Below are 68,220 nucleotides of genomic sequence, written 5' to 3'. Positions count from 1 at the left end.
AAAATAGGTCACTGAAGGTCAGTGCCAGTTTACTGATGGTATCTTATTACTCACTCTACTACCCAACCTCCTCTTTTATTACAAGATTATCCCTAAATGCACACTTCACTGATGTATTGTCAGGGTCTGGAACACTCCAGTGGGGGAGAGTTGTGGAAATGGAGCTAATGCACTCTGAGTAAATGCTCCCCCCATGGGTCAGGGAGACCCATGTGCCTTGCTTTCTTCCATTAGGCCACTCAGAGACACAGACACCAGGCTGCAGATGAACGGTGAAATTTACCTGTAAAAATTGATATGTCTTTTCTCCGAAGAGCTTGTTGGCGATCTTCAGCTCATATGCGTCAGTGGATTTGTTTAATTCAGTCAGAAGCTTTTGAAACTGGTGATGAACATTTCCTGACCTATCAACCTTCAAACATCAAAGAAGGAGATCACTGAATTACTGCATCAATGTAAATTCTAAACCCGTGCTAAGTCTGTTAGATCAGTTCCTAAAGGCTGGTATCCTCAATGATGACCTTTGTGCTTATTCCCTGATACTTGGTGTATTTCACCTCAAATACTCTTCAAAATCTACCTTATGTTTGACTTCTTCCAGAAAATTCTTCCTGTACTAATGTACTCCAATCTTTTTTCTTCTGAACTAAAGATGCAGCACTGTCTACCACTGGATTTTCTCCTTGTTGGGTTAAAGGGTTAGGTTTAGCTTCCCAGTTAAACTCTCAACTCCTTAAGGGCAAGGACCATATTTCACTTCTAACAGCCATCAAGGATATGAGTATGTTGAAGTTTGGATATCTTAAATAGATTATGCCAGGAAGCCCTGTTATACCTGTTGGTGGTATCATCTTGTAAGACACAATGACTGATCTATGGTTCTTTCCTCATGATTGTCATTCTCTGCAAGTAACAACAGTGTGTGTCAGGTAGATGGCTAAGGACTTTACATGGGTAACTCTAAGTCTTTAGTTCAATTCGGGTGAAAACAAGAAAGCTCAGAGAATGGAAAATAAACCTCTTTATAGAGACATAAATTAGAAATGCCAAGTTTTGAACCTAAGCCTGTTAAATCTAGAAACTTCTACTTTCCAGGAAGCATTTTGCACTATTAAGTCTCTAAACCAATATATTCCATAGAAATCATTTTCTAAAATATACTTGGACTTGTGCCTATTCCTCTGAATCTCATTAATGACTCAATTAAAATTAAAGTATTTTTGTAACATTTTTGCGATTAGTATAATTATAGCTATTTTATAATAACAATAACATTTATTATGACTTTTTATGGACAGGGCACTGTTATAAATGTTTGCATGTATTTGCATGTATTGAGTCAGATTTTTTATTACCCCTACTTTTCTGGGATGAGGTCACTGGGACTCTGAGCAGTTGTGTCATGCTCCTGTTCACCATTTGTGAAGAGCAAAGCTGGAGTTTGAACCTAGCCTATCCTGATCCAGACCTATGCTCTGAAGTACAGGGCTGACTGTCTTTCAGTAATGCAAAAACGAGGAATAATAATTATGTGCCATGAAATGCCAACCCACTCTGTACGTCTCAATCTTTTCATCCAGGCTTTCCCTTAAGAATGGCCTTTACTTAGTTTCTGTGAAGTTCCAGGTTTAAACTATGACCTGCTCAGGGATCTAAAGCTGAACCAAAGTGCTCTGTGACTCACGTGATGTGTTGCAGCTTTTTCTGTGGTGTTCTCTGGGACTTGATCGAAGTGAAGAACCTGGAAGACACATGAAGCGGGACAAGAAAACTTTACTCTAAAGATCTGTTTAAGTCAGTGGGTTCACAGTTACGGGAATTCCTGCTCAGCCCCCTGCGCTACCTGTCAGGCCACCACATCTATTACCATCTGCATGCAAGCTGCTGAAACTACAGAGAGAAATTTCAACAGGACAGCGTAAGAAGCTGATATCTACCTTGTTAATTTGTTGTGCAGTGTTGTCTCTGGCCCCTAAGAGGACCATCCCCAATGCTGTTGTGATGCTGATAGGGGAATAGAAGGTGTTGTTCTTTTGTGATTTTCTGAACTGTTGGAACAGATCGAACATGAACTTGGTGTTGGCTTCACTGAGTGAATTCATGGTGAACTCGATGTGATCTGGACTCCTGGAAAAGCATCAGATTCCCATCAGAATGAATTTAATAAATGCAGTGGTATTTTGTAGTATGATTTTCTTAAAGAAATGACATATCTGGGTTGTGAGATTTTGACATTTAAAGTTTTTCTTTTCTCGTTTTTAACGTTTCAATCTTTCTACAATGTGCATATATTAAATATATTAATGTCCTAATTAAGAGGCTCACAAAATTACTGTTTTTAAAGACTATTATAAATCAGTAATAGACCCTCTTTATCTTTCCTTCATTGCTGGTTACACTGGGGCTAGGTAGGAAGGCTTTATAATGAATGCTAACAGGAGACCTCTGTGGATCACATCCAACCAGCTCTTAAGGGGAATCCCTGACGTTTCCTTCAAGGCTTTGTGGCTGCAAGGCACTCTCCCTCTGTGTTCCTAAAAGTGCACTGGTTTACTTGGAACTAAGTAATTTACATAAAGGACAAATCAGATGAAACAGATATTTTAATTATGCCCTGGCAGAATAAGTAAAACATAATCAGAGAGAATGCAGGAGATGCATGATATAGAACACAGTATCATTATTATTCTCAAAAATAATTCATGTTATTAAGCTGGAGTGGCTTGAAGCACTTACCTGTATTCCTAGAGGAAGCAGAGGTGGGCGGAGAGCCTGTGTGTGTCTGTGGAATGAAGGGTGAGATCCTGAATTTATGCCTCTCCTCTTGCTGCCTCTCCCTCTGTGGAGAAGACATTTCACAAGAAGGCTAACACTCCTTTTTAATCTACAGGGAAAAAATGCAAATGCAAATCAGCATCACTGGCTTATTTGAAATACCTGTAGGTGACTTTCTTGCTGCCTCTCCCTTTGTGGAGAGGAGATTTCACAAGCAGGCTAACACTCACCTTGATGAGTGAGAACATTTATGACAAAGGATACGATTACTGTTCTACCATTGTACTTCCTTTTTAATCTATAGGGAAAAAATGAAAATGTAAATCAGCAATCACTGGCTCATTTGAAATAATGTAGGTGACTTTCTATTGCCAATGAGAATAAGGTTAGAATTCCAATTTCCTCTCATTAATTTCAGCTCCTTTACTTTGTATACAACTCCAGATGTTAAAAAAAAAAAAAAAAAAAAAAAAAAGAAAAAAAACAAACAAAACAAACACAGAAAGAGGGCCATTCTTTTCTTGGATGTTGCATTGTCTTTAAGGCATGCTTTGAACACCAAACAACTAAAAAGCTTACATTTCCTGTTTTTCAGTTCTGAAAGTTTTTGTCATCCTATGCATTTCATTAGTTATTTTTCTGTATAACAAGGAATATAATTCTAATTTTAAGTCCAAAGAGATACCGAAGAAGTGTACTTCAGTATCTCATAGCATACTATGGAGAACAGGATTCTATTGCTTTCTCTTGAATGCTCTACCTTGGCAGTGATCCTGCCAGTCATCTCCCGTGCCCCTTTCAACCATCCCAGATGTTTTCTGTTGGATAGAGTCAGTGAGAAAGTTATCTACCTTGCTGAGTGATACGGTTTGGCTGTGTCCCCACCCAAATCTCAACTTGAATTGTATCTACCAGAATTCCCACGTGTTGTTGGAGGGACCCATGTGGAGGTAACTGAATCATGGGGACTGGTCTTTTTCTGTGCTATTCTCGTGATAGTTAATAAGTCTCAGGAGATCTGATGGGTTTATCAGGGATTTTTTTCTTTTGCTTCTTCCTCATTTTCTCTTGCTGCCACCATGTAAGAATAACTTTTGCCTCCCACCATGATTCGGAGGCCTCTCCAATCACATGGAAGTGTAAGTCCAATTAAGCCTCTTTCTCTTGCCAGTCTTGGGTATGTCTTTATCAGCAGCATGAAAACAGACTAATACACTGAGTTAACAGGCTAACACTGAGAAGAACAATTGAAACAAACGGGCCATTTTGAATGGCAGTTTTTAAATTTTTCATTTAAAAATGAAGCAGAAAAATAAGTTGTTTGAACTGTCAGGATCACAACATTGCTCAGTGGTCCTACTATTTAGCACCTGGCTTCAGACTCATTCCAGTGTTTTCCCTGGAATATCTTGTAATCTGAAGAATGTCTGTGGCCAGAGAGAGGGTTGTTGTCCAAGGCCATTTAATCCAATATCTCCCTGACCACCAGAATAGAGGGCTGGTTTTCTTTTGTGAACTCCCCTTTTTATTAACATGTAATTTATATACCATCAGGTTCACCATTTTCAACTGTACAATTCAATGATTTTTAGTACATTCACAAAGTTGTGCTATCACCATCATCATCTCATTCCACAATAATTTCACTACTTCCAAAAGAAACCTTGTACTTCATTCTTCCCTCTCTCGAGACCCTGGAAACCACAAATCTACCTCTTGTTTCTATGGATTTGCCAATTCTAAACATTTCATATAAATAGAATCATACAGTATTTGTCCTTCTGTGACTGGCTTCTTTCATCTAGTATTATTGTCAAGGTTTGTCCATGTCCTTGCATGGATCAGCACGTCATTCCTTTTTGTGGCCGAATAATATTCCATGGTATGAATAGACCACATTTTCTTTGTTCATAACTAGATGGACATTTGTGCTGTTTCCATCTTTTTACTATTATGAATGATGATGCTCTGACCTTTCATGAACATTTTTTTTTTTTTTGCATGGCATATGTCTTCATTTCTTTTGAGTATAAACCTATGAATGAAACCGCTGGGTCGTATGGTAACTCTAGGTTAACATTTTGAGGAAATGCCAGACTCTTCTCCATAGAATTCTGCACAAGTATGCATTCCAACCTACTGTGAATAGAGTTCTGATTTCTCCACATCCTCCCCAACACTTGGTATTGTCATGGGCTCTTTTTAACACCAGCAGTGAGTTTGTTTTCTCAGCACATCACAAAATCAAGGGAGATTCATCTACAACAAGGTTCCAGAAATACATAGGATGGAAGTAGGGGCTGGACGGGAGAAAGGAAGCTGTGTTTCCAATCTGAACGTTTCTCACCTGCCTGTTCCCCAACCTCCAAGACATACTCTTCTTAGGTCTCCTGTATCAATACATATGTTTTGAATCTCTGAATGAGATTGGGAGGTATAAGGTCCCTGATTTAGGTTGGGGAATAGACTAATGGGGTGTTGATGACTAAAAGGTCCAAAGATAGAAGAAAAAGAAACAAGAGGAAATATATGAGATGAAGAATTCCAAAAATGAATAATGGTCTTCTCAGCTGAATCTGCATCCAGGGCTATAAGACAAACATGGACCTTCCTCTATATGGATTAAGATGGGTTTACCTGGGTACCAAAGAGAAGGAATCTAACATCTCATAAGACAGAAGCAAGAAGCTCAGCCTGGGAATGGAGGGAAAAAAAGCAGGATAACAAGCTGAGATAAACTGGGGCTACAGGGGACCTACCTATGGAAGAGAATTTCAGACTATGGTTAAATCTTCTGAGATGCTGAGGTTTGTCATGAAGGTGGAACTTGAGGAAAGGTACTAACTGAAAATGACCAGGAGTTTGCTTAAATTTAGAGAAAGCTTGGATGAATTCAAATGAGAAATCATTTCAGGCATTTTTTTCTGTTCCTAAAAACTGCTCCTGGTGTGTGATAGGGAAGCTAGATAGGACATATCCTGATGTGTGACACGGGACATATCCTGATGTCATATATTGTGACAGAGAACTCAGGAATTCCAAGAAGTTTTTGCATATGAACACTTGCCAACTTATGTCTCTTGGCATTTCATAAACATACGTCAACTTCATTGGCTCCAGAATCCAGAAATTAAAAACAAATTCTCAATGGGAAATTACACTTTCAGGAAATCTCCTGTCATTACTAATGCCTTTATAGATTGGTTAAGAAACATCTCCTAGATTTTCCTGGACCTCACTTCCTTATGAAGGCTGTAAAGTTTTCTCAGCTGTGTTAAGTTACAAATTATAGAGAACATTTTATGTATTGTTTCTTAACTATGTAAGAACTGTGTTACATATGACTATCTATTTCAAAAACTGGTCACTGGAGTTGTTTTTTCAAGCATCAAATAACAGAATATATGCCAACTACTGTATTCCCAAGGATCTCTCTACAGATATAGATATGTATATTTGAAGACCTGGAATACAGATTGGCATATTTCTTGTTTAGTTTTCATGAGGGGAAAACAACTCCAGTAAGGTTTGAAAAGAAGAGAGGGAAATAGTCTCATATGTAACTACAGTTCTTACATAGGTAAGAAACAATAAATAAATGTTCTTTCATTTGTAACTTAAGAATGCTGAGAAAACTTTACAACCTTCAGAAGGAAGTGAGGTCCAGAAAAGTCTAGGAGATATTTCTCAACCAATCTATAAAGGCATTAGTAATGACAGGATATTTCCTGAAAGTGTAATTTCCCATTGAGGATTTGTTTTTAATTTCTGGATTCCTGGAGCCAATGAAGTTGGCATATGTTTATGAAATAGTGAGAGACATAACTTGGCAAGTGTTCACATGAAACAACTTCTTGGAATTCCTGAGTTCTCTATATGGCAATATACGACATCAGGATATGTCCCATCTCTCACATCAGGATATGTCCTGTCTAGCCTGCCCATCACATACCAGGAGTACTTTTTAGGAACAGAAGAAAAATGTCTGATGCCTGACATGATTTCTCATTTGAATTCATCCAAGTGTTCTCTAAATTTAAGCAAACTCCTGGTCATTTTCAGTTAGTACCTTTCCTCAAGTTCCACCTTCATGACAAACCTCAGCATCTCAGAAGATTTAGCCATAGTATGAAATTCTCTTCCATAGATATGTCCCCTGTAAGCCCAGTTTGTCTCAGCTTGTTATCCTGTTTTTTCCCCCTCCATTCCCAGGGTTGAGCTTCTTGCTTCTGTCCTAGGAGATGTTAGATTCCTTCTCTTTGGTACCCAGGTAAACCCATCCTACTCCGTGTAGAGGAAGGTCCATTTTCATCTCATGGCCCTGGATGCAGACTCAGCTGAGAAGACCATTATTCATTTTTGGAATTCTTCATCTCATATATTTCCTCTTGTTTCTTTTTCTTCTATCTTTGGACTTTTTAGTTCATCAACACCCCATTAGTCTATTCCCCAACTTAAATCAGGGAACTTATGCCTCCCAATCTCATTCAGAGACTCGAAACATATGTATTGATACAGGAGACCTAAGAAGAGTATGTCTTGGAGGATGGGGAAACAGGCAGGTGAGAAATGTTCAGATTGGAAACACAGCTTCCTTTCTCCCGTCCAGCCCCTACTTCCATCCTATGTATTTCTGGAACCTTGTTGTAGATGATTCTCCCTTGATTTTGTGATGTGCTGAGAAAACAAACTCACTGCTGGTGTTAAAAAGGGCCCATGACAATACCAAGTGTTGGGGAGGATGTGGAGAAATCAGAACTCTATTCACGGTAGGTTGGAATGCACACTTGTGTAGAATTCTATGGAGAAGAGTCTGGCATTTCCTCAAAATGTTAACCTAGAGTTACCATATGACCCAGCGGTTTCATTCATAGGTTTATACTCAAAAGAAAGGAAGACATATGCCATGCAGACAAAATGTTCATGAAAGATCAGAGCACCATTATTCATAATAGTAAAAGGATGGAAACAACACAAATATCCATCAACTTATGCATGAAGAAAATGTGGTGTATTCATACAATGGAATATTATTCGACCACAAAAAGGAATGATGTACTGATCCATGCAACAACATGGACAAACCTTGAAAACAATACTAGATCAAAGAAGCCAGTCACAAAAGGACGTACTGTATGATTCCATTTATATGAAATGTTTAGAATAGGCAAATCCATAGAAACAGGAGGCGGATTCCTGATTTCCAGGGTCTCAAGAGAGGGAAGAATGAAGTACAAGGTTTCTTTTGGAAGTAGTGAAATTATTGTGGAATGAGATGATGATGGTGATAGCACAACTTTGTGAATGTACTAAAAATCATTGAATTGTACAGTTGAAAATGGTGAACCTGATGGTATATAAATTACATGTTAATAAAAAGGGGAGTTCACAAAAGAAAACCAGCCCTCTATTCTGGTGGTCAGGGAGATATTGGATTAAATGGCCTTGGACAAGAACCCTCTCTCTGGCCACAGACATTCTTCAGATTACAAAATATTCCAGGGAAAACACTGGAATGAGTCTGAAGCCAGGTGCTAAATAGTAGGACCACTGAGCAATGTTGTGATCCCGACAGTTCAAACAACTTATTTTTCTGCTTCATTTTTAAATGAAAAATTTAAAAACTGCCATTCAAAATGGCCCGTTTGTTTCAATTGTTCTTCTCAGTGTTAGCCTGTTAACTCAGTGTATTAGTCTGTTTTCATGCTGCTGATAAAGACATACCCAAGACTGGCAAGAGAAAGAGGCTTAATTGGACTTACACTTCCATGTGATTGGAGAGGCCTCCGAATCATGGTGGGAGGCAAAAGTTATTCTTACATGGTGGCAGCAAGAGAAAATGAGGAAGAAGCAAAAGAAAAAAACCCCTGATAAACCCATCAGATCTCCTGAGACTTATTAACTATCACGAGAATAGCACAGAAAAAGACCGGTCCCCATGATTCAGTTACCTCCACCTGGGTCCCTCCAACAGCATGTGGAAATTCTGGTAGATACAATTCAAGTTGAGATTTGGTGGGGGGGAACACAGCCAAACCATATCACTCAGCAAGGTAAATAACTTTCTCACTGACTCTATGCAACCGAAAACATCTGGGATGGTTGTAAGGGGCACGAGAGTTGACTGTAGGATCACTGCCAAGGCAGAGCATTCAGGAGAAGGCAATAGAATCCTGTTCTTCATAGTATGCTATGAGATACTGAGGTACACTTCTTCAGTATCTCTTTGGACTTAGAATTAGCACTATATTCCTTGTTATACAGATGATTACTAAGAAATTCATGGGATAACAAAAACTTTCAGAACTGAAAAACAGGAAATGTAAGCTTTTTAGTTGTTTGGTATTCAAAGTATGCCTAAAAGACAATGCAACATCCAAGAAAAGAATAGTGGGGTTTTTTTGTTCTTTTTTGTTTTGTTTTGTTTTGTTTTTGTTTGTTTGTTTGTTTTACAGCTGGAGTAGAATACAAAGGGATGGAGTTGAAACAAATGAGGGGAAATTGAAATTCTAACCTTATTCTCATTTATATTAGAAAGGCACCTACAGGTATTTCAAATGAGCCAGTGATTGCTGATTTGCATTTTTATTTTTTCCCTATAGATTAAAAAGGAAGTACAATGTTAGAACAGTAATCATGTCCTTTGTCATACATTTTCATACTTATAAAGGTGAGTGTTAGCCTGCTTGTGAAATCTCCTCTCCACAGAGGGAGAGGCAGCAAGAAAGGCACCTACAGTATTTCAAATAAGCCAGTGGTGCTGATTTGCATTGCATTTTTTTTCCCTGTAGATTAAAAAAAGCCTTCTGAAATGTCTTCTCCACAGAGGAAGAGGCAGCAAGAGGAGAGGCATAAATTCAGGATCTCACCCTTCATTCCACAAACACACACAGGCTCTCTGCCCACCTCTGCTTCCTCTAGGAACACAGGTAAGTGCTTCAAGCCACTCCAGCTTAATAACATGAATTATTTTTGAGAATAATAATGACACTGTGTTCTATATTATGCATCTCCTGCATTCTGTCTGATTATATTTTACTTATTCTGCCAGGGCAAAATTAAAATACCTATTTCATCTGATTTGTCCTTTATCTAAATTGTTTCATTCCAAGTAAACCAGTGCACTTTTAGGAACACAGAGGGAGAGTGCCTTGCAGCCATAGAGCCTTGAAGGAGACGTCAGGAACGCATCTTAAGAGCTGGTTGGACGTGATCCACAGAGGTCTCCTGTTAGCATTCATTATAAAGCCTTCCTACCTGGCCCCAGTGTAACCAGCAATGAAGGAAAGATAAAGAGGGTCTATTACTTATTTGCAATAGTCTTTAAAAACAGTAATTTTGTCAGCCTCTTAATTAGGACATTAATATGTTCCATATAAGCACATTGTAGAAAGATTGAAATGCTAAAAATAAGAAAAGAAAAACTTTAAATGTCAAAATCTCACAACCCAGATATGTCATTTCTTTAAGAAAATCATACTACAAAATACCACTGCATTTATTAAAGTCATTCTGACAGGAATCTGATGCTTTTCCAGGAGTCCAGATCACATCGAGTTCACCATGAATTCACTCAGTGAAGCCAACACCAAGTTCATGTTCGATCTGTTCCAACAGTTCAGAAAATCACAAAAGAACAACACCTTCTATTCCCCTATCAGCATCACAACAGCATTGGGGATGGTCCTCTTAGGGGCCAGAGACAACACTGCACAACAAATTAACAAGGTAGGTATCAGCTTCTTACGCTGTCCTGTTACAGCTTCTCTCTGTGGTTCCGGCGGCTCGCATGCAGATGGTAATAGATGTGGTGGCCTGACAGGTAGCGCAGGGGGCTGAGCAGGAATTTCCGTAACTGTGAACCCACTGACTTAAACAGATCTTTAGAGTAAAGTTTTCTTGTCCCGCTTCATGTCTCTTCCAGGTTCTTCACTTTGATCAAGTCCCAGAGAACACCACAGAAAAAGCTGCAACACATCACGTGAGTCACAGAGCACTTTGGTTCAGCTTTAGATCCCTGAGCAGGTCATAGTTTACACCTGGAACTTCACAGAAACTAAGTAAAGGCCATTCTTAGGGGAAAGCCTGGATGAAAAGATTGAGACGTACAGAGTGGATTGGCATTTCATGGCACATAATTATTATTCCTCGTTTTTGCATTACTGAAAGACAGTCAGCCCTGTACTTCAGAGCATAGGTCTGGATCAGGATAGGCTAGGTTCAAACTCCAGCTTTGCTCTTCACAAATGGTGAACAGGAGCATGACACAATTGCTCAGAGTCCCAGTGACCTCATCCCAGAAAAGTAGGGGTAATAAAAAATCTGACTCAATACATGCAAATACATGCAAACATTTATAACAGTGTCCTGTCCATAAAAAGTCATAATAAATGTTATTGTTATTATAAAATAGCTATAATTATACTAATCGCAAAATGTTACAAAAATACTTTAATTTTAATTGAGTCATTAATGAGATTCAGAGGAATAGGCACAAGTCCAAGTATATTTTAGAAAATGATTTCTATGGAATATATTGGTTTAGAGACTTAATAGTGCAAAATGCTTCCTGGAAAGTAGAAGTTTCTAGATTTAACAGGCTTAGGTTCAAAACTTGGCATTTCTAATTTATGTCTCTATAAAGAGTTTTTTTTCCATTCTCTGAGCTTTCTTGTTTTCACCCGAATTGAACTAAAGACTTAGAGTTACCCATGTAAAGTCCTTAGCCATCTACCTGACACACACTGTTGTTACTTGCAGAGAATGACAATCATGAGGAAAGAACCATAGATCAGTCATTGTGTCTTACAAGATGATACCACCAACAGGTATAACAGGGCTTCCTGGCATAATCTATTTAAGATATCCAAACTAAAACATACTCATATCCTTGATGGCTGTTAGAAGTGAAATATGGTCCTTGCCCTTAAGGAGTTGAGAGTTTAACTGGGAAGCTAAACCTAACCCTTTAACCCAACAAGGAGAAAAACCCAATGGTAGACAGTGCTGCATCTTTAGTTCAGAAGAAAAAAGATTGGAGTACATTAGTACAGGAAGAATTTTCTGGAAGAAGTCAAACATAAGGTAGATTTTGAAGAGTATTTGAGGTGAAATACACCAAGTATCAGGGAATAAGCACAAAGGTCATCATTGAGGATACCAGCCTTTAGGAACTGATCTAACAGACTTAGCACGGGTTTAGAATTTACATTGATGCAGTAATTCAGTGATCTCCTTCTTTGATGTTTGAAGGTTGATAGGTCAGGAAATGTTCATCACCAGTTTCAAAAGCTTCTGACTGAATTAAACAAATCCACTGACGCATATGAGCTGAAGATCGCCAACAAGCTCTTCGGAGAAAAGACGTTTCAATTTTTACAGGTAAATTTCACCTGACCTACCCACCTTTCGTCTGCAGCCTGGTGTCTGTGTCCCTGAGTGGCCTAATGGAAGAAAGCAAGGCAGATGAGCCTGGCCGACCCAAGTGGGGAGCACTTACTCAGAGTGCATTAGCTCCGTTTCCACAACTCTCCCCCACTGGAGTGTTCCAGACCCTGACAATACATCAGTGAAGTGTGCATTTAGGGATAATCTTGTAATAAAAGAGGAGGTTGGGTAGTAGAGTGAGTAATAAGATACCATCAGTAAACTGGCACTGACCTTCAGTGACCTATTTTTGGGCCAGCCCACATTACCCTTTTGCATTGCCTACGTGGCATCTGTATAAAAATATGCATGGACAGGAGATACTGCATCTGTTCAGGTTCTGGATTCGGCTTACTATAATTATAAATAACTAAATTTAGTAATATATAGTTACATAAATTACTCTTAATCCCTACTTTCCTCCTTCATGTCTCAAAGGAATATTTAGATGCCATCAAGAAATTATACCAGACCAGTGTGGAATCTGTTGATTTTGCAAAGGCTCCAGAAGAAAGTCGAAAGAAGATTAACTCCTGGGTGGAAAGTCAAACGAATGGTAGGAGAGCCGCCCATTGTAGACACCCCTTTGAGAAACCTATGCGAGTGAGCCCTGTGCCTGACACTGCATGGGGACCGGCGGTGGGGATTGAGATGGTTTTGCAGGGAAGACAGAAGAAGGCACACCACATAAAGAGTTTTTCCAAATAATAATATAAAGAGAGCCTCGGGGAGCCAAGGAGGAAATTACAGGAAGCCAATTAGCTGAAAACACAGCCGGAGAATTATTTGCTCATGTTCCTGGATGACAATAGCTTTGTGGATCCCCTGTCTCCACTCAGGCCCATTTTGAGATCATGTCCTTTACTTTGAATCAGAACCAATTTTTTTATGATGAATATTTAAAAGAAAACATTAGAAAGCATCTCCCTTCTCCTTAACTAATTGGGAAACAAGCAGCTCTCCGGTCAATCATCCTTTTGCCATCTGAACTGGAGCTGCCTGGACCACATCTCTAACCACACGTTCTGCAGGAATTATTACAGCTGTCTTCTCCATCAAGGGCAAAGAGCTTAACAAAGCCTCCATTCCATAGACATCTTTCCTACCTCCCACCTCTCACTACAGGCCAAACTTACAGCAACTCAACATGAGAGTGAATAGGAAGATACTCCAGGAAGTAGTGTCTGACAGCACAGGACATGTGTTTCATATTACAGAGCTCATATCACTTGTCCTAAAAAGCAGTTAGGGCCTACATCCTCTGATTCAGGACCCCATAGTTAAAAGAAAAATAATCGGAAGAGGAGGGAGGGAGAAAGGAAAGATGTGTTGAAAGAGTAGATAAAATCAGTGTATTAGTATTCCAAATCAGATGAACTAGAGTCACTCATACACAGAGAACCTAAACTCCTCTATCACAAGAAGTGATGTCTCCGTCAAGGGTAACTTTATCCGACTGGAGCCTGAAAGAAAGCTGCATATGGTGAACCATTGGTCAGTGAGTCTAATAATTCAAAGATCAAAGTCAGCGAGTCTCAAGTAAGGATTTGGGTGAATAATTAATGATCAGTCACGAACATTTGCAAAGCATCTTCCAGACAAACCATTTGTACCTTGTATAAAAGACTCTTTTATTCTTTCCCTTGCAGAAAAAATTAAAAACCTACTTCCTGATGGAAGTATTGGCAACGATACCACACTGGTTCTTGTGAACGCAATCTATTTCAAGGGTCAATGGCAAAATAAATTTAATAAAGAAAATACTAAAGAGGAAAAATTTTGGCCAAACAAGGTATTGTCTATATTTTACTTATATAATATAATATGTTAATAAATTTAAACATTGCTGATGGAATGTACTATGACAAGTAAAAAATAAAATTTATCATGTCTGTTATTTTGTTGTTTTAGTCTTATACTTTATTTAGTAAGAAATACCTGAAGAAACTTTTGTGTCTAACTCATTAAATTCTTGGGTTGTCTTAGAAGAAGGATGTGTTGATATCTCAATAATATTATCTTTTTTATCTTGTGTCTCACTTGGTATTTGTTGGACACATTGGTTTATTGCAGAATACATACAAGTCTGTACAGATGATGAGGCAAAACAAGTCCTTTAATTTTGCCTTGCTGGAGGATGTACAGGCCAAGGTCCTGGAAATACCATACAAAGGCAAAGATCTAAGCATGATTGTGCTGCTGCCGAATGAAATCAATGGTCTACAGAAGGTAAAAACTTGCATCTACAACTCTTCTACTGCCTGACTTTTTTCCAAAGATACCAAGTTTAAGCAAGGTAAAAACTTGTGACCAAATTTCCTCAAAATAATGAAAAAATCAAAGTGAGGAATGATTACTCACCTTCATATTACAAATATTTAAGCATAGGGCCTGACACAAACTAAAGGCTTAATTAATTATTAATTTATTAGAGTTACATGCATAATATATCAATTTGATGATATTATTATGCAGCAATTTAAACTTGACTGGGAGAAATACATAGCAATGTGAGGAAAGTTTACAAATACACCAAGTAAAAAAGGGAATAGAGATTTAGGGTATATACAATAATTGCAATATATACTAAATAATGTATACAGAAAAATAACATGAGCCTATTAAAAATTGACACATGTAGTAAGCTGTTGGCACAAGAAATAGTGATATATACAGTTCATTGTATACAAAATATTGTAATCATATTTTACATATGTATTATACATTTGTATACATACATATGCACACATTACTTATACATAAAAACATGATTCTGTTTTTAGATACATATATTTACATATACACATATAATTCAGTGTATTGATATATTCAGGACTCATACTTTTGCGATTAGAATAATATCTAATAATGAACCTTCTGTATTTCACATTATTGCCAAAATAAAGATACTCCACATAGTCAACTCATTGTTAAGATGTATTAGAGATCAATAGTTAGTCATATCTGTTTCTTTTTTCCATTTGTATAGCTTGAAGAGAAACTCACTGCTGAGAAATTGTTGGAATGGACAAGTTTGCAGAATATGAGAGAGGCACATGTGGATTTACACTTGCCTCGGTTCAAAGTGGAAGAGAGCTATGACCTCAAGGACACGTTGAGAAACATGGGAATGGTGGATATCTTCAATGGGGATGCAGACCTCTCAGGCATGACCGGGAGCCGCGGTCTCATGGTATCTGAAGTCCTACACAGGGCCTTTGTGGAGGTCACTGAGGAGGGAGCGGAGGCCGCAGCTGTCACCGCTGTAGTAACAGAGCTTTCATCACCTCTTTTAACTAATGAAGAGTTCCATTGTAATCACCCTTTCCTATTCTTCATCAGGCAAAATAAGACCAACAGCATCCTCTTCTTTGGCAGATTCTCATCCCCTTAGATGCAATTAGTCTGTCACTCCATTTGGAAAATGTTCACCTAGAGGTGTTCTGGTAAACTCATTGCTGGCAACAACAGATTCTCTTCACTCATATTTCTTTTCAATCTCATAGTCATTATCAAGAATTTAATGATTGAAATAGTATGCCTTTCTTTCTTTCTCTTTATAAGAACACATATAAACCTACATTTTCTTCCAGAAGAATTCTCTGTGAGGAAAAATGTCCAAGATACGATGAATAATTTAACACTGTATCTTCTAAATTTGAAATGTAATTCTGTTTGTGACCTGTTTTAAATGGACCAAACCAAATCATACTTTCTCTTCAGATGTAGCAACCTAGAAACCCACATTTCTTTGAATTTAGGTGATACCTGAAATCCTTCTTACGTTTCTAAATTTTGTGATTCTATAAAATACAACATCAATAAAATAATGACTTACTTAAATCATTTTTGCTTTACTTTTTTTCTCTCAGGAAAGGGGAAGTGTCCACTTACACGTAGGAAAGATAATTTAGAAATATATTAATCATATACAAAGGAAAATTCAAAACCAGAGTAGTTCATGACCAGCCTGGAGTAGAAGGCAGATCTCAGAACTTGAGGAGCCTTGTAAACCACATTAGAAACTTTCTATTTTATGCTAAAAGGGATAAGAAGCTCATTAGAGGCTTTGATTGTTTGATTGTTTATTTGTCAAAGGGGGATAAAATTATATCTGCATCTTGAAAATACGCTATTTTACTTTAAGTTCTGGGGATACAAATGCAGAAAGTGTAGGTTTGTTACATGGGTGTGGTGATTTACTGCATATGCCATGGTGGTTTGCTGCACCGATCAACCCATCATCTAGGTTTTATGCCCTGCATGCATTAGCTATTTGTCCTAATGCTCTCCCATTCCTTGCCCCCCATCCCCCAACTGGCCCCAGTGTGCATTGTTCCCCTCTCTGTATCCATGTTCTGATTGTTCAACTCCCAATTATATGCAAGAACAAGCAGTGTTTGGATTTCTGTTAATGTGTTAGTTTGCTGAGGATGATGGCTTCCAGCTTCATCCATGTCCCTGCAAAGGACATGATCTCATTCCTTTTCATGGCTGCATAGTATTCTATGGTATACATGTACCACATTTTCTTTATCCAGTCTGTCATTGATGGGCATTTGTGTTGGTTCTATGTCTTTGTTATTGTAAATAATACTAACTATTCTTAAATTTTTAGGGCTGGTGTGATGTGAACAACTAAAATTGATAAATATGTTGCTGAAAATGTTTTATTGTTACAACTATTTTGGAAAAACTTGGCAATATCTGGTTATTTTGGTAATTCTATGTTTAAATATATACCCTAGGCCACGTGCAGTGGCTGTCACCTGTAATCCCAACAATTTGTGAGGTTGAGAGGGGCAGATCACTTGAGGTCAGGAGTTTGAGACCAGCCTGGCCAACATGGCGAAACCCTGTCTCTACTAAAATTACAAAAAATAAAAATAAAAATAAATTAGCCAGGCATGGCGGTGCATGCCTGTAATCCTAGCTACTCAGGAGGCTGAGGTGGGGGGATCCCTTGAACCTGGGAGGTAGAGGTTGCAGTGGGCTGAGATTGTGCCACTGCCCTCCAGCCTGGCTGACTGAGACTCTGTCTCAAAGAAAAAAAACCTCTCTTTCTTTCTATATATAGCCTAGATGAACCCATGTACTATGTTGCACAAGACACGTATAAAGGCATGAATTGCAACAATCTTGACAATGGCGAAGAATTAGAAACAACTTAAATGTATATCAAAAGAAGAATAAGGAAAAATTAAGCTAGGTTTATACAGTGGACTATTCTATAGCAGTGAATATAAATGAAGTGGATAATCATGTGTCAAAGAGAATAAATCTCTAGACATAATAGCAAGGAACTGGAAATCAAATGGAAAAGAATGTGTAAATATCACTTATGAAACATTTTAAAAGCACCTATAACATATATCTGTAATGTATTGTGTTTTAACATAGGAATGACAACATATTAACTTGTGTCAAATTTAGGTGGTAGGCATATGAAGTTCTTAAATTGTTTTCAAAACCTTTTTTAAACAGTTAATTTTTTAAAAAAAATGGTAAATAAAAATTGTATATATTAATGGTATACAACATGAAGTTTTGACATATGCCCACATTGTGGAATGGCTAAATTAAGCTAATTAGCATATCCATTACCTCATATAATTATCATTTTTGTAGCTAGAACACTTAAAATCTACTCCCTCAGCAATTTTCAAGTATACAATATAACAGTATTAAATATAGTCATGATGATGTAAAATAGATGCCTTGAACTTATTCCTCTTGTTTAACTGAAATTTCATACCCTTTACCAACATCTTCCCAACCCCTCCACCCCACCACCCTCAGGTAATGACCATTCTACTCTCTGTTTCTATGAGTTCAACGTTTTTAGATTCCACATATAATTGAGGTTATGTAGTATTTGTCTTTCTGTGCCTTGCTTACTTCACTTAACATAATATCCTCCAGGTTCATCCATGTTGTTGCGAATGACAGAACTGTCTTTTTTTATGGTGGAATAGTATTTCATTGTGTATATATATCATATTTTCTTTATTTATTCATTTGTTGGTGGACACAGGCTGATTTCATGTCTTGGTTATTGTGAATAATGTTGCAATGAATATGAGATACAAATAATTCTTTGACATGCAGGTTTCATACCCTTTGGATATATTCCAAGAAGTGGGATTGCTGAATCATATGTTAGATCTGTTCTTAAAATTCGGAGGAATCTCCATAATGTTTTCTAAACGGCTGTACAAATTTTATTCCCACCAACAATGTACCAGGGTTCCCTTTTCTCCACATCCTCACAAACACTTGTTATCCTTTGACTCTTTGATAATAGCCATCCTATTGGGTATAAGATGGTATCTCATTGTGATTCTGATTTGCATTTCCCTGAGGATTAATGAAGTTAAGCAATTTTCTATGTAACTGTTGGCCATTTGTATATCTTCTTTTGAAAATGTCTATTCAGCTCCTTTGCCCATTTTAAATATGTATATGTATATGTATATATTTTGCTGTTCCAGATCATTTTTTCCCATTTGGTAGGTCATCTCATCTCTCCGTTGATTGTGAATTCTTCACTCCTTGGCTGTGCAGAAGCTTCTGTTTTATGTAATCACATTTGTCTATTTTTACTTTTGTGGCCTGTGCTTTTGGAATCATATCTAAAAAATCATTGTCCAGACCAATGTCATGAAGCTTTCCCTCTATGTTTTCTTTTAGTAGTTCTACATTTTCAGTTCTTACATATAAGCCTTCAATCTGTTTTCAGTTGACATTTGTATATGGTGTGAGATGAGGATCTAATTTCCTTTTTCTCCATATGGATATCCAATTTGTTTTCAACACCCTTTATTGAAAAGACTGTCCTTTCCTGATTGTGTGTCCTTGGCATCTTTGTTGAAAATCAATTCACTGTATATGCATGGATTTATTTCTGAGTCTTCTATTCTGTTTCGTTGGTCTATATGTCTGTTTTTAGCCAGTACCATGCTGCTTGATTCCTACAGCTTTGTAGAATATTTTGAAGTCAGGTAGGGTGATGCCTCCCGCATCGTTAGTTTTCAAGGTTAGTTTGGCCACTGGGGGTCTTTTTTCATTCCATGCAAATTTTAGGATTTTTTCTTATATTTATAAGAATTGGATTGAAATGAATCTGTGGATCCCTTTTGGTGGTGTGGACATGTTAACAATATTAATTCCTCCAAACCATGAACACAAGAGATCTTTTATTTATCTGTGTTTTCTTCAGTTTCTTTCATCAATGTTTTGGTTTTCAGTGTATAGATCTTTCACTTCATTGGTTAAATTTATTTCCAAGTATTTCACTTTTTAGTAGCCATTGCAAATGGGAGTGTTTTCTTGATTTCTTTTTTATATAGTTAATTGTTAGCACATAAAAACACTAGTAATTTTTGCATGTTGGTTTTGTATCCTGCAACTTTGTAGAACTCATTTATTAGTTCTAACATATTTTTGGTAGCTGCTTTAGGGTTTTCTATACATAAGATCATGTCATCTCAACCAGATTGTTTAACTGTTCCTTTCTGATTTGAATATCTTTTATCTTTTTCTTTTGCCTAATTGCTCTGGCTAGAACTTCCAGTGCTATGTTGAACAGAAGTGATGAGAGTAAGCATCCTTGTCTTGTTCCTGATTTTAGAGGAAAAAGTTTCAAAATCTCATCATTGAATATAATTTTAGCTGTGCAATGGGCTTTATTTTGTTGAGGTATATATTTTTTGTGCCTAATATCTTGCAAATTTTTATCATGAAAAAATTTTAAATGTTTTCAAATGCTGTTTCTGCATCTATTGAGATGGTTACATGATTTTTGTCCTTCATTCTGTTAATGTGGTATATCAAATTTATTGATTTGCATATATTGAACCATCCTTGTATCCCTGGGATAAATTCCACTTCATGATGTTGAATGATCCTTTTGATATGCTGTTGAATTTGGTTTGCTAGTACTTTTTTGAAGATTTTTGCATCTACGTTCATCAGCGATATTGGCATGTAATTTTCTTTTCTTATAGTGTCCTTGTGTGATTTTGGTATCATGGTAATTCTTGCTTCCTAAAATAAGTTTGGAAGGATTCCTCACTCTTTGTTTATTTGGAAGAGTTTGAGAAGAATTGGTATTACTTCTTCTTTAAATGTTTAGCAGAATTAAACTATGTTTGTGAATTAAAAGACTTAATATTGTTAAGATGACAATATCACCCAAAGCTACCTACAGACTTTTTTGTAAAGATAGAAAAACTCATCCTAAAATTAATATGGAATTTCAACACACCTTAAATAGCCAAAACCGTCTTGAAAAAGATCAAAATTTGGAGGTTTCACATTTCCTGTTTTCAAAACCTATTACAAAGTTACAGTAATCCAAATGATGTGGTATTGGCAAAAGACAGATATATAGACCAATGGAATAGAATAGAGACCCCATAAATAAACCCTTCTGTAAATGGTCAAAAGATTTTGACTAGTGTTTCAAGACCATTCAGGTGGGGAAATTACAGTCTTTTCAACAAATGGTGCTGGAAAATCTAGAAATCTACATGCCAGTGAATGAATTTGGACCCTTACCTTGAAGCATATATAGAAGTTAACTCAAAAGGATTAAAGACCTAATTGTTAGAATCAAAATGATAACTTTAGAAATAAAGATAGGCAAGAGGCTTCATAATATTGGACTTAACAATGACTTCTTAAATATGACACCAAAAGCACCATTACCAAAAGAGAAAATAGATTAATTTGACTTCATTAAGATTAATAACTTTTGTGCATCAAAGGACACTATCAAGACATAGTTAAAAAGTAACATACCAAACGAGAGAAAATATTCACAAATAATAATTTGATATATAATTCACATCCAAAATATATAAAGCACTCAACTCTACAACAACAAACAACCCAATTTAATAGAGAGAAAAAGGACTTTAATAGGCATTTTCCCAAAGATACTGGTGGCCAGTGATTACATGAAAAGATGCTGAACTTCAAAACCACATTGAGAATCAGAAAACAGCAAGTGATGGTAATGATGTAGAGAAACTGGAACTCTAGAAATTGCATTGCTGGTGGGAATGTAAATTGGTGAAGTAGCTGTGGACATCAATACAGCAGTTCCTCAAATAACTAAATATAGAATTAATGTATAATCCAGCAATCCTACTTCCAGGTGTATACACAAAAGAATTGAAAACAGGCACTCGAATATATATTTGTACACCAATGTTCATTGTGACACTATTCAAAATAAACAAAAGGTGTAAACAACCCAAATGTCCATGGTATATACTATGGTATATACTGACAATAGAATATTATTCACTCTTAAAAAGAAATAACATCCTGATACATGCTACAACAGGGACCAACCCTCAAAACGTTATGCTGAGTGAAATAAGACAGAAACAGAAGGACACATATTGCCAGAAACAAAAGGACACATGATTCCACTTATGTGAGGGACCTAGAATAGAAAAATTCACGGAGACATAAAGTAAAATAGTGGTTATCATGGTCTGGGGGAATGGGAGAATAGGAAGATGCTGTGTAATGGATACAGAGATTCTATTATTATATTATTAATACAAAGAGATAGGGTCTCACTACGATGCCCAGGCTGGTCTCGAACTTGTGGCCTCAGGTGATCCTCCTGGCTCGGACTTCCAAAGTGCTGGAATTACAGGAGTGGGCCACCACATCCAGATGATACAGAATTTCAGTTTGAGACAATAAAGAAGTTCAGGAGATGGATGGTGGTGATGGTTACACAACATGTGGATGTACTTCAGACCACACTGAATGTACACTTAAAAATGGTTAAAAGGTGAATTTTATGTTCTGCATATTTTACCAAAATTTTAAAAACTTATGAAAGACAATCTCTTTGGTGACTTACTAATAGCCTCCTAATAATAACTTCTGTGCATCAAAAGTTACTGTCCCTCACTGAATTTTTGAACCTATTTGTCTCTGTTGACCCCTCTTCCTTGGAATTCTGTATTTTGCTCTCCTGCACATCTCTGACTTTCGGTCTTCAATTCCTTCTCCACTGCCACTCCTTACTTGCAGACATTTCCCAGGCATCTATCCCAGATATTTTCCTCTCATTCTCCTTGGATGATCTAATGGCTTCAACCTGGAAGTTCTGTCATCTGTTTCTCTCAGCTTTGCCCTCTTCCCTTCTGTCTCTCCCAGCTCTGTGCCAAAACCCTTCTCTGACATCTCCCACCTCCATTCCCTTAATTCAACCTTTCTCTTCCATTTGCTTTGGATCAATATTTAACATTTTTAAATTGATTGATATTTTACATTATTTTTATCAGTCCTTAGTGAAAAACGTATTCTGTAACTTTTTATCATATCAAAACAATTACCCTGCCTCCTCCCTCTTCTGTTACGTGGCTCTGTGAATATTTCTGTAGAACAAGTGCTGTTCTTTGGAACGCCTTCACGTAACCACAGAGCTACATTATCCTCTATGCATCAAGTCCAGATGCAACCAGGAATCATTTTTGGCTGCTTGACATTTCGATGAATGCTTCTTGAGGACCAAATGGGATCCAGAGATGGTTACATACTATGTTTGATTGTCTATTTTTAAGGGCTCTTCAGTGATTTTTTCTTTATAAAATGGATTCTTAGTTATTGTCTATGCCTAAATGGTGGGTTGAGTGAGACGTCTCTAGCACCTTGCCTGAAGTAGGGACTTATTGATAAAAGAGGTTTACCAAGGTCCATTTTAGGTGAGAGGTGACTTGTTAAGCACCATCCTCTGAGCCAAATTTCTGAGCCAATCCCCTCATCACACCCTTCCCATCTCATTGCCTCTAGAACCAGCCTCTGCTTTCCTGGAAATGGTCCTGCCTTTAACATACCTTTCTCCAGGACTTCCAGGAGAAGTCACCATTACCCACTTCTTCAGTCCCTCAGTTGCTGAAGCCGGGTGAAACCTACTCCTATACTTACGAGTACTTCTCTGTTGCTGCATGAGAAAACTCCTGTCCTTGACCTTGCCCCAGGGGTGTCATCTCTAACATCATGTACATTAATTATAGTTTATGTTAAAAAATTGCTCCTGAAAACCACTGCATTAAAATAAATATTTGGTCAATATTTGTTTTGATTTATAATATTACTCCAGGGATGCTTAGCTTTGCTTCTTTAAACGTTACTATTTTAAAAAAATCACCAAAATACTAGAAGCTTGCCATAGTAAACTAAAACTGCAGAAGAGTATGTAGGAAAATGTGAGAGGGGAATCCTCTCCGACAGGGCAGTGGTGGGAGTAATGACAGTTTTCCATTCATACCTCAGCCTCCTCCAATCCTTGTCTTTTGTCAAATTGCATTCCTCCACAAACCAAAGCGAAAGAACATCTGCAAGAGTTACTGAATACTCTACATGGTGGGATTTTTTTTTTTTTTTTTACCAATGAATTCCTTTCTACTCTTCTTAATACTTAACCCTAGTGTAAGAAAAATACCCAATCAGGCAAAGCAGTATATGTTATGTGACTGATTATTTTAAATTTAGCTGAGATGTTTTACTGAGTATATATTTTTAAGCTACACTGAATAAAACTCATTACATTTTGTAATTTCTTTCAAGTGTGCTGTGTATTATTTAATAAATATATAAGAACTATTTTATCAAATAAGATAGTTTTTATTTATTTATTTTTTATTATTTTTATTTTACTTTAAGTTCTGGGCTACATGTACAGAGCATGCAGGTTTGTTACACAGGTATACATGTGCCATGGTGGTTTGCTGCACCTAGCAACCCATCATCTGGGTTTTAAGACCTGTATACATTAGGTATTTGTCCTAACGCTCAGGTAAGATAGTTTTTACCATGAAATGTTTACTCCTATCACAGGCCATCTTCATTCTATTTTATCTTATATAAAATGATTCATGTTTTAATCTCCTATTGTTAAGATCTAAGAGTCTAAGATGCAGAGTCAATACATTTTAAAAATTATTTTGCCTACCAAATTGTTGTCCTGAATGAAAGACCACAGGAAAATTTTTGTTCTCATTCATTAAGAGATGCAACTACAGTCAAAATTAGCTTTTATGTTTAATAATTACTTACCAAAATTTAAATATGTATATTTTCAATTGTATACTAACAACAAGTTAGTATACAATAACTGAATCCAGATGAAACTTTTTAAACATTTAGAACAATGACCATGGGCCATAAGAACATTTTGTATTTTAAGTGCATGTACGTACTTTCATTTCAGAGAAATATGGCAGGGTTATCAATAAAATACTTTCAAATGTAAAAGTATATTAAATTAGGAGAAAATTCTTTGGAGGAAATGAAGTGGAAATATAACACCAAGGTAAAAGTAATGATGTAAAATATCTGAACGTTCAAGAGGTTTTTCATGTGTATTTCATAGGTTTTTCATGTGTATTTATTAGTGATGGTGGATCTCACATGGTTAGATTTCACTGCATGCATGTAAAGAATGATGGAACTGTTTTATTTTAAAACAACAGCATTCACAATTTGCCTGAATTAAATCATCTGCAATTATTTAGATTATGGGCAACATTTTAGCTATCAGCTTAGAAATGTGCAAGGAATATATGCTTTTTTAAAAAAAGAAAAAAGTTATAGCATGTTCTTGGGCAAAGGTTTCAGAGATCACCGGTACCTTGTTGGTGTTGTGCAGCACATTGCTGGCCACACCACCTGTGACACCATGTGGCAGTGGCTGCAATAGCACTTCAACAGCACAAGACTTCTGGGGACAAGAAAGACTTTTTCACTTTAAGGCAACGGCAAGGCCGAAGATGCGTCTCCTCATCCCTAAAGTTGTTAAGGGGGAGAAGATCATGGGACAGAGAATGACATCGTTCCTCAATAGGATGGGGGAAGGAAGCAATTTCATCTGATTATGAAAAAGAATGTGGACTTATTTAATGATACAGTTTTTGCTTAAATTCACCCTGGTCTTTCGGATCAGAGATTCTCCATGTGTGATGTGTGGATCCCTAAGAGTTTCTGAGACCACAAGATCACAACCAATTTTATAATAATACTAAAACACTTTTGCCTTTTCCACCGTGTTGTGATTTGTGCTGATGGTGCAAAAGTGATGGATAGGACTACTGTAATTTAGCATGAGGTAGGCTCCAAGCTGGGCTGGTAGTCATGGATTCCTCACTGCCACACATATAGGAAAATGTCGTTTTTCACTTCTGAATGTCTTGATGAAGCAATAAGTATTGTAGATTTTATTAAATTTCAACACTTGAATACACATCTTCTAATATTTGGTGTGATAAAATGGTAAGTATCTATAAAGCATCTTTAAAAAAACTTGGAAATACTTACAAGTTTGCAGGAAATTGCCAAAAAATGTATAAGGAAATTTTCTACCAGTTTTCCCCAATAACAATATTTTGCACAACTATATACAAACAGAAACACCAGGAACTGACATTGGTGCAATCCAAAAGACTCTTCAGAGGAAGAGAAGACCTTCTCAGGGTTTAAAGGATGAATAGGAGCTCAACAAGTGGCTAAGTCTGAGATGGCATGCATTACAGCAAAGGGAGGAGAGACGCAAATTGTGTTAGGGGAAAAACAAATAACTCCGTTTTGTTAAAGTAAGAAATGCAGGAAGAGACACTCACAAGGGTGATGAGACTGGGAAGGAAGAATTGCCTAATGATGAAGGCCTCTTGTGTCACGATGAAAGACCTGAGTTTTTTTCTGAAGGCCCTGGGGAACTATTGAAGGGTTTTAAGCATGTGGGTGGTATGACTAAATTTGTATTTCAGGACAGTATCTATGGGCTTTTTTTTTTTTGAGAAGTGAAGGACCAGTAACAGGAAGTAATAGGAAGCCCATTAGGAAGGTTTGCAATAATGTATCTAGGTCATGAGATTTTGAGCTAACGCACTCCACGGAGGGAGGAATATTTAAGAAGCAAAAACTACAGGGCTTGGTAGTGGATGAGGGAGGTAGGGGCAAAAGGAATCTAGGATGACTCACGGATCTCTGACTTACGTGGCAGGATTTAATGATGGTACCATTCACTCACATGCTCAGTTTGGGAATATTTGAGTTTAGCTTTTTAAGAAACATCAAGATGTAGATAGCTGGTTTTGCTGGCACAGAGTATGGTAAAATAATCAGGTTACAGATACATATTTGGATGTCATCTATTTGGGACGTTGTTAAAATAATGTGAGTGGTTGAGGTCATCCAGAGAGAGAGAGAGAAGACATAATATAATAATAAGGAAGCAAAGGATGAAAACTAGGGGAAAACCAGACAGTGGAAAGAGGAAAATAAGTTGGAATGGTGCACTGAGGAAGATGAGAGAAGAGAAATGAAAGCTAGAAGAGAATGTTCAGCGTACTAAATGCAGCAGAAATATACGGTACAGTGCGTACCCAGACATTTTGGTTTCAGGACCACTTTAAATTCTTCCAAATTATTAAGGAAATCTCAAAGAACTTTTGTTTATGTGCATTTTTCTAATGATATTTACTACATCAGAAATTTAAATGGAAAAAGTTTAAACATAAAATTATAAAATAACATCTTAATATTAAAAAATAATACAACTGTTGCATATTAATATAAATGACACATTTTTATTTTAAAAAGTTATGTTTTCCAGTATACAAAAAATAGTGATAAAAAAGGCATTGTTTTACATTTTTACGAATCTTTTCAATGTTTGATTTAGTGTAATTATGTCTGGTTAGATTTATGTATCTGCATGTGCATTCAATCTGTTGCAATATGTTGTTTTGGTTGAAGAATATATGGCTTCACATAGATATGTGGTTTCAAAATAAAGGATTTTTTTTTTTTTTTTTTGAGACAGAGTTTTGCTCTGTTGCCATGCTGGAGTGCAGTGGCGCGATCTTGGCTCACTGCAACCTCCGCCTCCCAGGTTCAAGCAATTCTCCTGCCTCAGCCTCCCGAGTAGCTGGTACTACATGCACAAAACAGAGTCAAAACGTGCCAACACGCCCAGCTAATTTTTGTATTTTTAGTAGAGATGGGGTTTCACCATGTTGGCCAGCACGGTCTCAATCTCTTGTCCTTGTGATCTGCCTGCCTCAGCCTCCCAAAATGCTGGGATTATAGGTGTGAGCCACTGCGCTGGGCCTAAAGGAGAATGTTCATAGCTTCTTCAAATAACTGTGATTCTTTCTTTCTTTTTCTTTCTTTCTTTCTTTCTTTCTTTCTTTCTTTCTTTCTTTCTTTCTTTCTTTCTTTCTTTCTTTCTTTCTTTCTTTCTTTCTTCCTTCCTTCCTTCCTTCCTTCCTTCCTTCCTTCCTTCCTTCCTTCCTTCCTCCTTCCTTCCTTTCTTTCTTCTCTTTTTTTCTTCCTTCCTTCCTTCCTTCTTTTTCTTTTTTCTTTTCTTTTTTTTATGACAGAGTCTCACTCTGGTGCCGAGGCTGGAGTGCAGTGGTGTGATCTGGGTTCACTGCAATCTCTGCCTCCTGGGCTCAAGTGATCCACCTGCCTCAGCCTCCCAAGTAGCTGGGACTACAGGTGTGTGCCACCACGCCCAGCTAATTTTTGTATTATTATTATTTGTAGAGACAGGGTTTCACTATGTTGCCCAGGCTGGTCTTAACTTACGAGCTCAAGTGATCCACCTGCTTCAGTCTCCCAAAGTGCTGGGATTACAGGTGTAAGCCACTGTGCCTTGCAGATTTTTCTTTTTTATACCACACCAAAATTCAAAAAGTGGTCTATGAGGCGAATTGTTGGAACAGAGAAACTGCATGATACTGGACCCTTTAATGAGCAACATGCTTGGTGAAATGTTAGATTAGGAAAATAATTTAACCACATGGAAGAAAGATTTAAAGGGCACACTATTATCTTGGCCTGGCCTTTAAATTAATAATAATAATAATAAATTATATCCATAGGCCTGTAATACCATGGTTTTGAATTTATATTACTGAGTTAATTTGAGAACTGCCAAGCTAAGAAACTGACATAAAAAACAGTAGGGTATACCCCCCAATTTCCTGACAAAAACACAAAACTCCTCCGAAGAGCATTTCCTCAGCCTGGATTGCACAGAATTCTTCCTCTGAAGACAAGCTTCCAAAAGTAATACTGCAAAACACTGGAGGAGGCGACCTCCCAAGACGTAGAGTCAGTAAACAGAGCAAACAGAAAGATTCAACTTTCCAACAGCTTCAGATAAAAGAATATAATATTTTTAAGTGATTAAATATAGAAAAGGTAGAATCAAAACCACAAGAAACTCCAAGACTGGGTAGCAGGAAGCACAGTGATGGATGCCCAGTGAAGAGGAGACTGAAGGTGAAAGGCGAGCAGGAGGGGAGCAAGTAGGTAATTTACCCTATTGAGTCCTCATCTGTGTAAGAACCGGCAGCAGATGGATGAGAGGGCAAAGGTGCCTCATTGCACATGGCCCCATATGTCTTAACTGTGCTTGGGAGTGCATGGACAGTCTAGTCCAGAGATGAGTCCAAACTTAATCCACCGTTTATCTGTATCCAACAGAAAATAACCTTCCTGAGACTTGTCCTTCCCATCCTGAGTCAGCCTGTCTTTATATAGCTATTGAAAGTGGAGGTGGTATATTCTCTGAAGAGCAGTCTTAAACCAAAATATTCAAAAGTTTGACCTAAGAAAAGATCAGCTTGCGATATCAGAACATACTGAAATATACTTGATTCTTTGACGGATGAGAAAAGGCTTCTGAGTCACCTCCTTAGAAGTTTCCCAAATGAAGAAAGCATTCAGGTTTGAGTGCAAGAAAAGCCAGAAGGGAAGGCTTATGTAACACTCTTTTCATTTGTGTTAGTTAAAATTTTTGTTTTGATGAACACTTGTCCAAAAGAAGGAAATTAGTGCACCAAAGAGATACCTATACACCAGTGTTATTGCAGCACTATTCACAATAGCTAAGATGTATAATCACCCTAATCGTCCACCAACAGATGAATGGATAAAGAAAATGTGGTAACTGTACTCAATGGAATACTATTCAGCCTTAAAAAAGAATAAAATCCTGTTATTCACAGCAACATGGATGAACCTGGAGGATGTTATGTTAAGCGAAAAAAGTCAGGTACAGAAAGACAAATGCCACATGTTTTCACTTGTGTGTGAGAGCTAAAAAAATGGAGGTCAGTGAAGTAGAGAGTAGAATTGTGGTTATTAGAGGCTGAGAAGCATAGGAGATAGGGAGGATAGGGAGAGGTTGGTTAACAGGTACAAAATATCAGCTACATGGGTAGAAGAAGTCTAGTGTTCTAGAGCACTGTAGAGTGAATATGGTCACCAATCATTTAGTGCATATTTTTAAAAAGCTAGAGGAGAGGATTTTGAATGTTCTCAACACAAAGAAATGACAAAGGTCAGAGGTGACGACTGTTAGCCAGAATGGATCATTACGCATTGTACACATGTATTAAAGTATCACTAATTAATCAAGTCTGTTTTGTACACTACCCTATACCAGTACAGTCCTAGGGTATGTAAAAGATAAAAAGTAAAATGAGGCCAGATTCCATGCTCATGGTACTCAGCCACTTATTTGGTAATATCTCCCAATAAATACACATTAAATAAGTAACTTGAGAGGCCAAGACGTCAAGTATGTTTAGTCAATGTGCAAATATCAACATTGATTCTGTGTGAAGGTGCCCAGGAAATCTGAGACCATTACTGAAACACAATAAATCTCAAAACCTTGGCAGTCTTTGCATTATTTTGCCTCCATGGGCAAGTTCCAGTGATTCTGTGAGCTTTTGTTCTTTAATAAATTGAGCAAATATGAACTACAAATGCTGTCATCTTGTCTCTATTCATTGTGCTATGTAATTGGAAGAAGAAATTTCTGTTTGTTTCTTCCCTGTGAAACAGACGGGCAAAAGACCAGTCTTCTGACATTTGTACCTGGGACAGTTGCAGAATCTCATGATTCAATGCTTTATAGACTCTTGCTTGCTTAATAGCACAGTGTCTCATTTCCTGGAGTCTATGGGCTGACATTAAAAGCTGCGAGAAGCAGTGATCAGATAGCTGTTGGTTCCAGAATCATAAACTCTTGGACCCAAAAAGGACCTCAGAAATAAAAGCAGCAAGCGTAAATTACAAAATATATTTTGAGGGAGAAAAAAAAAGCTAATTAATTATATAGCAGAACAAACAGCAGTATAAGTGCTCTCATGGGTCTGCTAAACTTTGGCCACTCACAGGGCCACCTTTAGGCCTCACAGATGGGGCAAGACCAGGTCAGAGAAGTGACTCCAGCAAATCATTAGATACAACTGCCTTGATTTGCAGCTGAAAAATATGAGGCCAGGAGGATTTTCCCGAAATTGCCCAGAAAACAGGACTAGTGGTCTGGCCTTGATGAAATCAATCGTGGAGGACATGCTTGATCTCCCACAACCCTGCTTCTGCTGGAGCCTGTTGTTTGACACACTTTTTCTTTCCCGTTAGCTCTTGCATCTTCCTTTCCTCTGCCTTCGTCCTTCTCCTCCCTCCCTGCCCATCTCTTTATGCCTCCATTTTGATCCCTCCACATTGATTTCTAGCTCCTTTCACTCTTCCTTCTTTGGTATATTATATACATTTTTAGTATTTCTATATTTATTAAATCAAGTACTCTGCTTTGAATTATTTTTATAAGTGGATTTGTTAAATATTTTATATTTATCTCTCTAAACAAGAGAACACTAATAGTTGTGTCACCCAGTATTTACTCTGTGATCTGATACCACCTCACTACCCCACCAGAATAAGAAATAACAAAAACTAACATTTTTTTTCCCTCCCTGTTCCAGATTCTTCCTCTTGGATCTCAGCATTGGAAAAGTCCTCCTTCCCTCTCTCCCTCTTTCCCTCCCTTCCTTCCTTCCTGCCTGCCTTCCTGCCTGCCTTCCTGCCTTCCTCCCTCCCTCCCTCTCTCCCTTTCTCCCTCTCTTCCTTCCTTCCTCCTCTCCTTTTCTTTCTTTCTTTCTTTCTCTTTCTTTCTTTCTTTCTTTTCTTTCTTTCTTCCTTTCTTCCTTTCTCCCTTTCTTCCTTCCCTCCCTCCCTCCTTCTCTCCCTTCTTTCTCTCTTTCTTTCTTTTTCTTTCTTTTCCTTTTTCCTTCTCTTTCTTTCTTTCTTTCTTTTTCTTTCTTTTCCTTCTCTCTTTTTTCTTCTTTCTCTCTCTCTCTTTTCTTTTTCTCTCAATTACATTCTCCAGATAAGACTATTGTACACACAAACCTCAGATAATAGCAACATATCATGTTCACTATATTTACTGTTCTCAGCATTATTCAGTACGCAGGTTGTAAAAACAACAAGGCAAATGGATAGGAACTCCCAACAGTTGATCTGTGTATTCTCTGAGTAAGCCTTTCTTTGAGAGGCTGAACCTTGCCTCTCCACCCCATTAACGCAAACACTGTGGAATGCAGTCTTTAAGGAGCATGGGAACACAGAGGTGGTGCCAGGCTAGGGTGGAGGGGTGGTGATTTTTTGCAAGATTGAGAAACCCAGGAAGCTGATCAGCCTTGGTAAGTCAAACCAGCAAGACTGTTTTAAAACCCAGGATCTGTGGCCATTAGAGGAGGAGTCTAATGGGGTTCCATTTATCAGAGATGCCTAATTTGGGCACATGGGCTTTCCATTTCATTACAGACTCAATCTCCTGCTGCTCTAGCCAATATATAGGCAAAAAGGCAGTGGAGTGAGAAACTGTTTCCCAGACAGAAGCTTCAGGGTCTGTAGGTGACAAGAGAACGGTTTCCTAGGACAAAGGGTAACTAGCCGTAGAGACTGGACAGCTGTGGAAGACAGTTTAGGAAGACACTATATTAAAACTCTGAACTGCAGATGGAAACTCAGAATTTTCTATAATAAATGAGTAATACGGACTTCTCAATTTTAATTTTTATTATTTAGTTATTTTTATAACAGCAGCATTAGGATCCCTCTGAAACTGAGGCAAAAGAGGGTTTATAAAGCCTGCATGTCACAAAATCGATCTGATCCAGCCCAGCCCAGCCCAGCCCGCCACTTCCCACATGATCCGTGCAGGGAAGATCCCAATGGTGGGGACTTTGCTGTATTCCTTACTGTATGCACCATGCTAGTGCAAAGCAGTCACTCACTGCTTGCAGAGTCCAGCGCACAAGAACAAAGTCTGGTATAAAGAACATGACTTTTTATTCCAAAGCTAGCTTAGGGGAAGAAGCAAAGGCTTCCTGCCTTAAGGGTACTGCTTCACTTTTGGAGCAGAAAGCAGGGGCTTTTAAAAGGGAATGTGGCATGAATGGCATGCAGGGGAGGGAGTGAGCTGGTGGGGAGTCCATGTGACTTGCTTTGGTATTTGACCTACTGGGTGGTTGAGCTGGCACCATCATGGTCAGAATTAGGTTGTAGAGTGGTGTTGTCTCCAGATTCTCTCCAGGTGGGAGAGAATTTTGTAGCAGGCATACTTTTGGTTATAAATTGACTGTTGTCTCTCAAGGCAATCTCCTGGTGGGAGAGATTTCTGCTTGGAGCTTTTAAGTAAGCACACAGTTAGATAATGTTGCCTGTTGAAGGGAAGATAAGTGGTTTTAATTGCATTTCTAAAGAGCTAAGTAAGAAGTACGGGAACGGGGGAAAGGGAGGAAAGAGAAAAGAAGAGAAAAAAAACCTCATTCTATATCTCTTAGAAAAATTGGGATACTCAGTTACACTAGAACAGTACCTTGCATGTTATAGATGATCAATTAATAGTGGTTGGATACCCAACTAAGGCTTTTGATGAATTTTTAGTGAGAAAGAATTAGGAGTGAAGGCTGGAAACCACTATGTATCATCCCTTGTTTGTTGTGCACAGGTATGTTGTCAACTAAGCATGCTCATTCCACAGAATGAGATCAGCTAATCCTTGATTTCCCTCATAAAGTTCTGATGTAGGATTTTTCTTCTTGGTTGCTTTGCAAGCTGAAGATCTCTGGCTGGCAATGCTCCACATGGGCTCCACTCGGCCATGCTGGCATGTCCCAGCTTGCCTGTTATAACTTGTACCCACATTCAGTGATCCCTGAGCTCTTATACCATACTCAAGAAGAATGAGGATATGCAGGACATTGAAGAGTGAGGAGGATGGAAAAGAATTTTATTGAGCGATGAAACAGCTTTCAGTGGAGAGGGAACGTGGGGGTGGTCCCCCTACCTCAAGGTGTGAAAGTCCCTCTGTGACTGGGTCCGGGGCCTTTCATGGACTCAGAATGGGGAATGCATGCTAATTGGTTTGTGAGTATGCAAAAATGTTTAAAGTGAAGACAGCACTCAAAGGTGGGCATGACAATGTAGAAAACCAATTAGGAAAGGGTAGGTATATGTAAAATAGGTTAAGGGTGGGGACCAATCAGAGGAAAGCATGCCAAATAGGAAGACAAGTTCTCAATCTGGTCTGAGGATTTAACTTGTAGCTTGGCTTTCAGGCTTTAAACCTTCTTTGGCTTGGAGGTGGGGTTTCACCAGGGACCCGTCCCTATCTCCCTAGGTATTTGACTGCCTGCTGCCACCCTCTGTTCCATATTAAAAGATTTTATAAGAGTAGTTATCTCAACTAGGTACACCTTTCCTAATGACTTCAGTTAAAATTCTGGTAGAACGGACAGAACACAGAAGCACACTCCTTTTTCCCACTTGCATAGAGCCAAACATTATAGGGAAGAGAAACAAAAGGAAATATCAGCTTTTCTTGAACGTTTTAAAAAATTTACTTGGTGTTTCACATACCTGCTGCTGCATAATAAACAACCTTAACACTGAGTGGCTTAAAATAACAACCATTTTACTTGTAGGCAATTCTGTGGGTCAGGGATTCGAATGGAACAGTGGAGATGGCTCGTTTCTGCTCTGTGTTGTGTCTACTAGGGCTAGAAGGTCCAAGAAGGCTCCTTCACTCACTCACATGCCTGTTGCCTCTGCTAGAATGTCTGGAATAGTTTAGGGCTGGCTGCAATGACTCAACTGGGAAAATGAGCGGGCTCTGCTTCTCCCTATCGACTTGTTTCTTCGACTCTTCTCTGTTGTTTCAGGACCTCTTCCTTTCCACTTGCTCCCTCCTTGTGGTTTTTTCACGTGCTTTCCCCAGCGAGACTCAAATGGTGACTATAGACTCCTAAGAGCCTGAGATGAAATGATCAGATCTTCTTAAGACTTAGGCTCAGATGGTCAGGTGTGGTGGCTCACACCTGTAATCCCAGCACTTTGGGAGGCTGAGGCAGGCAGGTCACCTGACATCAGGAGTTCGAGACCAACCTAACCAACATGGTGAAACCCTGTCTCTACTGAAAATACAAAAATTAGCCAGGTGTGGTGGTGCATGCCTGTCGTCCTGGCTACTTGAGAGGCTGAGGCAGAAGAATCGCTTGAACCTGGGAGGTGGAAGCCGCAGTGAGCTGAGTTCCTGCCACTGCACTCCAGCCTGAGCGACGAAGAAAGACGCTGTTTCAAAAAAATAAAAAACAAAACAAAACAAAAAAACTTAAACCCAGAAAAAAGCACAGCATTATTATTATTTTTAAACTAAGCTGTTTAAGTTTATAGAACAGTGGAATAGAAAGTACAGAGCATTCCTATACCATACCTCCACACTGCCCAGCCACAGTTTTCTCTATTATTAACATCTTGCATTATAGTGGTACATTTGTTACATCCATATGATATCTGATTATTAACGAAAGTCCATAGTTTACATTAAATTCACTGTTTGTGTCATACAGTCCTATAGGCTTTGATACGTGCAAAATGACTTCTATCCACCATTAATTATAGTGTCACACAGAAAAGTTTCACTGCCCTAAATGTTCCCTGTGCTCCACCTGTTTATCCCTTCCCAATCCATTTCCGTTCCTTTGTGAAAGTTGCAGATACCAGAAAGAAATCACTCTCGTCAGACCCAGACAAATCAGATCTGGGAAGACCCAAAAGAGAGGAGACTGATGCTGACACATCTGAGAGAAGAACTGTTTCCAAGGACTTTCTAAAAACTCTTTCTCATCCTTCATGCATCTCCTGCTTTGATAAGATTTATCACTAGAAATTCTTTATGACGCACTAATTCAGGCAAGATATTCCTAGAGGAACACTTTCCCAGCATCTCCAACAATGAACTGACAACAACTCCAGCTTTGAACCTCTGGAACAAATGAACCCTATTTCTAAGTGGCTTATGTAAATCTCTTTTTGCTAAAAAGCTTCCCTTAACCTTCCCTCTTTGAAGGCACTGGTGGCTTGCCGTTCCATGCATTCCAGGCTATAATCTTTATTTCTTTTCCCAAGTAAACCCAACATATTTAAAGAATAATTTTCTCTAGCGTGTGTGTGTTTCTTTTTTAGGCTGACACCTTAAGCCCTTGGCAACTACTGATCTTTGTACTCTCTCTATAGTTTTGTTTTTTCCAAAATGTTATATAGTTTGAATCACACAGTACGTAGCCATAGGTTGGCTTCTTTCACTTAACAATATGCGTTTAAGGTTTCTCCATATCTTTTCATGCCTTGACGGATCATTTTTGTAGTGCCGAATAATACTCCATTGTGTGGATGTACCACAGTTTGTGTACCCGTTCAACTATTAAGGGACATTATTGTTAGTTCCAATTTTTGACAATAAATAAAGCTTCCATAAATACTTGTGTGCAGGTATTTGTGTGGCATGAATTTAAACTTATTTGGGTGGACATGAATTTCAGCCTAGTAAGGTAAATACCTAGGAATGCAATTGCTGGATTGCAGAGTAACACTATGGTTGGGTTCGTTAAAGAGATTGGCAAGCTGGGGCCAAGTTGGCTGAATAGAAACTGCTCTGGCCTTCAGCTCCCAGCGAGACCAGTGTAGAATGTGGGTGACTTCTGCATTTCCAACTGAGGTGCACAGTTCATCTCATTGGGACTAGCTAGGCAGTGGGTGCAACCCACTGAGAGCAAGCCCAAGCAGGGTGGAGCATCGCTTCACCTGGGAAGTGCACGAAGTTGGGGGCCTCGCTCCCCCAGCCAAGGGAAGTGGTGAGGGGCTGTGCTACCCACCAGGAGTATGAAGCTTTTCCCATGGGTTTTTGCAATCTATGAATCAAGAGATTCCCTTGTGAACCTACACCACTAGGGCCCTGGGTTTCAAGCACAAAACAGGGTGACTGTTTGGGCAGGCACTGAGCTGCAGGAGTTTTTACATACTCTAGCGGTGCCTAGAACTTCAGTGAGACAAGAGAACTGTCCACTCCCATGGAAAGGGGGCTGAAGCCAGGGAGCCAAGCAGTCTCGCTCAATGGATCCCACTCCCATGGAGCCCAGCAAGCTAAGCACCCTGGCTTGAAATTCCCATGATCAGAACAGCAGTCTGGAATCTGCCTGGGATGATAGAGTTCCCAGGGGGTAGGGGAGGAGGAAGGGGAGACCACTATTACTGTGGCTTTAGTAAGCGGTTTTCCCCTGACATTGCTAAGGAGACTGGGAGGTTTGGACTTGGTGGACTTTCCCACAGTATAGCAAAGTGGCTGTGGCCAGACTGCTTCTCTAGATCCCTCCTCACCAGGCAGGGCCTCCCTGCAGGAAGTCCACCAGCTCCAATAAGGAGCTTACAGACAGAACTCTCATCTCCCTGGGACAGAGCACCTGTGGGGAGGGGTGGCCATGGTCCCAGGTTCAGCAGACTTAATCTTTCCTGCCTGCTGACTCTGAAGAGATTGGCTGAATCTGACGAGGGACACTCCTCCAGCACAGAACACCAGCTCTGCTAAGGGATGGAATTCTTCCTCAAGAGGGTCCCTGACCCCATGCCTCCTGTCTGGGTGAGACCTCCCAACAGGGGTTGGCAGACACCTCATACAAGATAGCTCTGTCTGGCTTCAGGTCGGTGCCTCTTGGAGATGAAGCTTGCAGAGGAAGGAGCAGGCAGGAATCTTTGCCATTCTGAAAGCTCTGCTGGTGATACCCAGGCCAACAGGGTCTGGAGTGGACCCCCAGCAAACTGCAGCAGAGCTGCAGAAGAGGGGCCTGACTGTTAGAAGAAAAAACAAACAGAAAGCAACAACAACAATATCAACAAAAAAGATCCCACAAAAGCCCTGTCCAAAGGCCATCAGCCTCAAAGATCAAAGGTAGATAAATCCATGAAGATGAGGAAAAACCAACACAAAAACGATGAAAATCCCCAAAACCAGAATGCCTCTCCTCCTCCAAATGATTGCAACACATCTCCAGCAGGGATACAGAACAGGCCTGAAGCTGGATGGAGGAACTGACAGAAGCAGGGTTTAGAAATTGGGTAATAATGAATTTCACTGAGCTAAAAGATTATGTTCTAACCCAATGCCAAGAAGCTAAGAACCATAGTAAAAGACTACAGGAGCTGGTTAACCAGAATAACCAGTCTAGAGAGGAACATAAATGACCTCATGGAACTGAAAAACACAGCATGAGAGCTTCATGAGGCAAACATGAAGTATTAACAGCCAAATCAATCAAGTAGAAGAGAGAATATCAGTGCTTGAAGACTATCTTGCTGAAATAAGGCAGGCAGACAAGATTAGAGAAAAAAAGAATGAAAAAGAATGAACAAAATCTCCAAGAATTATGAGACTACGTAGAAAGACTGAACTGATGACTGATTGGAGTACCTGAAAGATGGGGAGAATGGAACCAAATTGGAAAACACACTTCAGGATATCATCCAGGAGAATTTCCCCAACCTAGAAAGACAGGACAATATTCAAATTTAGAAAATCCAGAGAACCCCAATAAGATACTCCATGAAAAGATCTATCCCAAGACACAAAATCATCAGATTCTCTGAGGTTGAAATAAGGAAAAAATGTTAAGGGGAGCAAGAGAGAAAGGCCAGGTCACCCACGAAGGGAAGCCCATCAGACTAACAGTGGACCTCTCAGTAGAAACTCTGCAAGCCAGAAGAGATTGGGGACTAATGTTCAACATTCTTAAATAAAATAAATTCCAACCCAGAATTTCATATCTGGCCAAATTGAGCTTCATAAGTGAAGGAGAAATAAATTATTTTTCAGACAAGCAAATGCTGAGGGATTTTTGTCACCACCAGGCCTGCCTTGCAAGAGCGCCTGAAGGAAGCACTAAACTTGCTTCCTTGGATGCAAGGAAATGGATAGGAAAAACTGTTACCAGCCACTACAAAAACACACTGAAGTACACAGACCAATGACACTATGAAGCAACTACATTAACAAGTCTGCAAAATTAACTGGCCAGCATCATGATGACAGGATCAAATTGAAGCATAACAATATGAACTTTAAATGTAGATGGGCTAAATGCCCCAATTAAAAGACACAGAATGGCAAGCTGGATACAAAGACAACATTCATTGGTGTGCTGTATTCAAGAGACACATCTCATGTGCAAAGATGCACATAGACTCAAATAAAGGGTTGGAGGCAAATTTACCAAGCAAATGGGAAGCAGGAAAAAGCAGGGGTTGCAATCCTAGTTTCTGACAAAATAGAATTTAAACCAACAAAGGTCAAAAAAGACAAAGAAGGGCCTTACATAATGTTAAAGGGTTCAATTCAACAAGAAAAGCTAACTAACTTTAATATAAATGCACCTAATACAGGAACACCCAGATTCATAAAACAAGTTCTTACAGACCTACAGAGAGACTTATACTCCCACACAATAATAGTTGAAGACTTAAAACCCCATTGCCAGTATTAGACAAATCATTGAGAGAGAAAGCAAATATATTCAGGACTTGAACTTAGTTCTAGACCAAGTGGACCTGATAGATACCTACTTCTGTAGGTATCTATAGAATACAATAGAATATACACTGCTTTGGTGCCCCATGACATTTACTCTAAAATTGATCACATAATTGGAAGTAAAACACTCCTCAGCAAATGCAAAAGAACTGAAATCTTAACAGTCTCTCAGACCACAGTACAATCAAATTAGATCTCAAGATTTAAAAGTCCACTCAAAACCACACAACTACATGGAAATTGAGCAAGCTGCTCCTGAATGACTCCGGGGTAAATAGTGGTAAATAGTGAAATTAACGCAGAAATCAATAAGTTATTTGAAACCAATGAAAACAAAGGGACAATGTATCAGAATCTCTGGGATGCAGCTAACGCAGTGCTAAGAGGGAAATTTATAGCACTAAATGCCCATATCAAAAAGCTAGAAAGATCTCAAATCGACACCTTAACATCTCAAGTAAAAGAACTAGAGAACCAAGGGCAAATAAACCCCAGAGCTAGCAGAAGACAGGAAATAACCAAGGTCAGAATGGAACTGAAGGAGGTAGAGACATGAGTAACCCTTCAAAAAATCAATGAATCTGGGAGCCGGTTTTTTGAAAAAATCAATAAAATAGACAGACCATTAGCAAGACTAATAAAGAAGAAAAGAGAGAAGACTCAAATAAACACAGTCAGAAACCATAAGGGGGATAGCACCACTAACCCCACAGAAATACAAACCATCAGAGAATACTATAAACACATCTATGCAAATAAACTGAAAAATCTAGAAGAAATGGAAAAATTCCTGGACAAATACACTCTCCCAAGACTGAACCAGGAAGAGGTTGAATCCCTGAATAGACTAGTAACAAGTTCTGAAATTGAGGCAGAAATCAAGAAGCCTATCAACCAAAAAAAGCTCAGGTCCAGATGGATTTATCACTGCATTCTACCAGAGGTACAAAGAGGAGCTGGTACCATTTCTTCTGAAACTATATCAGACAATTGAAAAGGAGGGACTCCTCTCTACCTTATTTTATAAGGCCAGCATAATCCTGATACTAAAACCTGGCAGCGATACAACAACAAAAAAGAAAACTTCAGGCCAATATCCCTGATGAACATCAATGCAAAAATCCTCAATAAAATACTGGCAAACCAAATCCAGCAGCACATCAAAAAGCTTATCCACCATGATCAAGTTTGCTTCATCCCCAGGATGCAAGGCTGGTTCAACATATGCAAATGTAATTCATCACATAAGCAGACCTAAAGACAAAAATCACATGACTATCAATAGATGCAGAAAAGGCCTTTGATAAAATTCAACATCCCTTCATGTTAAAAACTCTCAATAAACTAGCTATTGAAGGAACATACCTCAAAATAATAAGAGCCTTTTATGACAAACCCACAGCCAATATCATGGCTAATGTATGGGCAAAAGCTGGAGGCATGCTCCTTGAAAACTGGCACAAGACAAGGATGCCCTCTCACTACTTTTATTCAACCTATTGTCAGAAGTTCTGGCCAAGGCAATCAGGAAAGAGAAAGAAATAAAGGTTATTCAAATAGGAAGAGAGGAAGTCAAATTGTCTTTGTTTGCAGATAACATGATCCTATATCTAGAACACCCTATCATCTTAGCCCAAAAGCTTCTTAAGCTGGATAAGCAACTTCAGCAAAGTCTCAGGATTCAAAATCACTGTGCGTAAATCACAAGCATTCCAATACACCAACAACAGACAAGCAGAAACCGAAATCATGAATGAACTCCCATTCACAATTGCTACAAAGAGAATAAAATACCTAGGAATACAGATAACAAGGGAAGTGAAGGACCTCTTTAATAAGAAATATAAACCATTGCTCAAGGAAATCAGCAAGGGACACAAGCAGATTAAAAACATTCCATACTTGTGGATAGGAAGAATCAATATTGTGAAAATTGTCATACTGCCCAAAGCAATTTATAGATTCAATGCTATTCCCATCAGACTACCATTGACATTCTTCACAGTACTAGAAAAAACTATTTTAAAGTTTATATGAAACCAAAGAAGAGCTTGCATAGCGAAGACAATCCTAAGCAAAATCGACAAAGCTGGAGCTCATGGTACCTGACTTCAAACTGCACTACAAGGCCACAGTAACCAAACAGCATAGTACTGGTACAAAAACAGACACATAGACCAATGGAACAAAATAGAGAACTCAGAAATAAAACTGCACATCTGCAACCATCTGATCTTCAATAAACCCAACAAAAACAAGCAATGTAGAAAAGATTCCCTGTTTAATAAATGGTACTGGGAGAATTGGTTAGCTATATGCAGAAAATTGAAACTGGATCCCTTTCTTACACCTTATACAAAAATTAACTCAAGATAGATTAAAGACTTAAATGTAAAACCCAAAACTATAAAACCCTGAAAGAAAATCTAGGTAATGCTATTCAGGACATAGGCATGGGTGAAGACTTTATAATGAAATCACCAAAAGCAATAGCAACAAAAGCAAAACGTGACAAATGGGATCTAATCAAATGAAAGAGCTTCTGCACAGCGAACAAAACTATCAGCAGAGTGAAGAGACAACCTACGAGTAGGGAGAAGATTTTTGCAACCTGTCCATCTGACAAAGGTCTGATATCCAGAATCTATGAGGAACTTAAGCAAATTTACAAGAAATAAACAAACAACCCCATTAAAAAGTGAGCAAAACATATGAACAGACACTTCTCAAAAAAAAAAAAAAAAAAAAGACATACATGTGGTCAACAAACACAAAAATAGCTCAACATCAGTGATTATTAGAGAAATGCAAATCAAAATCACAATTAGAAACCATTTCACGTCAATCAGAATGGCAATTATTAAAAAGTCAGAAAACAGATGCTGGCAAGGTTGTGGAGAAATAGGAACGCTTTTACACTGTTGGTGGTAATGTAAATTAGTTCAACCATTGTGGAAGACAGGGTGGTGATTCCTCAAAGTTTTAGAATGATAAATACCATTTGACCCAGAAATCCCATTATTGGGTATATATCCAAAGGAATATAAATCATTCTATTATGAAGATACATGCACACGTATGTTCACTGCAGCACTATTCACAATAGCAAAGACTTGGAATCAACCCCAATGCCCATCAATGATAGACTGGATAAAGAAAATGTGGTGCATATACACCATGGGATACTATGCAACCATAAAAAGGAATAAGATCATTTCCTTTTCAGGGACGTGGTTGAAGCTGGAAGCCATTATCCTCAGCAAATTAATGCAGGAACAGAAAACCAAAAACCTCATGTTTTCACTTATAAGTGGGAGCCGAACAATGAGATCAAAGAAATGTAAGCAAATGTAAGTATTTACCACAATCTGTCAAGAAAATGCCAAAGAGGTAAGGTTGTCAGATAAAATACAGAACACCTAGTTAAATTTGAATTTCAGATAAACAATGAATACTTTCTTCATATAAATATGCCCCTTATACAGTATAAATCTGTCTCATACAATATTTGGGATATATTTATAAAAATATCCATCATTTGTCTGAAATTCAAATTTAACTGGTCATCCTGTATTATTTGCTAAATTTTGCAATCCTAAAAAGAAGGATGACATCCATAATGTGAGTAAAAACTCCTGAAAGTCATCATTCTCTACCCTTTTCAATCTCCCACTCATAGGGCAGAGGCTCCCAGAGTCGTCTTTATCCCCACTCCCACCCCAAGCTCCCAAGAACAGCTAATGCTGTCTAAACAGATTTCTCTTTGTCCAATTCTATTCTTAAAAAATCTGCTAGAATATCTTGATTCTACAGTAAATTTTTTTCTTTTCCCTTTTGTACGCACACCTTCCCTTTACCCATCACCCCTGATTGTATTAGTTCATTTTCACACTGCCATAAAGAATACTACCTGAGACTTGGTAATTTATAAAGGAAAGAAGTTTAATTGACTCACATTTCCACATGGCTGGGGAGACCTCAGCAAACACAATCATGGCAGAAAGGGAAGCAGGAACATCTTACATGGAGGCAGATTAGAAAGAGAGAGAGAGTGAAGCAGGAAGAGCCCCTTATAAAACCATCAGATCTCATGAGAACTCACTCACTATCGTGATAACAGCACGGGAGAAACCATCCTCATGATCCAATCACCTCCCACCTGGTCCCTTCCTCAACATATGGGGATTATGGGGATTACAATTTGAGAGGAGATTTGGGTGGGGACACAGCGCCAAACAATATCACTAATGAAACCACAGAGGTGGTCTTGGATCTTCAACTCCTGTGATCTCCTTCCTCTGAGAGGGCAGGGGAAGTGGTCACATTGTGAATACACATTGTCCATTGCTTTTCCCTGTAAGAGTAAAGTCATGCTTAACAGGATTCTTCAACTTGGCTTCCTCTAACATCATCTATGACAAACTCTGGGAAAGGGTGTGTTCTTCTGTAGTGTGTTCTATGATGCACTGCAGCCTAGATTTTTCCCTCAGTACCCCACTAAAGCAACTTCTGCTAAGATTACTTATTCCCCCAGATTGCCTCCAGGTTCTTCCTTGAAATCCTCCTACTCCTCTAACTTGTGACAAGGGCCATCAGTTACAGGTGATGTAAGTGTCCTACCCAAGACAAGGTGGGTGGCTGGGGGCAGTAATTAGTCCATCCTCTGCTCTCCAGCCCATGATCACTGTCCTAGGTTATGAAGTCCCTAATAAATAACTCCCCTCACCTCACCTGAGTCCTGAAAAAATGAAGATAAAGTCAAATAAATCAGGCAGATAGAGAATAAAAATATATATTATATAATGATAGATTGGAGTCTGGGGATTAGGCATGAGCCAATAATAGGTTTTCTAATTCTTTGATGTACAACCTAGTCACAGGGATTACTGGAGTTTCAAAATCAGGCTTGGCCCTGGGAAAACTTAGGGCAGAAGGAATAGATGAGAATCCATACTTCCTTTGGACGTTTGGCTGCCTATAAAAACAAAACAAAACAAAACAAGACAAGACAAAACAAGACAAAACAAAACAAAACTTGAGGGCATTTCTTCTCCAAACCCACCAACACAGGTTAGATGTGTTAGATGCCTTTTGTTAGTCACTTCATGTTCTGCCACCCTACCTCTTAATCCAGCTGCTGCTGAGGCCAGCACCAGTTCTGCATAGGCTTTAAATAACTTGGTGCATTGCATTCTGGCAGCACTTCCTCTCACACCTTGCTTCCAGCTCCAGGGCTTTGCGATGATGCTTTGGTGTGAATGTGCATACTTGACACTCAAGTGCGATCCGAGTTAACACCCATGGGACCTTCCTTGACCAATGGGGATACAAGCCTGTAGATATACGCTTCCCCTCTTCTTCCTCTGGGTGGACAGCTCTGAGGCACATTTGGTAAGATTCCTCCAAAAGTCCATGGATTCAGGTACCAGTGGCCAATTTTGTAAGAATCGTGTTAGCTTTCTTTCCATCTCTGTTCCACCCCTCTGTCTCTTCTGCTTTTTTTCCCTGATACCACTTCCTGAATAAACTACATGCGTGTGAACCTTTATCCAGGGCTCTGCTTTCAGGGAATCCAGGCTAAGACATTGGGGAGCAGGAGTAAATTCGAGGGTAAAGAGAGGCAAAGAGTGTTATGCTAACGGATGTCCTTCCAGCTGGAAGGAAAAATCAGAAATAAGTACTTCCTCTCCAACAGGGAAAATAGCAGGACTACAATCTAGATCAAAGGCATAAAAATACCTTCTTTGATTACCCCAATGCTTAGACAGAAAAAAAAAAAAAAAAAAAAAAAAGCTAAGAAATTCAACTCCCTTTTTACAGAATCTAAAGAGAGATGAAAACAAAGTTGAAAGTTAGAAGATCAGCCCTAATGGTAGATACGAGGTTTTTAAGCCCTGAAAGCCCCCAGCTGGAATTGATTCATGTCAGAAAACATGTGCTCTGAGCAGAAGAAGACTGGACAGAGCTGGGATCCCCTTTTAGTTCTGTGTGACTGGTTGTGTATAGTTATTTTTATGAGAACCTTGTGGGCAAAATGGGTATTAGGACTATAATTTTAGAACCATGTTTTCTGGTTCTCTTGTCTTGTAGAATGGTTTAGTCTGAAATAAGAGAAGAAATATTCTGCGCTGAAAATGAAGAGAAAATCACTGGCCATAAAGGAATTTCTTCTATCATAAGTGCGGTGCAGTCTGTCATCATTGATTGGCAGGGGTATCAACCTGGGGAGGCTGGGCTGTGGATTGCATGGTCAAGACTGGTCTTTGGGAAGCTGGGCTTTTCTCAGAATACTGATTCTGCCTACTACGCACCCCAAACATGATCTGTCTCTAACTCTCATTCCTACCGCTAATCTGTAATTTTTCTTCCCCACTCCTGAATCATAACTCGGCCTCTGCATTCACTTTGGGTAGGGCTGGCTTGTTGCTCCCACCAAGCTTCTAAACTGAAACCACAGAATAACTCTTGCTTGAGTTATTACTAACAAAATAACTCTTGTGTTTTTTTATGGGACAGGATTTACCTGCTAGTAGATTGCTGAAGCTCCACATAAAAACATATGCTCCATGCAAGAGAGCCCGGAAGATCTTGGGATGAGTCTTCCTCAGGCCAGGAAGCGTCTGCCACAGCTGGGACCTTTCCTATTGAGTAGCTTTGCACCATGTGCACGGACACTGGAGATCCCTGGAATTTTGCATATGGCACTGCCAACTTGTTGGATTGATGGCAATCTCTTTGACAGACAGCTTGTTCTTCTTGAATAGAGGCCAGGCTTGTCAATGTTTTCCCTTAGTAAAACAGAAGGAGGTTAAGAATTGGGTGCAGGGTCAGGCATGGTGGTTCACGCCTGTAATCCCAGCACTTTAGGAGGTTGAGGCAGGCAGATCACGAGGGCAGGAGTTCGAGACCAGCCTGACCAACATGGTGAAACCCTGTCTCCACTATAAAACATTTCTGGGTGTGGTGGTGCTCGCCTATAATCCCAGCTACTCAGGAGGTGGAGGTTGCAGTGAGCCGAGATGGTGCCACTGCACTCCAGCCTGTGAGACTCCATCTCAAAATAACTAACTAACTAAATAAATAAATAAATAAATAGAAAAAGAACTGGGCGCTTCTCTAAAAAGCACTGGCCATCTTGGGAGTCTCTGGGGGATCTCATTAAAAATTTTATTTTTATTTTTTAATTTTAAAAATAGAGATCGGGGTCTCACTATGTTGCCCAGGCTGGCCTCAAACTCCTAGCCTCAAGAAACCCTCCCACCTCGGCCTTCCAAAGTGCTGGGATTACAGGAATGAGCCACCATGCTGGGCTCTGGGGATTTAAAGAAGCTCTTGATGGACTTCCTTTTCAGGGCTGTACTTTCCAACCAGCAGGTGAAGAGCTGAATCACTAAGGACACAAATGAAAAGGGAGGGGCAAAATATGAAGGCTTTATATTTCCTTTTGAGGGACGCAGCTCCAGTCTAACTTGCCACACTGTGAACTTCACCACTGGAAAGTAACAAAGGTAAGAGAAATGTTTCTGTACTTTATTATCTCAACTGTGCTTGTTGTCAAAGGGGACAATAAATAAGAGTAAACCACAGCATTTGGACAGGTTGCATAATGAACCAAGTGAAGGGGCAACTAACTTATTATTTAATTGAGTATGACTTTTGCTGATCCCTTGATAAATACATTAGCATATTTTGATATCATTGATAGTGTGCATTTAAAAATCTTGAGGTAGGCTGACTTGATTTCAGATCTTTGTGTAGTAGAATGGAACTCTGTTGATATTTTCTGCTTACTAATCTTCATTCAAAACACAAGCTAGTCATGCATGCTGTGGCCTTTGTGTATTGAAACACTTCTTAGCTCCTTACAAGATCTTTTTTTTTTTTTTGAAATGGAGTCTTGCTCTGTCCCCCAGGCTGGAGTGCAGAGGTGTGATCTCAGCTCACTGCAAGCTCTGCCTCCCGGGTTCACACCATTCTCCTGCCTCAGCCTCCCGAGTAGCTGGGACTACAGGTGCCCGCCACCACGCCCGGCTAATTTTTTTGTATTTTTAGTAGAGACAGGGTTTCACCGTGTTAGCCAGGATGGTCTCGATTGCCTGACCTCTTAATCCGCCCGCCTCGGCCTCCTAAAGTGCTGGGATTACAGGCGTGAGCCACCGTGCCCGGCCAGAAGATCTTAACTTACTATGCTAGCCTTATTAATCACTATGTGTTGGAGACAATTTCTTTCTTTTCCTGCCTCTCAGTTTCCTCTTATAGCTTTAAAATTAGTCTCCTAAGTAATATGTGTATTCTGTACATGCAGGTAAAATATCATGGTTTATGTTTATGTGAACATTCTGAAATTTCTACTATTTTTAGGAATGAGCATATGTGAAATTCACAAAGTTGTAGGGCGGAGAGTGAGACTAAAAGAATAGCTCTGATTTAGGGAAGGAGAGGTAGGTGCTAGATAAGTGGTCATGAGAGAAGAGTCTTGCGAGAGGGGAAGAACATACCTAGGGTATGGTACAGATTGTAAGATGCTGGTGCCTTAGCCACCCTTGGAGATTATTTCCCCCAAGAGGACAGAACCAGACCCTCTGTCTGTTGCGGTCCTTTAGTGTTAGTATCCCTTCAGATAAGATAAGATGTATTCCCTTCCACACATATCCCAAATAGAGTTCTCTTCTAGAAATCCCTCTTCTCAACCTTGAAGGGCTATAGTGACAGATACCCTTCTTTTCTTCATTTCTGTCATAACAACTTCCAGATGGCACACCTCATTTGCTTGAAGAAGATTTTTTTCTTCCCAAGACACAGCCAATTTTCCCTTATCATGTGAGTGGGCTGTTTTGGGGGTCCATATAGATCTTTGATAAAATTCTGGGAGACTTGGGACTTCTGCCTTCCATGAGTTCTGCTTCCCTGAAACGGACTAGGCAACATTAATTAGACTTGAAGTTGTAAAATATCCAGAATATTGGTTTCCGTAACAAGCATTGATTCCTGGGTGAATGTGGAAGGCACTGACAATTTCACAGATGAATTTTCTCTGCCCTTAAAGAATATTCAATGTAGTGAGGAAGACCAACATATTAAATGAACCAAAATCCGTCAATCCATCCATATACACCTCTGCAGGTGCAAAGACAATCACCCAGATGTAGAGGGAATTGTCAATAAAACCAGTTAAATAGATGATTAACATAGAAATTCCATTGTGAAAGATCTCTGCAAACAGCTAGAAAGGTAGAATTTTGGAAAATGAATGAGGAAAGCCCATTCACTTTGGCACTACATTAATAATATAGTTAAAACTCTGTCTTGCCAATAAACAAAGTTCGTTTGATATTTAGCATGTCTATTGGCAAGACAGAGTTTTAATATTATTGATTAGAATTTGAATTATTCTAATTCAAACTATAATTAATACAAAGTTCATTTGAATTCATTATAATTATGTATTGCCAATGATTTTTGAGTAAAACCTGAACCTGAAGTATTCCTTCTTGGTACTATGAGCTCAATGCTTGAAGAGCTGTAAGATCTAACTATGAAGTGAGGCGAACATTATCACTCACCCTGAAAGACTCAAGATTCTGAATAATACACATGTAGTACCTGGCACATACATGAACCCTGTAAGTTAGCCATTTCCTTTACAAAGAAATTCTCACACAGCTGTGTGAGGGAGTAGGTGTGCTGATGTTCATCATGGCACTGTTAGTGGTGGCATGAAGAAGGAAAACATTTGGGTATCTGTCGTTGGCAAATGAATATGGTGGAAGCAAAAGAATGGAGCAGTCAGAAGGTACGGACTATATTCCCAGAATAACATGGATGAATCTTAAAAATATAGTACTAAGTGAAAAGTATGTGAAAACTTGTATTTTTTTGTTTTGCTTTGCTTTGGTTTGAGACAGGGTCTTACTCTGTCTCCCAGGCTGGAGTACAGTGGCGCAATCACTGCTCATAGCAGCCTTGACCTCCTGGGCTGAAGCAATCCTCCCACCTTAGCCTCCTGAGTAGCTGGGACTGCAGGCATGTGCCACCGTGACTGGCTATTTTTTTAATTTTTTGTAGAGACGGAGTTTTCGCCACATTGCCCGGGCTGGCTTCAGACTCCTGGGCTCAAGGGATCCACCTGCCTCGGCCTCTCGAAACTTATGTTAAGTATTATCTAACATAACTTCATTTATGAAAATTTAAAAATGCATAAGATGAGGAAATCAATGTTTTACAGAAACACATATAAATAAAAGAATATGCTTTAAACAAATTATAAGTGGTGTCTGTGGTGGTGGAGAAGAAAGGAAATGACCTGGGTCAAAGGCCATAAGTAAAGAAGAGAATGGCCTTGTAATCCAGTGATGGCTTTTGCCAAGAACCAGAGTATGTGATGACCTCAACCTTGTGTACTTGTGGTTATAAAAGAAGAAACAAACAAATAAACAGCCTAATAAAAGTGTCTCCCACACAGTAAGTGGCCTATCAGCATATTCCAAACTCTTTTCTTAGGTGCTCTAGTAACTGCAGGGCTACAATAGCTATGATATGTGAATAGGCGATTTTATAACAACAACATGATACAAATTTAAGATAAATACATTTACATTACTTTCCAGAATACAACTCCACTAGCTTACTTAGTTCACTAAAATGCAGAACATAGTGTGAAGAGCAATTGACTTGGATATACTTCACGATTGGAAGTGCTTTCATTATTAAAGTAACTAAATGAAGGGCTGTCAAAGACACTGTCATGACCACATGTAATCCAGAGAGCTGTATTAAAATCACCTTGAAGGAAAACATTCTGCCAGAGGTACATAGTTGTATTTTAGCAAAATAATATTAGTAAAACCTTTCTGTCATATTTTAAAAAAACTGTCAAGAGCAAAGAAAAGTGTGGTCAAGGCTTGGTGTAGTATCATTAGCAACTGGGATAAATACGTATTGGCCGGGAAATGTATTGGCCTTTGTCATAGTGTCCTATAGCATATATGCTTAGACTTGGATTCTAAAAGAGGGCAAAGCTGTAGTCTAGAAGATGGAAGGTAAAAGAACCAAATATTTCTGTATCCCAGGTGGACTAAACAAGGGAATAATGTAACTATGCTACACAACGGTGAATGTGGAGTAAGTAGGCTAATTGGCCCTAGCGAACTAGGGTGTATAGAACAACCCTTGAAGTGAGTTAGAATTCATTTAGCTGCAAGTAACAGAAGACTCAACTAAAATGGCTTAAACAATAAGAAAAAATTATTGTTTCACATGAAGAGAAATCTCAAGCTAGGGCAGATCCAGGATTGGGTAATCCATTCACTCAATGGTGTGTCATCGAGAATGCAAGTTCTGTCCATCCTTCCTCTCTGAAATCCTGGCTTATCCTCTTAAACTACCTTCCTTGTGGTCACAAAATAGCAGCTGCAGTAGTAGACACATGCAGATAACCCAACTGTGAGAGGAAGAAGAGGGATGGTTTCCTCTTTCGGATCTCTTCTTATTGGAAGCCTTTTCCAGAAGCCCTCCAGCAACCTCTCCTGTCTTTCTTGTACAAATTATGGCACCTTCTGACTCCTACACTAGAAACTTGGGACCTAGAATTCCCTAAAGTGGCTTAGACTAATCCAGGCTTGCTCTTGGGGCCTGAGGAAGGGTGAAGCCTCCTCTGAAGCACATGGCTGCATGAAATCTGCATCAAAGGAAGTTCTCTTAGCACAAAACAAGGGAGTGAAAGGGAAGGGCTGAATGGTGGGCAGCCAACCTGTTTTTTTTTTTAATATGCTGTCCAGGGAGAGAGAAGAAGAGAAGGAGAGAGATTTATAAATTGATGATCAGAAAGATGATATGAACTTCTGACTAAGTGACATAAAGAACCAACTCCATCATGAGCTATGTGGGGTGTGATCTCTGATTTCTCATCAAGGGGCATGCCAGGCTTCTAAAGCCATAGTCCTGCCTATATTTGGCCCTACTGTCCACCACTTTTGGACTCTTATTTCATGCACTTATAATATAAAATTTATCTTTCAGGTGTTTGAGTCTCTGCTTATGCTATTCCTTCTGACAGGAGTGCTCTTCTTACATGTATATACATGGGTGATGCTTATTTCATTCTTCTAGAAGCAGCAGGGATATTATCTCCTCCAGGAAGGCTAACTATAACTCTCAGTTTGGTTCTGTCTCTCTCCTCTCTACTTGATTATGTGCATACCAGCATATCACATAGTACTTATTGGATTGATATTCTCTTCTTCATTTCTTCTTTCTGCAAACATGTACTGGGTCACTATTCTATGGATAGGACTTGTCTGGATGCTGGAATAAAACATAAAACCAAAATGAAGTCCTTGCTCTAATGTACTATAGAGGGAAGGGAATCAGATAATAAATACATCTGTAGTAAGCCAGGTGGTGGTATGTGCTACGGTAATGGAATGGTGGGATGTGGGCTGAGATTTCAAACAGAATGAATGGTCAGGGACAGCCTTAGTAACGAGATGCTGTCTGAACAGATATGATTAAACTGCTGGAAGGAACCATTCAAATATCTTCGGGAAGAACATCATGGAAGAGGAATAGAAAGTGCAAATGCCCTGAGGTTGAATGTGCTTGTTATGTTGAAGATATGCAAGGAGGTGACATAGCTAAATTGGAGTGAGCTGGTGGAAGAGTGGTAGGAGATGAGGTCTGACAGGTGGCCAGGGCCAGATCACAGAGGGCCTTGTTGGTCACAGTAAGGACTTTGGCTTCCTCCCTGAGTAAAAGGGAAGACAGTGGAGTTTTTGAGCAGAGGAGTACCTAACTAACTGTTACTTAAAAAATACTAGTCTATCAAAGATATCATGGAGGAGGATAAAGACTGGAGTAGAAAGAAGATAGGAGATTATTTAAATAATTCAGGAGCACCTTTATGCTGTTAAAACTGGGGAACATGAGAAATGTGCAGATGGGGAATATTTCCAAAGATGGGGAAAACAGGATTTTTTTCACTGATTGAATAAGAATGAGAAAGTACTTAAGGATGATCCCAAGGTTTTTAGCTTGAGAAACTGGAAGAATAGAATTGTCATTTACAGAGGTAAAGAAGGCTGTGAGGGACGCAGGCTGGAGAGAGGAATTAGAAAACCAAGGATTCGCTTTTGGACATGTTCAGTTTGAGATATATATTAGACATTCAAGTGGGGTTGTTGAGTAGGCAGTTGGATATATGGGTTTGGAATTCAAGGCAAGCATAAATACAGGAGCTAATAGCATATTAGTGACATTAGGACATTCCTCCTAATTAGATATTAGGAGGAATGAGGTTGGATGAGATCACCTGGAGTATGAGTGTTCATAGAGAAGAGGTTCAAGATCTGAATTCTGCTTTATTGTGATGTCTAGAGGTTCAAAATTGAGAACGATTCTGCAAAAGAGACTGAGAAGGAGCAGTCAAGGAGGCAGGCTGTGGACCAAGAGAGAATGATGACTCCGAAGTTAAAAGAAGGAAGTGTCTGATGGCAATGAAGCTCCTGAATAATGAAGTCTCCCTGAGAGCAGAAACTATTCTTGATCATTCTTATATCCATAGCCCTCTACAGTGAGCGATGCTCAATTAATGTTTGTGGAACTGAATAGAATGAACTCTTCTTTCCTGACATATTCTTGTCCTGAGATAACACATATTCCAGCATCATCTTTTCTTCTCTTGGATTTTCCTTTTCCATTTCTGTTTTCGTAAACATGACGACTGTGGCCTCCAGGCTGAGAGCTCTGACCACTTTCTTATGGCAGGACCTACTTGTTAGTATTGTCTGACATTCATGGAGGGATACATGGAATGAGGCCCCACTGAGGAGATAAAAACGAGCTGGAAATTCTGCAAGTGCTGTCAACTTGTTTGTACAAAAACGACTGAGATGGAGATGTTCTCCTCCTGTGACACTGCCAAAGTGGGTGGTCTAGTGGGAAAATATCTTGATTGGCTGATCTTGTGTAGCTCAAGATTTTTTACTGCACAAATTCCAGGGTGAGGAATGTCTTAAAGTATGGAAATTCAAAATGCAAAGATCCAATTCCTTTTCATCTTTCGCTCCAGAACAATTATAGATTATTTAAAAATGTACACAAATGATAGTAAGATAGATTTTAACCATTGGCTGAAGGAATAGTAAATCTTCTGTTCATTGGAATGTAACACTAATGTGAATTCCCCTCTCTAGCATTTATGAATTTCTCAGAATTGTGATAAAGGTATGTAATTTTTCATGAAGCAGTGTGCCCTGATACTTAAACTCATGAAATGCAATAACTGAACTCCAGATACTATCTGTAACTTCAAGTGATGTTCTGAGAATTTTTTTCCTTCTGTTCTCAGGCAGTCATTGGCATAAAAATGGGTTCCCTCAGCACAGCTAATGTTGAATTTTGCCTTGATGTGTTCAAAGAGCTGAACAGTAACAACACAGGAGATAACATCTTCTTTTCTCCGCTAAGTCTGCTTTATGCTCTAAGCATGGTCCTCCTTGGTGCCAGGGGAGAGAGTGCAGAGCAACTGGAGAAGGTATGGAATTCCACAGAGATTTACCCAGGGCCCAGAAGTCTTTCATGCACCCGCTCTGGGTCAGCCAAATTAATTCTATCTTTATACCAATAAAATTGCCATCTTGAGAAAGAAAAAAAAACACATTGAGTAAATCATATTTCTTAAAAATTGATAATGGTGTGATTAATGGAGTATGCTGTAGTGCAAGCAATGTAATACAAGCAACACGTGGTCTCTTTTTTACTATCAGTGGTATCACAAATAAATCTCTGCAGTTTACTTTTAGGGTCTCTTCATTCAGTGATTTAAACGTGACAGAGTTACTATGATTGCCCTGTAGAAGGTTAAATTTACAATAAACGTAATGCTATTTTAGACATTACCAAGTTAAAAAAATTTTCATGATTATGTTTCAAATTCATAACAGTTAGGAATTGTTATCCACACTTTACAGATTGAAAACTGAGACTCAGAAAGGAAAGGTGACTTTTCAGGTTATATAGGCTAACATTAGAGATTTTCCCATTACATATATTTTTATTGCAGTGGAAAGTCTAGAAGAATATCACTTAACAACTCTTAGGACACTTGCAAATCTTATTATTGTTTGTGCTGGGTACTGTCTTAGTTATCAGCCTAAGAGCAGTAGGGACAGAAGGGTCTAGCGGATAAGAGATTAGTCCCTGGAGCCTGACAGTGGTCTGACGCAAGCTGCTCGATCTCTCTTAAACTTATAGTTTCCCTAACATAGAATGAGGGTAATAGTATCTACTTATACAGTTTTTGGGAAGGTTAAATAAGATATGTAAAGACTTAGTTCAGGATTTGGAAAGCAACATTATTAAATTTAGCTATCACTATTGGTCTTGATCTAAAATAGAAAAATAGATCCTTACAACTGTCAACCTTGATAGACTGTACATTGCTTCTGATGCCAATGGATCCTTTTTTTTTCTTTTCTAGGTGCTTCATTTTCATCATACTGTAGACTCATTAAAACCAGGGTTCAAGGACTCACCTAAGGTATGATAATACTGCTGAGTTGTCAAATGCTCTTTAACCTAAGAGGAGGATGAAATAATTGTCTGAGCATTGAGTAGAAGAACTCCTTCTTTTGTCCATGAGGGAACCAGCTATGTGTCCCCCTTTAACCTTCCTGATGATAACTACAGCCTGTAGAGTTTAGTATAATAATGATAATGATAATAACAATAGTAAAGTTTCTTAGATTTTATTACCTGATTTATTGCCATCCTTACTCAAGCTTTTTTGTTCCTTTATGGAGGGTGCCCTACGTTGAGTCTGCCAGTCTTGTCTATGTGGTGTTAGATTTTTCTGTCTAGAGTGGGGACTGAGAAAGGACCCTGATGCTTGGCCATATAATTATGTGCTGGGAAAACATGGCCTGATGCTTCTCAATCCACACGCTGTGGGACTATGGTCTCTAGTTTTTTCCAGTAGAAGGATTCATTTTGACATCAAAATTATATAGAACTCCTACACGAAAATAGTTCTGTTTGATTGTGATTGGTTGAGAAAATACACAAATGCGTATAGCCTCACAGAACACCAACTTCACGGAACCCAGCTGACTATTAAAAGTTCTAAGTCCATAGTTTATGAACATTTGCTTTAGGGAACGCTTTAGGGAATATAGGCATATTCCCTATAATGTCCATAAATTCTTAGCCATCTTTCAAATGCAACAAAGCTGCAGCTTAGCAGAATTGCTACCACTGAGAAGCAAATTAGTGTGTAAACTAAGTTCAGTGAAGGGCTGAGGTATTTGATCAAATGACCACATGAAAAATGGAGACGTAGAAAAAAGTGTGAAAGAGAAGAGAAACGATTCTGTAAGTACAAGGGCAGCAATAACACTGGAATTATTGCCCTGAATACCCCACTAGGATCTGTTTATTTATGAAAACTGCCTTTGAATTAAATCGTTAGGACCACAAGTACACATGTATTATGCAGTAACTTACAATTCTGCACACAGACTGCAACTAAAGTTACAGAGTGGTGAAATTAATGTGCTAGCGAAAATCCAAAGAAGAAAATGCTTTAAACTAATTTCCTTGTATTCACAGCCCTTTTATTCAGAGGCAAACACCTTGCTGTCTAGACAGTTATCATTCTCCAATGGCAAAAATCAAGCCATTTAATACACCATTCTTTGTTTACTAATGCTTCAGTGCAGCCAAGCTGGAAGAATTCATTCCGAGTTTGGTGTCTTATTCTCTCAAATCAACCAGCCAGACTCTAACTATACCCTCAGCATTGCCAACAGGCTCTACGGGACAAAGACAATGGCATTCCATCAGGTAAGTCCATTTGGAAGAATGATCAACAACTTTCTTGGCATCCTCTGAATTTCATACCACAAAATTGATGAAGAGTGAGAACGTTTATCATTAAGAGGCTGAATTTGAGCTGACTTACAGTTTCAGTGAAATGGATTTATTGAAACTCTCATGTAAAGTTATAAAATATTACATAAAAATGGCTTCTTCAAGATCCCTAATGCTGTCCAAGAACCAAGGTCAGGGATGAAGCACAAAACAAAGTAGGTAAGAATCATCCCTGTGGACCAGAAGAAAAACAAAACCAATTTTTCATATCATTTTCAGAGGTTCTTAATAGTGGAGTATCAAGAAGTAGTTGAAATTACACTGGACCGTGAGCCAAGAGACAGGAGTTCTGCTTCCATTTAGAATACATAACTTTGGGCAAGTCACTTCTATCTTTAAAATGAGAGGATTAGGCTTAGTTCTATGTAGCTCCAATATTCTAACACTATTTATGCCCTTTCCCAACACCATGGCCCTATGTAGTTTTATTGAGTATTTACTCTGTGCCAGTCATTCTGCTTAGCTCATTACAGGCATTATCTCCTATAATCCTCACATTGTGCTAAGATATGGGTGTAAAATGTCCATTAATTCTGCAGACTGTGAAGCAGATTCTGAAAAGTCAGGCTGACAAGAGTCACAGAGATATTTGAATGGCAAAACCTGGATTTGACCCCTATCCAAATCCATCTTCCTGTTTTTAATTGCTACATGATCTTGCTATGATTGAGGTGAAATGCAAGCTTTTGTTTGACTAGGGTTATTTAAATGCCATCTGCGTGAAGCTGGATGAAACCATGAGTTTCTAATGTTCTTCCCTGGCCTGGTAGATCAGGTTATGTCTTGGATGTGATGAGCTTCTGATAGTCAAAATATTTGCAACTTGGGGTAGGTATTATAGACATTTAGAGGGTATTTTATTTTACTGCCCTGGAAGCATATAGGGAATGATGTATGGAGAGTGTCTAGAGTGGCAGGGATTAACAATCATGGTCCTTCGAGTTGGGATACTCCCTCTCATGACTTTGCCTTCTCAAAACAGTGACCCACACATAACAGTAGATAAATGTGGATTTGGGATGATCATTATGGCATCTGTTCCTGAAGTGAGAAGGTCCTCATTAGCATCATGAACATTGTCTTGAACTATGTCATGAGAGGGACCTTGTTATTTCAGGATTCTGGCTGGAAAAACATCCATCTCCTGGGCTATGGAGAGTTACTTAAGGTTGTTTCAACCACAGTTGGATCCAGCTCAGGACAAGATTCATTCTGAGGCCCAGATTTTGCTCATAGTTTATCAGAGGAACCCACCCCTGATAATTCAACATAGATTCTTTTCTGTTTTCCCTAAGTGTTGGGCGGTCTGATAAATAAAGGGAAAGAGGACAAAAGAGAGAAATTTTAAAGCTGGGTGTCCGGAGGAGACATCACATGTTGGCAGGTCTGTGATGCCCCCAAAGCTGCAAAACCAGCAATTTTTTATTAGTGATTTTCAAAGGGGAGGGAGTGTACGAATAGGGTGTGGGTCACAGAGATCACATGCTTCACAAGGCAATAAAATATCACAAGGTAAATGAGGGCAGAGCACCGGGGCGAAATTAAAATTGCTAATGAAGTTTCAGGCATGCATTGCCATTGATAACATCTTATCAGGAGACAGAGTTTGAGAGCAGACGACCAGTCTGACTAAAATTTACTAGGCAGGAATTTCCTCATCCTGACAGGCCTGGGAGCACTATGAGGGACTGGGGCTTATTTCATCCCTTATCTGCAACCATATAAGACAGACATTCCCAGAGCGGCCATTTCAGAGACCTCCCCCTAGGAATGCATTCTCTTTCTCAGGGCTGTTCCTTGCCGAGAAAGAGAATTCAGCAATATTTCTCCTATTCGGTTTTGAAAGAAGAGAAATATGGCCCTGTTCCTCCCGGCTTTCAGGCAGCCAGACCTAATGGTTATCTCCTTTCTTCCCTGAACATCGCTGTTATCCTGTTCTTTTTTCAAGGTGCCCAGATTTCATATTATTTAAACACACATGCTTTATGAACAGTTTGTGCAGTTAAATCAATCATCACAGGGTCCTGAGGCAACATACATCCTCAGCTCACGAAGATGATGGGATTAAGAGATTAAAGTAAAGACAGGCACAGGAAATCACAAGACTATTGATCAGGGAAGTGATAAATGTCCATGAAATCTTCACAATTTATGTTCAGAGATTGCAGTAAAGACAGGCATAAGATATTAGAGAAGTATTAATTTGGGGAACTAATAAATGTCCATGAAATCTTCACAATTTATGTTCTTCTGTCACAGCTTCAGCAGGTCCCTCCGTTTGGGGTCCCTGACTTCCCATAACATTAGTTAAGATTTGTTTTTCTTCTATGCTAGGCACATCTTCCATATCTCAAAGTCTTGTATCATTCTATTCAGTTCATGCTGGGGCATCAGGTCCCACTGGGCTGTGGAGGTATGCTCCTAAGGTCTCAGGAATTGCATCATGGTAAATTCATTTGGGTCCATGTAGATATCACTGTTGTCTTGACAGAAAGACAACAGAAAGTCTCCAGTTCTGTAGAAATCTAGGGCCATGGGTGGTCATCAATAGTTGCTCCAGAATACTACATAGGAGGGGCTTGGGAGTAAGAATTTTTGGTTAAAAGAAAGGGTAAGTTCTTTATACTGAGTCTGCACACCACTTTCACTTGGATAATATGTTATAGGTGAACGAAATAATAAATTCCTTAAGATATTTTTGCTCACACTTTATATAAATTTGACAGAAATGCCAACTATTTACATCAGAGAATGTTTTTATTATTAATTATATTTATGGCAGCTTGTGAGGAGATTGATACATATCATGGGAACAACCTTCTGTTAGACCTCAGGAAAGCAAGTCACTTAACCACTCTTCTCAGTTTTCCTGTTTGTAATCTGAGAGCAGTAGCTTCCATGTCTACTTTGAAGAGGAAAGAGTAGTAATAGAGTCAGAAGGTGCTCATTGTATTGCAATTTGTCATTTTGCTTTGAACACTTTAAAACTAAGACAGCCAATCATGTGACAGAAGTAACAACAAAACATTTCTGAACATTCTTTTGGAAGGGTTTCCGATTTTGTTAAATTTATTTATTTCATTAAAAATAAGTACATATGCATTCTGCTTCCTCTCAGACTTGTTTATAGGAACTGCTTTTTTCTCTGCATTAGAATTTTAGAATACATCAAGCTATAGTTTTTGTTTTCCTTACACTGTTTTTGAATTGTTGTTCAATTATCATGTCTTTTATAGCAATATTTAAGCTGTTCTGAGAAATGGTATCAAGCCAGGTTACAAACTGTGGATTTTGAACAGTCTACAGAAGAAACGAGGAAAACAATTAATGCTTGGGTTGAAAACAAAACTAATGGTAAGGATAAGTCAATAGGTGTCTCTAAATTCTGTGTTGTATTGATAAGCAATCCGAGTCCACTTGCTAACGAGGAAGCTGGCTGAAGTCCGCACCTGACATAGGCAGATCAGCAAGAAAGGAATGGGGCCATATTTTGGAATACCCTTTACAATCAGTTGTTCTAAAATATATACAAAGTGACTCTGTGAATGAACACCATTTCTATTTCATAAATGTATGGTGCATTCTGCAATTAAAATTAATTAAATTTAAATTTACTTTTCACAATTAAAAACTCATATATATTGCTAAATATTTCTTAAATGGCACATTTAATATTTGGTACCAAGGATATATTCATTTTTATTTAGAAACATTTGGTTGAGGAAAAATTTAAGGATATACAAAAGTAGAGAGAATATATAGTGAACCCTATATACCCATCACTCAATTGCAACATTTCTCACTAATGGCTGGCCTTATTCATGTAATCTCTCACCCTTTCTCCAACACCTCTTTAAGATTATATTGCAGCAAATTCTAGATATTATATCATTTTCCTACACATATTTCACTTTGTTTTTCTAAAAAATATGGACAATTTTAATACAACCACTACACTATTATTGCATCTGAAAAATTAAAAATAATCATTTCATGTTAAATATTCAGTGTGTTTTCATTTTTCCCCTGTTGGCTTTTTTTTTTTTCTTGTTTGAATCAGGAGGAACCAAATAACATTGACATATCACAATTAGTTAATACATCCCTTAAATTTTGATTTTAAAAATAAACTTTATGATTTAAATATACATACATATAGAAAAGTAAATTATTGTATGTGTGCTGTTTGATAAATTATCACAAAGTGAATATACTCATGAATCACTACTCAGGTCAGCAAAATAAGGCATAAGTTATCAGAAAGAGGCACTGCAAGGGCCCCCTTAAATCCTCTTCTAGAAATAAGCCCTTTTTTTCCCCAAATGTTAAGGTTTCTCTGACTTCTGTTACCACTTATTAGTTCTGCCTGTTTTTAAATCTCATGTAATTGGAATCATAAATTATGTGGGTTTTTTAAGGCCAATATATGTTTGTGAGATTCATCCACATAGTTACACGTTGCATGGTTTGTTCATTTTTATTAGTATGTATTTCATTCTCAGAATATTCTAAATATACTTACCCACTTTACTGTTAATAAATACTTAGGACATTTTTAGTTTGGATCCCTTATCAATAGTGCTGCTGTGAATATTTTTGATACATATCTCTGATACACATATGTATGCACTTTTATTGGGTGTACACCTTGGAATGGAATTGCTGGTCATAAGGCATATATACATTCAATTGTAGTAGATGCCAAGCAACTTTCTTAAGTGGTTGTGTCAATTTATTTGCCCAAACAAGAAATGAGAATTTCAATTGTTCCTCCTCCTTGCCAACACTTGGTAGTGTAAGGCTTGTTAACTTTAGCCACTGTAGTTATTTTAATTTTAATTTGCATTTCCTTTATGAATTACATGGTTGAACAATTTTTCAGATGCTGCATATCCTCCTTTGTGAAGTTTCTGTTTAAATCTTTTGCCCACTTGTAAGAATGGTTTGTTTGTTTTTCTTTTTTTCTGATAAATTTTTAGGAGTTCTTTGCACATACTGGATACCTATGTTGCAAGTAACTTCTACTAATTTGCATCTTATCTTTCCCATCTCTTAGTGATGTCTTAGATGAATGGAAGTTTCTAATTTCAAAGGAATAAAATTTATGATCTTTTCCTTTATAGTTAGTGTCTTCGCACACATTTTTTGGATGATTTTAAAGAAATATCATCGTGAAAATATTTTCTAGTTCATGAAAATATTTTCTTATGTTATTTTCTAGAAGTTTTATTGTTTTATTAAAGTCAGGATTCATTTTAAAATTAGTTTCATTCCACGTGGACGTCTAATTTATATGGCATTATTTATTGAATAAAGAATCCTTTCATTATTACACTGCAATGTAAATTTTATCATAAATTAGATGACCATATCTGTGTGAATCTGCTCCTGGGTTTTCCATTCTCTTTCATTCGTCAATTTGTTTATTCTCATGATGATGCCACAATTATAGTAGCTTTATAATAAGTCTTGGAAGCTGGAAGTATAATCCCTCCAATGTTGATCCTCTTCTAGGGTTGCCTTGCCAAATCTTGATCCTTCGTATTTTCATATACATTTTAAAATTAGTTTGTTAACTTCCATAGAATGTATCAGTTGCAATTTTAATAGGATTTACATAGAATCTATAGATTTGGAGAGAAAATACATCTTTATTCAAACTGTAATCCATGACCACGAAATTTACCTCTATATAGGTCTTCTTTAGTTTTTTCTTTTGGTAACATTTTGTATTTTCCTATGTTGAAGTTTTGTGCATTTTTTGATAAACTGATTCTAGGTGGTATTTGAGGTGTTTGGTGAATTTTAGCTGGTATCTATTATTTTGGTTTATTTGTTGTTGATGTATAAGTATATACTTTACTTTTGTATATTAGCATTGCTGAATTCACTTAATAATTCTAGTTTAGCTTTATATTATTTTAGATTTCTTTTAGCATAAAGAAAATGTTTTCTAATATATTTGTCTCCCATTATATCACTTAACAGTGATGAGCTCTCAATAGTATCTTTTTGATTGAGGAACTGACAGATGTCAAGTTTAGTAATAGGCGACCAGATTAACATATGTATCTATTCTATTATTTGTATTAAGTCAGAAAATGCTTTGAAAGGTGTATATATTTTTTCATATCTGTTAATTTACCTAGCACAGTGGTGTAAAAATATGCCTCATCTCTTGTGCTAACTCTAATCCACTGGTAGTCACTGCTTGGAAAATCTGTATTGAGAGTCTGAGGCTTAAACTTAGGTTACTTGAAAAAGCCCACAATTGAGCCGGTAGGCACTAACTCTGTGACAGTAGAGATTTTTGTCTGTTTAGTTTTGTGTTATAGTCTGAGTTTAGTGCTACAGTGTCTAGAACAGTGCCCAGAATCTAGAAAAATGCCTAAATTCTTTTGGCATGAATGAAAAGATGATTAGTGTTGTCTGCCATGGGTGTGCATTTGGGATTCACATGTTATATATTCATGTAGAATATTAATATTATTTCATCATTTGTTTATGTCTTTATTTACTGTTCCAACCAAAAATACACATTGTACACTTAAGGTTAGGTATTGCTATCACATGCTAGGATTGTGTTAGGCCTAGAAGTTCAATGAAAATTAAAACCTTCATGAAGCTTAAAGCTGATGTTCAGATATTCCTGTGTTTCATATTGTATAACAGATTACCTTCCAAAAAGGTTTTATAAATCGCAATATACCAAAATGCACCAAGACGGCTGGATGTTTAATTTTGATCAGTTTTATTTACCAAGCAATTCCTGGCATAATTTTATGAATCTTGATTTTCAGATATGTGTTTACTTGAAGTGTTTTTGTATACATATTTGTAATACACTAATTGTAGTGCATTGAAAGAATAAATATTTTAAAATACTTAACATATTTGCATGTAATGAAGTGCTGGTAAGCATAAAGTCTTGTAAATATTAAAAGTAAGCCACAAGAAATTATTACATAGTATTTAAATAAGCAGTAATATATAAGAAATCACTTGATATAATGAGGCGTAAGACAAATTGATCCATCATGAATATACTGGCAACTTCCTGGATGCTGTCTTCTGGTTAAATAACAAAGCATTAAATATTCCCTGAAATAAACTTCATTTGACAAAGAAGGCTCCGTGGCCAGGAGATGAAATGAGTTCTGGTATCTCAAATTTACAATTAGTCTTAAAAAAGAAATGGCTGTAAATTTCTCATGACTCTTCACCTCCCTATCATCAGGAAGTTCAAATCCAAATACGATTATCTTATTTTTTACACAAGGAAAAGTCACAAATCTCTTTGGAAAGGGCACAATTGACCCTTCATCTGTAATGGTCCTGGTGAATGCCATATATTTCAAAGGACAATGGCAAAATAAATTTCAAGAAAGAGAGACAGTTAAAAGTCCTTTTCAGCTAAGTGAGGTAAGTATTTTATTTTCAGACTGATGACAAATGTTGGCGAATACAGTAATCATTTAAGGACAACTTAGAAAGATTTAGTGATTTAGTGAAAATATTGGTCTAGGTTTCTGTTGGTTCTTTTATTGTATTTTCTACACATTTTAATTTTTCCTCTATTAAGTGACAATAACTTTTATCACAGAGCACCCAACTGGAGACTTGGGATACTAAGATTCTCTGGCAAAGAAGAAAACCCATTCTTTTCTTAATGTTCTATTGGTTTATTCTTTCCATGTACACTGTGGTTATTTTCTCCAGCAGCACACTAAAGTTATCTGTGTTATTTTTTTTTCTAGAGAGTTTCTTGAGGAAAGATTAAAAAGAAAATGATTTAATGATGTATCCTTTTTTTTTTTTTCCACTAAAGTCATGTTAGCTAGAAATCCTGACTTTGCTTTTGGTAGACCAAGCTATCTATATATATTATTAGAATAATTCAGTCTCTAACCATGACTTATTTTAAATTAAAAAAATGGATAATTTTTGCAAAGGGAAGTAATAAGGAATCTACTTTGTAGTTTCTATTTTACCCATGTCTTTAGAGTGTTCATGCAGATATTCATGTTATGCAAAGTAATCAGTATACACACATGTGTGCTCACATATGTAACTATATATACTACCTAATTATAATCCTTTTCTTCTTCACAGGGTAAAAATGTAACTGTGGAAATGATGTATCAAACTGGAACATTTAAACTGGCCTTCCTAAAGGAGCCGCAGATGCAAGTTCTTGAGCTGCCCTACGTTAACAAATTAAGCATGATTATTCTGCTTCCAGTAGGCACAGCTAATTTGAAACAGGTAAAATTATAAGAATGCTAGAAAGAAGTTAAAGCATGTGTGCATGTTCACACACACACACACACACACACACAGTGTATCTCATGACATTAGTGTAGTCATTGATTCACAATCTAAGCCTCAGTAGGATTGCCCCAGGGGCTGCGAAAGTAGCAGGGAGACACGTGGCCTCTGCCTTTCAGGACAATGTGTTTATGGAGAACAAGCTATTCTTACATGAGAAAGGCACATGGAGGCAGAAGTGATGTTTTGTACAAATACACACAAGTACTGGTTGGTTGATGATTGGGGGACATCTTTCTACAGTAATGAAGTTATAATGCTATTTGGGCTCCTAGTGTGCAGAAATCCGATTCAGCCAGTTTACCGTCAGGGGCAGTATTTCTGAGCCAATTGTAATGTACTTTCGTGGGCTAGCCATTATTAACATCTCAGTTTTGTGGAGAAATGTGCACCACACCCGTTAAGAAGTGGTCATGGCAGTGAAAGGAGTTTGGATCCATCCCCCTTTCCCCAGCTGCAGCCGAAGCTGCCCAGGACAGAGCAGGCTGTGCTTCTGACAGCTGAACTTCTGGGAGCCTGCAAAGCTGACACACATATGGATGATATGGCCCAACAGTTAGGGGCTTGTAAGCCAGGGAGTGCTGGCTTGAGACGAAAACACTGTGGCACAGATGAGCAAGGTGTGCATGTGTGTCGGGTGGTAGGGAAGGCTTCCGGAAAGAGCAGGGTCAGGATGTACGCATTTGGATTCAGAAGTGAGACGGGTGCCAATTGAGAGGGAGCTGTAGTAACAGAAGTGCACTGTGGCCATGAGAACAGGTATGCTTATGGTTGTGGCCAAGTCAGAGGGAATCAGGTCCCTGAGGGCCTGTGGTTGACTGGAGTGAAAGACAGTTGGAGGCATAAAGCAGTTTGGGAGCAGTTTAGACTCTGCAGAAAGTTTTCTGGAAGTAGACTTTGGGATTAGAATGAAGGGGTCAGAAGGGATTTCCTAGCAGAGCACTTTTAGTCCGAGCCTTGCTGGATGAACAGGAGAATCACAGGGGCCCTGCTAAACTGAGCAGAGCAAAGAGCAGTGCAAATGCCTTAGAAGAAGGGCAGCGTGAGCTGTGGCATGAAGTCATGGTCTCTTGGATGTGGGCAGAAAAGGACAAAAGGAAAAGACACTTTGGAAGAAAAACCACATTTATTTTATGGTGGATTATATATTGTCATGGTAGGCAGAGGTTGTCAAAACTGTTTTAAATTCTTAGATTAAAAAGATGGGATGTGACACAGCATGGTGGTTTGGAGCTGGGAGCTGTGGACACGGCTGGCTGGAGAGTTCAGTGCCTGAGGGGGGCGTTTGAAAGATTTACAAACAAATGATGAAACTGGATGGAGAAAAATGAGAAGTCAGAGTGCTGAGGCTGCTTTGGGAAACCTGAGCATTGATGTGGGAGCTGACATGCTGGGCAGAGGCACAGGTGGCCCAGAGTTCAGCCTCAGGAGCAGCTACCAGAGACAGTGACAGAGAAGGGCATGAGAAGGATGAAAGCTATCAGAATTCACGGGATCCTGGCATCAGGGATGCCAAACGAGAATCACGCTCATAAAGGAGGGTGTCGTGGAATGTTTCAGATATGAGAACCAAGAAGAAATGGTTGAGTCCTTCCACGAAACAGGACCATGACAACTTCACAGGCGATAGTGGGAGAAGTGCAGTGAAGCATGTGTGCTGAGGGAATTGAGGGAAAAGACTGTAGGATACCTACTTGAGAAGCTTAATTATGAAATTTAGAGGAGAAACAGATGACAGAAAAGGGAAAATGTGGCTAATGGTATGATTTTGTTCCCAGGTAAGTAGACTGTATTAAAGGTAGAAAAAGTGATGAAGTTGAAACACTCACACTGAGAATTACAAAAACCATATGACATTTAATGTAGAGGTCATGTGTTTGACTCATGTGGGCTTGTCTGTGTTTTGTCTCTTAGATAGAAAAGCAGCTGAATTCGAGGACGTTTCATGAGTGGACCAGCTCTTCTAACATGATGGAAAGAGAAGTTGAAGTACATCTTCCCCGATTCAAACTTGAAATTAAGTATGAGCTAAATTCCCTGTTAAAATCTCTAGGGGTGACAGATCTCTTCAACCAGGTCAAAGCTGATCTTTCTGGAATGTCACCAACCAAGGGTCTATATTTATCAAAAGCCATCCACAAGTCATACCTGGATGTCAGCGAAGAGGGCACGGAGGCAGCAGCCGCCACTGGGGACAGCATCGCTGTGAAAAGCCTACCCATGCGAGCTCAGTTCAAGGCGAACCACCCCTTCTTGTTCTTTATAAGGCACACTCATACCAATGTAATTCTATTCTGTGGCAAGCTTGCCTCTCCCTAATCAGATGGGGGTGAGCAAGTGTCAGAGTTGCAGATGAGATGCAGAGACAATCCTGTGACTTTCCCATGGCCAAAAAGCTCACACCTCACACACCTCTGTGCCTCAGTTTGCTCATCTGCAAAACAGGTGTAGGATCTCTTCCAACAATTTCATGAGTTGTGAAGCTAAGGCTTTGTTAATCATAGAATAAGGTGGATTTATGCAGAAAGCTTTCTGGCTTTCTTATCTGTGGTGTCTCGTTTGATTGCTGTCCAGTGACATGATCAAGTCAATAAGTAAAATTTTAAGTGGTTAGATTTTCTTGACTTGTATATATTTGTGAGATCTTGAATAAGTGACGTGACATCTCTGCTTAAAGAAAACCAGCTGAAGGGCTTCAACTTTGCTTGGATTTTAAATATTTTCCTTACATATGTAAATAAAATGTGGTGAGTTTTAGTTCAGAATTCTGTGTTGAGAATAATAAATGCATGGAATACCTTAAAGCTCTGTGAAGACTTGTAACATATGGCAGCAATCAAATGGCTTACAAAAGGATACTTTGAACGTGGAGAAGTCTAATTCAGTCAATATTTCAGTGGAATTTTTGGCCAATTGCTTGAATTGAATTTAATTGAATTATACTACTGAATTAAACAATAGATTTTCTCCTCCTCCTTCTCCTCCTCTTCCTTCTTCCTTCTCCTCCTCCTCGTCCTCTTCCCCTTCTTTCCCTTTTTCCCCCTCTTCCCCCTCTTCCCCCTCTTCTCCTTCTTCTCCCTCCTTCTCCTCCTGCTCCTCCCTCCTCCTCCTCTTCCTCTTCTTCTTTTTCTTCTCCTCCTCCTCCTCCTCCTCCTCCTCCTCCTCCTCCTCCTCCTCCTCCTCCTCCTCCTCCTCCTCTTCTTCTTCTTCTTCTTCTTCTTCTTCTTCTTCTTCTTCTTCTTCTTCTTCTTCTTCTTCTTCTTCTTCTTCTTCTTCTTCTTCTTCTTCCTCCTCCTCTTCCTCTTCTTCTTTCTCTTCTTCTTCCTCCTCCTCCTCTTCTCTCCAATCCTCCTCATCCTTCTGCTCCTCCTTCTCTCCCTCCTTTCCCTACCCACCTTCATCTTCAGCAAGTAAAGATTCAAAACAGAAAAAGGCATAAGTCAATCAGAAGATTTTTGTTTTAAAGGAAGCCTCCTTTTATACTCAGGATAACATGGAGCAATAATCAGATAAAAAGTGTCAATAAAGCATTTACTGCCTTCTCAGTGCCTTCTTGGTGAATATTTTCTCCTGGAACTTCCTCAGAAGTCTTAGTAGAGCACTTCTAACTTCCCTAGCCCCATCTTAGAAGAGGTGGCTGGAGGTCAGCCATTGCTTCCCTCCTAGGTGATAGGCAACATTCTTTTAGGATAGACAGTGCTGGCAGCTAATAAAATCTTTTCCCTTCTCCTTGGGGCATTGAAGAATATGGCTTACTTTAATCTTCAATATAGATATTATAAAATTGCAAACAAACAACAATCTCAGCAAAGTGTAAGACTGAAGAATATCTACTTATAATAGCATGCAACTTCCTTGCTGCACTGAATGGCTGTCTTGTTGCATGTGGTTGTCCCAGTGATTGTCTACCAGGCCCATCTGTCACATGGCATAAAGACAAGAAGTTGCCTTGGCTAACGTCACAGGATAATCCAAGAGTCCACAGGCACAGTGGGTTTAACTGTGGTAAC

At 38.6% G+C, this 68,220-nt stretch overlaps 3 protein-coding genes across 3 annotated transcripts in view; 2 read left to right on the top strand and 1 right to left on the bottom strand.

Annotated features, from left to right (window-relative positions):
- LOC126941484 (serpin B3) overlaps positions 1 to 2,869 on the bottom strand; it is a 6,454-nt gene extending 3,585 nt beyond the window's left edge. The window contains exons 1-4 of the mRNA XM_050768142.1: positions 2,737 to 2,869; positions 1,938 to 2,127; positions 1,685 to 1,741; positions 284 to 412 (exon numbers count right to left, since the gene is read on the bottom strand). Coding sequence (XP_050624099.1) covers positions 284 to 412; positions 1,685 to 1,741; positions 1,938 to 2,102 — 351 coding nt within the window. The 5' untranslated portion in view covers positions 2,103 to 2,127; positions 2,737 to 2,869. The remainder of the gene's footprint in view (positions 1 to 283; positions 413 to 1,684; positions 1,742 to 1,937; positions 2,128 to 2,736) is intronic.
- Positions 2,870 to 9,584: 6,715 nt separating this feature from the next.
- On the top strand, positions 9,585 to 16,047 carry LOC126941030 (serpin B4). The gene is made up of 8 exons (XM_050767193.1): positions 9,585 to 9,704; positions 10,314 to 10,503; positions 10,700 to 10,756; positions 12,028 to 12,156; positions 12,640 to 12,757; positions 13,851 to 13,993; positions 14,275 to 14,430; positions 15,191 to 16,047. Exons 2-8 carry the CDS (start codon positions 10,339 to 10,341, stop codon positions 15,593 to 15,595), a joined length of 1,173 nt encoding a protein of 390 aa, XP_050623150.1. The 5' UTR covers positions 9,585 to 9,704; positions 10,314 to 10,338; the 3' UTR covers positions 15,596 to 16,047.
- A 30,379-nt stretch (positions 16,048 to 46,426) lies between these two features.
- On the top strand, positions 46,427 to 67,014 carry SERPINB11 (serpin family B member 11). The gene is made up of 8 exons (XM_050767333.1): positions 46,427 to 46,467; positions 53,304 to 53,489; positions 54,435 to 54,494; positions 55,667 to 55,795; positions 59,119 to 59,236; positions 63,162 to 63,304; positions 63,995 to 64,147; positions 66,125 to 67,014. The coding sequence occupies exons 2-8, from the start codon at positions 53,322 to 53,324 to the stop codon at positions 66,527 to 66,529; spliced, it is 1,176 nt and encodes a 391-aa protein (XP_050623290.1). The 5' UTR covers positions 46,427 to 46,467; positions 53,304 to 53,321; the 3' UTR covers positions 66,530 to 67,014.
- Positions 67,015 to 68,220: the final 1,206 nt, after the last annotated feature.

The sequence above is a fragment of the Macaca thibetana genome, chromosome 18 (genome assembly GCF_024542745.1).
Source record: "Macaca thibetana thibetana isolate TM-01 chromosome 18, ASM2454274v1, whole genome shotgun sequence".
Classification (NCBI taxonomy): Eukaryota; Metazoa; Chordata; class Mammalia; order Primates; family Cercopithecidae; genus Macaca; species Macaca thibetana.
Note: the sequence above shows the minus strand (reverse complement) of the source record. Positions and strands in the feature narration are given on the sequence as shown.

Excerpts from the sequence above, each read along its gene's own strand:
- LOC126941030 (XM_050767193.1), top strand. The coding sequence starts at position 10,339 with ATGAATTCACTCAGTGAAGCCAACACCAAGTTCATGTTCGATCTGTTC. Across the intron at positions 10,504-10,699 it reads CTGCACAACAAATTAACAAG|GTTCTTCACTTTGATCAAGT; the intron begins GTAGGTATCAGC and ends TGTCTCTTCCAG. Across the intron at positions 14,431-15,190 it reads AAATCAATGGTCTACAGAAG|CTTGAAGAGAAACTCACTGC; the intron begins GTAAAAACTTGC and ends CCATTTGTATAG.
- SERPINB11 (XM_050767333.1), top strand. The coding sequence starts at position 53,322 with ATGGGTTCCCTCAGCACAGCTAATGTTGAATTTTGCCTTGATGTGTTC. Across the intron at positions 59,237-63,161 it reads GGTTGAAAACAAAACTAATG|GAAAAGTCACAAATCTCTTT; the intron begins GTAAGGATAAGT and ends TTTTTACACAAG. Across the intron at positions 63,305-63,994 it reads GTCCTTTTCAGCTAAGTGAG|GGTAAAAATGTAACTGTGGA; the intron begins GTAAGTATTTTA and ends TCTTCTTCACAG.